This window comes from Lolium perenne, chromosome 7 (assembly GCF_019359855.2).
Source record: "Lolium perenne isolate Kyuss_39 chromosome 7, Kyuss_2.0, whole genome shotgun sequence".
Lineage (NCBI taxonomy): Eukaryota > Viridiplantae > Streptophyta > Magnoliopsida > Poales > Poaceae > Lolium > Lolium perenne.
This window is the reverse complement of record NC_067250.2, coordinates 325650693-325721995: the sequence shown is the minus strand read 5'-3', so window position 1 is coordinate 325721995 and position 71303 is coordinate 325650693. Positions and strand designations below refer to the sequence as shown.

At 45.6% G+C, this 71303-nt stretch overlaps 3 protein-coding genes, 1 long non-coding RNA gene and 1 other non-coding gene across 8 annotated transcripts; 1 reads left to right on the top strand and 4 right to left on the bottom strand.

Moving 5' to 3' along the window:
* Nucleotides 1-2574: 2574 nt before the first annotated feature.
* On the bottom strand, nt 2575-5492 carry LOC127319228 (cysteine-rich receptor-like protein kinase 10). 3 transcript variants are annotated; one of them, XM_051349461.2, is made up of 8 exons: nt 5285-5492; nt 5014-5186; nt 4671-4935; nt 4225-4480; nt 3999-4149; nt 3710-3901; nt 3571-3603; nt 2575-2791 (listed from the first exon to the last, which is right to left on the bottom strand). In XM_051349461.2, exons 2-8 carry the CDS (start codon nt 5158-5160, stop codon nt 2729-2731), a joined length of 1107 nt encoding a protein of 368 aa, XP_051205421.1. In that variant the 5' UTR covers nt 5161-5186; nt 5285-5492; the 3' UTR covers nt 2575-2728. The 3 variants fall into 3 exon arrangements, with proteins under 3 accessions (XP_051205421.1, XP_051205420.1, XP_051205423.1); XM_051349460.2 differs by having other exon boundaries at nt 5014-5162; nt 5285-5491; XM_051349463.2 differs by lacking the exon at nt 3571-3603 and having other exon boundaries at nt 5014-5162; nt 5285-5491.
* Nucleotides 5493-39071: 33579 nt separating this feature from the next.
* LOC127319170 (cysteine-rich receptor-like protein kinase 25) lies at nt 39072-42142 on the bottom strand. Of its 2 annotated transcripts, XR_007862439.2 has the most exons (8): nt 41882-42142; nt 41465-41613; nt 41091-41367; nt 40718-40964; nt 40456-40606; nt 40165-40348; nt 39377-39446; nt 39072-39273 (listed from the first exon to the last, which is right to left on the bottom strand). XR_007862439.2 is itself a non-coding variant. In XM_051349383.2 (7 exons), the coding sequence occupies exons 2-6, from the start codon at nt 41609-41611 to the stop codon at nt 40172-40174; spliced, it is 999 nt and encodes a 332-aa protein (XP_051205343.1). In that variant the 5' UTR covers nt 41612-41613; nt 41882-42141; the 3' UTR covers nt 39072-39446; nt 40165-40171. The 2 variants fall into 2 exon arrangements, 1 of the variants encoding a protein (XP_051205343.1); XM_051349383.2 differs by having other exon boundaries at nt 39072-39446; nt 41882-42141.
* Nucleotides 42143-55594: 13452 nt separating this feature from the next.
* On the top strand, nt 55595-62807 carry LOC127319168 (disease resistance protein Pik-2). The gene is made up of 3 exons (XM_051349382.2): nt 55595-56686; nt 59402-60022; nt 60845-62807. Exons 1-3 carry the CDS (start codon nt 55595-55597, stop codon nt 62699-62701), a joined length of 3570 nt encoding a protein of 1189 aa, XP_051205342.1. The 3' UTR covers nt 62702-62807.
* LOC127319169 (uncharacterized) lies at nt 59829-63715 on the bottom strand. Its single transcript, XR_007862438.1, has 2 exons — nt 63400-63715; nt 59829-59894 (listed from the first exon to the last, which is right to left on the bottom strand). It is a non-coding gene; the product is annotated as an uncharacterized lncRNA (long non-coding RNA).
* Nucleotides 63716-69588: 5873 nt separating this feature from the next.
* On the bottom strand, nt 69589-69663 carry TRNAA-AGC (transfer RNA alanine (anticodon AGC)). The gene has a single exon. It is a non-coding gene; the product is annotated as a tRNA-Ala (tRNA).
* Nucleotides 69664-71303: the final 1640 nt, after the last annotated feature.

Here is a 71303-nt window from a genome sequence, read left to right as displayed (position 1 = left end):
GTTTTGGGTCCTTTAGGAAATCATAAGGTAATATTACGTGACAGTATCCGGTTGAACTAATTCTGTGGAATATTGGCACCATTCCCATTTTTTGTGGTTCGAGGTCGAGAGGGCCAGGGAGGTCCCAAAACTGTAAGTTGTCGTATGCGGTCAAAAGATCCTACATAGCGCAAACCTTCAGCGTACGCCATTGTGGCCTGAACACTCGGGGCACCCTGCATGGTGAAAATCCGCAGATTATCCTTTGTGATCTGAACTCATGGAGGACTCCCCATCGCCCCAACCTGTCAAGGACCTACTTGGTTCGCAATAATAGAGCAGCATCTTTTCTGTGAATTTGCAAAGCACGTATGCCTAACTTTTCTTTTTTTTTCGCGAAAACGCAAAAGACTTGCGTTTCGATGCATTGATAGATAAAGAGAAAGGTCATATGTACATGTCCAAGAGAGGACAAACACCCCGCACTACAACTCAACCCAAGAAAGGAAACCTAGTCTAGGGGAGGAGCTGGCGGACACCCCGGGCTCCCGCGTTCGCCCACTGTTGCGCTTCGGTCCTGATGTCGCCGAGCAGGGAAGGCACTGAAGGTTGTGCGTTGTCGAAGATCGCAGCATTCCGGTGCTTCCATATCCACCACGCCGTGAGCATGATTATCGACGATGTACCTTTACGCAACTGGCGAGGGGCGGTACGCACTGCCTGCGACCACCACTCCACGAAGTCCCCCTCCAAAGAAGGAGGTCCGGAGGTGGATCGGATCCATGAAAGGACCTCGAACCAAACCGTCCTGGAGAATGGGCAACCAGTGAGAAGGTGTGTCATAGTCTCCTCGGATTGGTTGCACAGCGGAGGCGCATGTGGTAGACCACGACGTGCCAGCCTCTCACCCGTCCAACACCTGTCTAGACAGGCCAACCATATGAAGAATTTCACCCTTGGAGGCGCCCAGGATTTCCAGTTCAGCTCCCATGATGATGATATGATCCCTCCCTGATAGAGGGCCTCATAGCAAGAGTGGGATGTGTACTGTCCATCCGTCGTCCAGACCCAAACCATCGTGTCCTGCTCCACCGAAAGCTGGACGTCCCTCAGTCTGCCCCATAATTGCACATATTGCCATAGTGCAAGGGCACTAGGCGCTCCTGCCATGTCGGGGATCCAGGTGCGGTCAACCAGTGCCTGGCGCACCGTGCGCATCTTCCTGCGCCGTTTAGGGACCAGCGCGTACACCTCCGGCGCCATCTCCTTGATGGAACGGCCGCCCAGCCATCGGTCTTCCCAGAAGAGGGCTGACTCTCCATTGCCAACCCTCATCGAGGTGGAGGCGGCAAAGATGTCCAGCTCCATCTTCGAGAATTGCATGTCCAGCCCACGCCACGGACGCAGGGGGTCAGTGCGCATCCTCCACAGCCAGCGCACCCTTAGGCTTATGGCCATACGTGCCAGATCGGGAATCCCCAGTCCGCCTAGATGCAGCGGTCGACACACCCTTGCCCAGTTCACATGGCAGTGACCTCCATTGGCCTCTGCCCGGCCTACCCAGAGGAACCCTCGCAAAATCTTGTTGATCTGCTTGAGAGTCTTTTTGTTCAGTGCCAGGACCATTATTTGATGCAACGGGATTGCCGCCAGCACGGCCCGGATCAGCGCCAAACGTCCAGCTTGCGGCATCATAGACGCCCGCCACGTCGGCAGCTTGTCAGCTAGCCTATCTACAAGCGGCTGGAAAGTCTCGGCCGACAGACGCCTTGTAGATAGGGGAATACCCAAGTACTTCACCGGGAAAGGCGCTAGCTGGCACTCCATGTGCACCGCTGCCGCCCCAGCCTCCTCTTCCGAACACGCAATCGGGGATACCGAGCATTTGGCGAAGTTGGTGCGTAAGCCGGAGGCCTGTCCGAACAATTCCAGTATGCCACGGACCGCACTCAACTCTGACTCGTCAGGGTGGCAGAAGATCACCACGTCATCCGCATAGAGCGACACAGAGGTCGCCAGGTCCCGCCGCGCCAACCGTCGCAGCACACCCAGCTCATATGCCTTGGCAAGCACCTTGTTGAGCGAGTTCATCACTAGGACGAACAAAGATGGCGACAGGGGGTCCCCCTGTCTCAGTCCCCTCCGATGCCATATCGGGGGTCCTGGCTCGCCATTGAGCAGCACCCGGGTACTAGCCGTGGCCAGCAACAGAGAGACAAGCTCTCGGAACCTCGCCATTGACACGTATGCCTAACTTTTCTTAGAGATATACAAAAAAAATCTGCTAGTCTTCGAAGTTTTCAAACTTTTTAAGTTCTTAGAACACCATCTTCTGTATCTCTTACATGGTTGTGCTCCTGAATCCTGATTTTGGTTGAGGAAGGTACCTAGCCACGTGCTTTTACGTAGTAATTCGATTAATGAGACAAATAGACGGACATCCCTATTTTTGTTCTGCAGAGGGCGAGCGAGCGCTGTTCGCTGTCTTTACCATGTTCGGAAATGGTAGAGTTACTTTTCATACTAAAGTTAACAACATTATCTTATTGTACCAGGGAAACCGATTCTTATTTGAAAGGATATGAAACACAACAGTAACAAAAGATATAATTTCTGAAAAAATTACTCCCTCCAATCCATAATAAGTGTCATGATTTTAGTTCAAGGATTTGAGATGTTTCCACACTGACATGACATCTACGGGTCTTATTTCCAGCATACATAAGATCTTGTAGCAAATACTAGAGCACTATTTCTTCTTGTCACCAAAAATGGATCTAAGCTTCGCGCTAGTTGTAGACGTGCGGGTGACCTGAAATTTCATATAGCGTGTTGGAGCAATCAGAAATGTCTAGCAGAAACTGTATGATCATGCAGATAGGTGGTTCATTTTAGAAATCACATGTTTTACAATTACAGTAAGATATATATTAAAATATGAAAGCCAATGAAGTAGACAGTGCATTTAGTTGGCAACTGTAGTATACACATTACACAAAAAAACATTTGCCAAAAAAAAAACAGTATTGTAGACATGATTATGCAGTTGATGACCAGATTGCTTATATCTTAATGAAAACATTTTATGCTACACACGAGAAGAGGATTATTTCTTTTCTTGTTTGTTTATCATGGTCATCCAACCTAGTTAAGTATGGCCATATACTTTTGGCTTTTTATAGTTGCGAAATTTCTACAACATAGCTCTTCGAGTGTCCCATTCATATCGCTAGGTGACATCCTAAGATAGAATACACACTTCCTATTAGCTGGCAGGCAGAAATGAACAGCAGAGGGTATATATTTTTGTAGTACTCTTCAGTTCGCAGCAAAATCACGTGAAAGGATTCTTATGATGCGCAAAGAAATTCTACATTTGGGACATATCTAAAATATCCGACCAGATATCTGTGATGATTGAGACTCCCTTCCTTAATGAATGTGAAGGGCGTGTATGTGCTAGTTCGTATACAAAGTATGGCAACAACACAAAATAAACGCAATATATGCAGTGTCAGAAAATTTAAATATATCAATGTAAACATGAATATGCTTGTAATTTTAACGATTAAGACGTTTGTGCATACGCACCATCGTGAATATAGATGGACAGCAGTGACCCTCCTTTAGTTACCAAAAAATAAAGAACTGATCAGCTATTTCAGACGAAAATTAAAATGAAGTTATCTCAATTCACTATAAGAAATTACATAATCCTGTATTAGCATACCTTTTTTGCCGTTCGGCTTTCACGCAGTCCGTTGAGAGTGTCAACAATTTCATCTATGGGAGGTCTGCATTTCCGGTCAACCTCAACACATTTTAACCCAATTTCGATGCATGCTTTAACCTGTTTGTGGCCTTCTGAATCTAACAATGCATACTTCGATGCTATATGCTCTGGTGTCCACTCTTTACATACCTACAGAAACAATGCTTGGTGGTTATATGCAAACTAAATGTAGCATAAATCTCCAATTTCAATCTTCAAAACTCAAATAATTAGAGTCTCATCATACTTTATCAATAAATTTTCTTGCGGATGGTTGGTCTTTTTCGGGGCAGTTCTTCTCTCTTGTGGTGATCTCAATTATCATTAGGCCTAAACTATATATGTCTGACTGCGCTGAGATTTCACCTTTGTATAGATACTCTGGAGCCATGTATCCGCTGGATCGCATTAACATCTAAAGTTAAGTGGGAATTACATTATAATAAGGAACAGAGTAATGTTCTCAAGCTTACTAGGATCCCACAACTGTTTGTGTGCACAATCTGGTTTGTTCTTGGCCAAAGACTCTCGAAAATGCGAAATCCGCAATCTTTGGCACCATATTTGCATCCAACAGTATATTTTCAGGTTTCAGATCCATATGGATAATGGGAATGTCCAACTTGTGTAAATATTGCAAGCCCTTACAAATCCCCTTGATTATTTTGAAGCGTGTGCCCCAGTCAATGCTGGGTTCAGCCGAAGAGACATCCTCAGCTGCTTCGGCCTCTGCATAGTGCATATCAGCATAAGAGGGTTAGCAATTTGGAATATTAATAACTGTAAACATGCATTACAAGAAACTAGATGGGACGATGGAAAACCAAATAGTGTAGAAAAACGATGTCCTATCCCCAAACTTGAAAACTAACCGCTAAGAAATATGGTAAATGAGAATATGTGGGAAATAATATACTACCAAAAAGTTTCTCCTCGAGGCTTCCGTCAGGTAAATATTCGTAGCAGAGCAAACTTTCAGTTATGTCTGCCTGGATATACTTTCCGTCGAACTGCACCAGCTTCTTGGTTGTTTCACTGCAGAATGCAACCAGCTGCACTATGTTCTCATGCTTGAGCGCCATGACATTCTGAACCTCCTTTGAAAACGTTTTGTCGGCAGGCATCGGCGCGTTCTCCTGGAGTTTCCTCACGGCAATCACTCTGTCACCGTCCGGAACAAATCCCTGTTCAATCTCGCAGATATATTAGCATGTCTTCCTCAACCTCTGGAACACCAAAACACCAATGGAAAATTATCACACCTTATAGAGTGTTCCGAATGGACTTCCACTGATTTTCCGATCTTCGGCGAAGTCATTCGTGATTTGCTTCAGAAAGTCGTATGGCAGTTCCTCCGGGAGCTCGGGGCTCGTGTTGTTCTCTTGGGTTTTACTTCCAGAAGGGGCCATTTCTGAGGATCGACCGTGAGCAGCGACTGGTTGTGGGTTATTCTCAGTTTACAAAACAGCATAAATAAGAGTAAAAATGCAAAATTTAACAGCTAAAAAGAACATGCTGGGCACAGTCACTAACCTTCGACAGTGAATCTGGAAGCCTTGAGGGATCTATGGGCAGGTGGGATTGGATCTAGCTATGGGAATCGAGGAACGAGATAAATGGTCAGTCTTGTTGCTAGCTATGGCAGGTGGGATTGGATCTAGATAAAGGAGCAACACGAAGAGGAAGAAGTTGACCTGTTTGGGGTCAGTTCAGTCTTCCGATTGGTGTACATAATAACGTATGTATATGCCCATCGTGTCCACGTCATAAGATGTCCACCTGACAATGCGTGTCGCCTAGCTGCCTAGATCTCGTCGTCACCGCGTATTTTCCGCAGGCCGCGTAGAGCAAGAACTTTATACCTGCAGTTAGTGCGTCTCCAATACCGCGTGGCGTGATACCTGCTGTAGCGTGTGCAGCGGCGGTTGCAACTAGCAAAACATTTATACGCAAAAAAAAACTAGCAAAACATTTACTGTACGTCCAAACAGTGTAGGACAAGCAAGCCCAAACCCCTCGCGCGCTCCTCACGCCCCCCTCCCCCCAAGTCCGTCTCCATCCATCGCTGCAGCCGCCGTGGCGGGGCCCGCCGCTGAATGTGCTATCGGGTGAGGCGGCTGCATGCTGACCGACGTGAGGAGGCCAGGGCGACGGCCCTACGCGAGTCGACAACGCTTCGGTGGCGGAGGCTCAGGTGGTGGCCGCGGTGACGTGCTTCAGAGCGTTCCCGTGGATGGTGGCCGGCATCTTCGGTCACGGGGGTGGCATTGCTACCGGTTGGCCCAGGGAGCCTCCTTCGTGGCGGATCTGGAGCTCCAAGCTTCAATCCCTGCGTCCGGCCAGGCCGGCGGTGCGGCAGTGATGTCGTCGGTTGGAGAGGTGGTGGCATGGGTGGTTGTGCTGCTGGCCCGATCCATCTTGGATCCGTTGGGGCTTGCCAGCGGCAGGGAGGTGGTGCTGTGGCGGTCTTGGATGTGGAAGTTGGTTGTAGTTCGTTGCCTCACAGCTCGGGTGGTTCGAGGTGAAGGACCCTAGGAGAAATCCTTGTCCGGGCTTTGGTCCGGACTAGCGACGGCGACACATGTGGGTGCCGTTGATTTTCTTGGAAGCGTCGTTCAGGGCTCCTCTCATCACCTCGGAGTTTTGCCTTCACAGGGAAACCGTAGATCCTTGGGATCGGACAATGGAGACGCTTCTGGGTCTTTCTCCTTGCTGAGGGCATCGTTTCGGAGTTGGCTTCGTCTTGGCGACTAGAGGGTGGATGGTTGTTCAGGCGCCTCGTTTGGGGCGCTGCGGTCAGTTTGGCAACGATGATGCGTCAAGCAGAGCTTGGGTCGCGGTTTGGGCTTCGATAGTCGGTTACCGACATGTCCGATGGGTATTCTCGTCCTTCGTTGTGTCGCTGTGGAGTCGGAGCTACGGTGGGGTGTGCCTCTGCAGTAATGATGACCGGCAATCGGTCGTGTGGAGGACGATTTGGTCGATGCAAGCCCAGCATAGTTCTCTTGTGATGCTCGACGGCCAAGTTAGAGTTGTCTCTCGTTGGCGTGTGTGGCCGATTGTTGGTATTTTGCGAGGTCGGTCAGGGGTTGTGCCCAATATGGTTTTGTTCCATGACGATATTGGTGCATTTGTATCGGTTTTTGGTCAGTTTTCTCGCTAATAAATCGGCCGCCTTCTTCTTTATCAATGAAAATGACAAGTCTTGTCTTGTTTCAAAAAGAATAGTGTAAGACACTATTCAGGATGTCACTCCAACCCTAGCACGTTTAACTTCTTCATTCCTTCCAGTTGAGGTTTCAAGAAATAAATGACACCTTGTTGATAATACTACCATATCAATCTTATTAACCCTTACACCATGATATCACAACTCTCTATGTTTTTGAATTTTAAACAATTATTTAAATTAACATCAATGATTAAGTAATAATAATCTTTATGCAGAATTCAATTACTAATGTGTTTATTTTTAAATATATATAATCCTAAATTTCTAACGAAAAACTAAAATCTTCCTACTTTCGTATTTCCATTTGAAATTCGAATCTAACTGTTTCCCATGATCATTTTAGTATATTATACATTTTTTCTAACATCGTATGCAACCAAAAAACTGTTTTACCGATACTTGAAGCAATTTGCAACAAAGGCCGCAATTCATTTTTATTAAATTCTCTTGCAACTAGATGACATAACACATGTATATCTCTAAGGATTTTATTTTTGATTTCTTTTTTAATCATTTTATGTCATTCAGTTGAAACTTAAAAGGCGATCCAAGGGGGTGCGTGGAGGGAAAAAATCCAGGTTTGTGGTTACGGCCTGGCCATCGGCATAGAGCTAGAGGGCAAAAATATAACGACATCGCCTCGCCGTCACGGTGGAGACCCATGTACCGATGGCCACTGTCAGCACAAACTTTCCTATGCTGACGACTTTTTTGTGCCGACGGCTTTCTTCGCGGCCTACCTTGTTCGAGGCCTGCGCTGACGGCTCCGACAAAAAGCCATCGACATAGCATTTAGCCGTCGGCACCTTGACTTCCTCCCGTAGTGATATAGGTATCAGCGAACTTTTTTCTAAAAAATCATAATTTTAGCTTTTAAAAAATTATGAAAAAATCCGTATATAATCGATGTTTTATCCCACAAATGTGATTTGTTTTTTTCAAATACTTTATATTTTGAGATACACAAAAATAACAAAAGTGTAGATTTGAGTAGTCATTTTTAAATATCCAAAACATATCAGATTTTATCATTTTTATCTAGCACAAAATAAAAAGAATTTCGGGTTAAGATTTTGCATGATTGTGAGATGTATCACCGACTCTTTTCCAGAATTATTTTCATATTTTTGAATAACTTGTAAAAATATCTTTTATTTTTTTTAATGGCGAGATTACTGGAGCTCGAGAGCCAAAAACACTTTTCTTCTTTTGACACAAATTTTACAGGTGCAAACCATATAATATAACTAATGTGCATGATTTATTTCACATTTAAAAAAGTCAGAAATGTGACATCTAATAATAGAATGCCGATGCAACTTGTTGAAGAATATTCCCTCTCCAAATACAGGAGAACCAATGGTGAATGCCACCAATAATAAATCATAGCATCTCCAACGAAGCCTCAAATAGTTTGTCCTCAATGTGTTCGATGTGTCCAGGAGACATTAGGTGAGTGATGGAGGCGAGTGGGGATGAGTGGTGGGACGACAAGGTTCTTTTAATTGGACCCACGTGGTAGTTGGACGTCAGGGTGTGGCTGCCATGTGGGCTAGGGGGCTGAGACGCGAGCGGCCTACCCATGAATAAATTGTCCATTTGGACGGCATCTTTGGTTCATGTTTTGGGCCACTTATGCCCATACGGATCAAAAGGATAGGTTGAGAAGCTTTGCAGGTTTCCCTTGGAGATGCTCCAGACTTCTTTAGAAAAATGTAAAATAAAGTTTACTCATGTCAATTAATTTTCTTTGTTGATATTTCATTTATAGGGGTGAAAGAGGACACGGTAGCTTGCTGCTATGGTTGTATGTCTGGAAAATCACACTTGTAATGATTGAGATGAGGAACGCTAGATAATGAGTCACTAGTGGAAAACAGGGGAAAACAGCATATATTTATACGCTACTACAAGTTGTACACGTTGATTCATTATATATAAATCGAGCAAACAAATATTGGAAGCAAAAGTCGATCTATTCGTAGATTCCCCTTACACATATACATGTAGCTCACGACTACCGGGACTAAAGCCCGTCGTTTCAAGAGGGAGAGCGCCTATTTGGACTAAACAAGCCGTTGTTGTCTATTACTTCTCTAATCAAAAGTCCCGCCACTTCCTCCACAATTCCTAATAGGTGTTCCTTTGGTTGGAGCGTGTCCCGCATGAAGTTGACCTATATAGGAAAATGAGATGAATATGACTATATCAATCTTGATAATGAAATATTGACGATAATAAATTAAAGTTGTGAATGTTATTGCTTACGTTGAATTTATTATTGTTGTGCTTCTCAGTGGTTAACATGCGAATGGACTCGCAAACGTAGTATCCACATAGATTCGTCCCATGTGGCTGCTGGACGCACGGTACAGGAGTAAATGTTAGCCTCTCTGCCCACGTACCCTTAGTATGTTTCCTGAAAGCTCTCCAAGCCCTGCCAGGAAAAATAATGATTGAATGAGTGGATAATTAATTGAAATCTCACGAAAGATATAGCGCGTCAATGATTGAAATTACGTCTGGAGCAACTTCTGCAAGTCGCGGAACCCGTCTAGGCCTCTACTCATTGGGTCCCTTACTTCAACTATTCCGTTATCAACTTGAATGTCTAGTAGAATCCAGTGGAAGCTGCACATGTTTATGTATATATGTCAGGAATTACACTTAACATCGAGTAAGAAAAATTGAATGTGTATAACCGATCATTAAGACTCTCACTCGTAGTTGTAAGGAAACAGTATTGAATCACAGAAATGTTGTTCCCCCAAAAACCTTAGTAGGTTTACCCCCGTTTCTTCGCCTTTATGCTTTACCGTTGACATAGGCATCCCAAATGGGCCTGCCGAAGATAGTACCCAGGGTTTACTGAAGGCCCACTACCCGAAGAATAAGAAGATTCGGAAGCCCGAGATGTTATTAAGGAAAGCTAGAGTTGTAATAGGAAGTGTTATTTGTAATCTTGCGGGATGAGTTAGAAACCGTCCCGGACTCTGTAACTTGTACAGCACGAATCCCTCGGCTCCGCCTCCTATATAAAGGGGGTGGGGGGTCGAGGGACGAGGAGATCATCGAATCATTATTTACAAACCCTAGTTTTCATAATCGTCGAGTACTTTCCGGCTGAAACCTTCGAGATCTACTTACCCTCTACTTCTAACTAAACCCTAGCCTACAATCCATAGGCATTGACAAGTTGATACCTTGTCAATTGGCGCCGTCTGTGGGAACTAGAGGCGTAAGGATCTGATCTCGATGGCACGTTCAAGATCTTCGACATCATCAACCGCAAGCAACGCAATGGATCGAGGTAAACAGATCGCTGCTGGTCCTGTCGATTTTGTTCCTCACCCACCCTCCCGTTTGGATGCATATGCGTATCTGGCGGAGCCTATGGAGATGACGTTCGGAAGGTTTCGCTTTCGCGTCGAGAAGGAAGGATCGTATCGTGTCGAAATTCCGATTTCGTCGGGATCGTCGGCGGTCGATTCCGATTTTTCAAGCTATACATCGTCAACCGAATCAGGAGAAAAAGAAACTTCGTCGATACGCTACGTCAGCACCAGGGCAAGAGAGAAACTCGCCAAGATCTTCAGCGACATGTCGTTTGAGTCATCTGCGGACTCATATATAAGCGATGACTCAAGCAGTGTCGACAGTTACGACTTCATCGACAAATCTATTACAGTGGGCAAGGTCTTCATCAATCTCAATGATGGTGTCACCAAACCCAACATAGATCTGAATACAAAATATCATCAGATTTATGCCATTGAAGAGCCAAACAACGATCAAGAGGAAACATCTGAGGCTTTCGACGATCTGGGAAATCCATACGTCGATCCCTCCGATCTGCGACGAGGCCTGGGCAATAAATACGTTGGGCCACAGCCGCGAGACAGAGTTCAACTCTCGCAAGCAGCGTGGGATAGAGCCGCGAGAGCTATGAACGGTTCAGAACCAATGGCCACCACAGCCACACCAGAGGAATTGCAAGCATATCAATATAGGCTCGCACGAGCTGCAAGAGAATTGGAAAAACAGACAGCTGAGTTAAACAGAAGAAAGGAGGCAGCTTCTGCATCCAGCAGGAGAAGGGCAGATTTGAGTCGACAATCTAGAACTTCGGGTGATAGTCACAGGGAGGCTCGGAACAGAGGAAGATCAAGGTTACAATACATACCCGAAGCAGAAAGAGAGCACTTGATCCAAAACCTCGACATGTCCTTTATGTCGATAGATACAAGAGGGAACATCATCCCTAAGACACCAGAGGCTGGGTATATGGCGACACAAGCTTTTATCCTCGCATCTAAACCACCTCCAGGAGATCCAAGGGAAACACTATACAATATGGCGATAGCAGGAGTTGGAGCTATGGGGACAGTAAACCGTTTCATGATGTACTTTATCTGGGTCAATAAACCCAATATTGATAATATTATTACTTTTGCATTCACTGATCTTCAGTCTGCATAAGAGAACACATAAGATATAATGAGTATATGCAATGAAAACGAACATGAACTGAATGAACATGAACTTATATGTAGTTAACAACTTACAAGCAATAGCAACTCATGAGAGATTTGTCGAGGGCTTCTAAATTGAATAACTGCCAGAGTTCATTCATCTCAATATGGATCTCCTCCTTTCGGTAGTAATATTCAAATGGTATATTCGCCACGATGTAACGTATGTTCTCCTTGCATGCATCAAGGTACCACTGATGCAAATTCCGCATATGTGTTGGCAGTTTATGCAGCCGCTCTCTGCTGACCAAGTCAGCCCCGTAGACAAATTTAGGAGCTATATCAGCAGTGGCTAGTGCAGCATCTGCGGCACCCAGCAATTCCTCCACGGTACATCCACAGTCAGCCGCTAGCTTTGCAGCTTCTTCCATATTGATACCACCACCATGTTCCAGGTACACCTTTGGTACTGTTGGGAGTGGGGACAACTTGCGGACAGGACTCCTGAAACGCTTCCGGTTGGGTGCATTCCGAGTCTTAGTGGGCGCAGGCGGCGGCGCTGGAGATGGAGATGGACTACGGATGTCGTGGTCGATGTCGTACCCATGGGGTGATGGTGGCGACATGTGATCAGTCGGAGGAGGTGATGGTGGCCTTCGATCATTTGGAGGAGGTGATGGTGACCTGGTGGGACAACTAGTAGAGGTTACCATGCCTGGCAGCCTGATGTTCTTCTTTTCCCAGAGAATGATTTCTCCCAGCACCTCTCTGAGTGTAACCCCCCATCACCTCCAGGGATTTCGAGCTCCAATGTCTCCCACGACGGTACAACTGAATCCACCCCGACACGAGCATAGCCAGCTGGAATCTGATTGCCATGCCATGTTGCCGGCTCACCTTCAGGTCCAAATGCAGGTAAGACATAGCCGACCGCCACCTTAACAGACATGTTCCTGAACACCTCATGGAGATCACAAGGTGTTTGCTCCTTGATTCCATCCACGGGGTCGCTAGGACCGCCGTCTATCATCCGTGTAGGCGGGGCCTCCGAGTCGGCCACGTTGCTGTCTCATCGCTGAGATATGCTGGCGGTATTATCTGGCTGGCGCTGTCCTTTAAGTTCATTAATCTCCCGCTGCTGCTGCTGAATCTCCAGCTTCTGCTGGTCTAGTTGCCGTTGGAACTCAGCCATCCGGTCATTCTACACCTCCAGCTCGCGTTTTTTTGCTCTCGCTCGGCTTCTATAAGTCTCCGCGTCATTCGGAAACCCAAGCGCCCACAGAACACTAGGGCTGAAGCCTCTTGTTCGTCCTCCCTTTTCAGGATTACTGAGGACAAGCGTCAGCAAGTCTTTCTCTCTATCGGGAGCAAACTTCAGTTTTCCCGTTTTAATATTAGCCGTCACTTCAATCCATTTTTCCCTGGGTACCCTAACCTTGCTGTCACTTTCAACAAGGTTCCCTGTCTTCATGTCATACTCACAGCCATGCCCAAGGAACCAATTTCGAGCCCTAGTGTCTCATCCTTCTCGCTCTGGTTCTGGAGTGATCCCATTCAGCTTCATCTCAGCCTCTTGTGCATCCCACTTAGGCATGGCTACTTCGTAGCCCCCTCGCCCCCTATGATGGTGATATTTCTTTTCGCTTGCATTCTTCTTGTTTTTCTTTGACAGGTTAACAGCCTCCTCTGATTCTTTGTACTTCACAAATTCTTCCCAGTTATGCTCCTGCTTCGCTAGATAGTTCTCGAATAATGGAGGCTTCTTCTCGGCCTTATAAGCTACCCATAACCGGTTCTTATACGCCCGGAAAAGTTCCCCCATCTTCTTAAGAGCCTATTTCTTCACTAGCGCCCTCTGCTTGGCATTCTCAGACTCCGATCCCAAATCTGGCAAAGTGAAATGTGTCATCAGGTCGTAAAAAAGTGTGTCTTTGTACCCTATCGGCAACCTCACTTTCGGACACATTCTTGGTCTTGTTCCATTCTCTAATAGTGATCGGGAGACGATCTCTAACCAGAACTCCGCACTGATTTTTAAATGTCACTCTGACACTCGCGGGTGCCACCGGTTGGCCTTTCGCTGATATAGCTTCAATTGTGAAGTGGTCTTTTTTGGTCAACTTCTTTGCCGGGCCTCGTTTCTCCAACTTATCTTCGGAGGCCTAAGAGAATAAAAATTAATTAATTTATATACATATGTATATATAGAATTCCATTAATGCCTCAACTGATCGTATACCTCGTCATGACCGGAGCCGTCGGCTTCTCCATCACCGGAGCCGCGGGCTTCTCCATCACCGGAGCCGCGGGCTTATCCATCACCGGAGCCGCAGTCTTCTCCATCACCAGAGTCGCGCTCTTCTCGATCGGCTTCTGGACCATCGCGGATTATGTCCTCGAATAGGTGTTCCTGTTCCAAGTCTCGATGGATTTCGAATGGATCCATTGTTTCTGCAAAAAATTAAATCGATAAGTACATGTTCTAACCCTAAACAAACCCTAACCCTAATCAAACACTAACCCTAACCCTAATCCGGCGCGTGTCGGTGACGCGTGTTTGCGAGAGGGAGAGGGTGTCAGTGACGCGTGTTTGCGAGAGGGAGAGGGTGTCGGCGACGCGTGTTTGCGAGAGGGAGAGGGTGTCGGTGTCGGGTGTTTACGAGAGGGAGAGGGTGTCGGCGTCGGGTGTTTGCAAGAGGGAGAGGGTGTCGGTGTCGGGTGTTCGCGAGAGGGAGAGGGTTTCGGCGTCGGGTGTTCGCGAGAGGGAGAGGGTGTCGGCGTCGGGTATCTATCTTATCGGCGTCGGGTGTTTGCGAAACTAAATATCTTAAAACAAAATAACTTAATTAAACTAATTACTAAACTAAAAGTAAAACTAATTAACTTAACCAAACTAAAACCTAATTAACCTAAAAGTAAAACTAAACCTAAAACAAAAACTATACTAACTATACTAACCTAAAACTGTACTAACTAAACCTAAAACTATACTAACTAAACCTAAAACTAAAACTATACTAAACCTATACTAACTAAACCTAAAACTAAAACTATACTAACCTAAAACAATTTACAGAAACTATACTAACTATACTAAACTATACTAACCATACTAATTACTAAACTATACTAATTAACTATACAAAAAAACTAAAAAATAAAAAAAACGAGCTCGATCACGGCGCGGCAGAGAGGCAGTGGTGTCGGTGCGCGCTACCTTGCAGCGGCCGAGGTGGCGGCGGCGCCGGAGTCGAGGCAGAGGAGGCGGCGGCGAAGCCCGAGGCGCGGCAGCAGGAGGCGTCCCGAGGCGCGCAGAGGGCGTCGGCGACGATGGCCTGAGGCGGAGGAGCGCGCGCGTGGCTGAGGGCGTCGGCGGCGGCGGCGGAGGTGAAATCCGGCAGCCTGGCGGCACTATTTCTGTCTAGGGTTCGCCTCCAGTGTCGCGGGTGCTGGCTCCGCGCGCGATGCAGGGTTATATAGGAGACCCCCTTTTGTCGCAGGTCGTGCCACGGCCCGCGACAAAAGGCCCCTTTGTCGCGGGTGGTGGCACGACCCGCGACAAAAGGAGGGTTCTTTTGTCGCGGGTCGTGCCACCACCCGCGACAAAAGGGGGTAGGAGCTGATCCGTGGGAACTGCATCCAACGGCTCCGGCCGCTTGAATCCAACGGCCTAGAGCCGTTGGACGCGGATCAACCCTTTTCCTCTCAGACCCTTTTCTGTTTCTATTTTAAATTAATAAAACTATTATTTTAATAACTATTGAATGGTAACTCAAATACAAATGTTTTATATATGGAAATTGATCAGAAAAAGCTATTGAACATGAATATGACATCCATATACCTATTTGCATCTCGCATCATATCAAACGTTGATAGTCGTGTATGTTTCACCCCTGTGCACCGCTGCTGTGCCACACGTGTCGCTTCCCCGTGCCACGTGTCGCGCCCCGTCGACGCCGTCGTGCGACGTGTAGCCACCGCTTCCACGTGCCTCACCCCGCCGACGCCTTCGTGCGACGTGTGTAGCCGTGGCTTACACGTGCCATGCCCCGCGTGCGCTATATAGAGTGCCGCGTGCGCGCGCAGCCACACGTCGCCACCGCCTCCGCTCATTCATCTCCGGGATGCCGCCACGTCGTCGAGGGTCGTCCGGTTTCCGTGGCGTTCGAGTGCGTCCGAGCGGCCGAGATACGCGCCGGTGGCTTCCGCCTCACCCTCGGCACGTACAACACGCCGGAGCTGGCGGCGCGCGCTTACGACGCGGCGGCGTGGCGATTTCAGCGGCCACGACGCGACATGAACTTCCCGGATGTTGAATCGCTAGAGGAGGCGGAGTTCCTCGCGCCAGCGCCGTGCCTCGTTGACGACGAGGACCGTCGCCGGCACCGCCAGGTGCAGCGCAGGATCGCCATCGCCGAGCACGACGAGCAGTTGATGCGCCAGTTGAGGGCGCAGTTCCCCAACGACGTCGACAACACCGACGCGTTCTTCGCTGATCTCAGGGCACAACGCAGGTCTAACAGGCGCCACCGTCGGGCCGTCGCCGAGTTCGAGCTCGAGAACCCGAATACAACTTGGGCCGAAAACGACCCTCGGTGGGATGACATTTGGACGGAGACAACCTCCGACGACGAGTAGAGACTAGACTAGTCATTTATCTATTTTATTATAATTTCAATAAAGTCGTTGTCGGTTGTTTTAGTTTAAATTCAGTTTATAAAGTCGTTGTCGGTTGTTTTAGTTCAATAAAGTGGTTGTTACAAAATTTTATTACGATTGAACTGGAATTAAAGTACAGAGCTCAACTGAAAATTAAGATACATGGCCAGATTCGAATGTTGGAGCCATTCAGTCATAGTCGTGCCTAGCCCTATAAACGTCGCCACTCTAGTCATCATAGTCGCCGACGTCATCGTCGCTAGCATCGGGGTCGCGGTTGTCGAACCTCGGCGGGTGAGCACGCGTGGGCTGGGATTGAGGGTAGCGCAGGCGGGGGCCACGGTAGGCCATGATTCTTTGGACAGTCCGGCCGCGCCACCACAGCCGACGGCCGGCCTCGTTGAAGTTCGAAGGAGGCGGGCCGTCCTCCTCGTACCTGGCAACCGCCCTCTCACGCCGATTGATGAAGAAGCTGTCCCAAGTCGGGCTGTAGTCGGGATGCCACTGGGGATTCCTCCGCTGCTCTGGCGTGAGCTCGAAGTAGTAGTGGTTCGTGATGGCCATCTCGCGCGCCACACCTAGAGGGATAGGAGGGACTGGTACGCCTCCGGTGCTCAACAACCAGCCGGTCGGGACGCGGTAGCCTGGCGGGCAGGGGTAGTTCGAGGCGTAAAGCGCCTTCGCCTCCCGGGGTGTTAGACATAAGATGGAAGCCATGGGAGAGAGTGATGAGGTTTGCAGATATGAGTCTAGATGTGATATGTAAATGGAGGCCAAGCCAACATATATATAGTGGAAAAATGGCGGGAAGACGGAGGCGGGAACGCGGGAAGAAAATAGGCGGGAACGCAGTGGCGCGGGAAACTTTCATCCCGGGTGGAGGCTCAAACCGGGACAAAAGATAGGGGGCCTTAACTGGGGGAGGCTTATCTAGGAGGGCCTTATCTGGGGGGCTGACGTGCGGGTAACCTTTTGTCACGGCTGGTGGGTGCAACCGGGACTAAAGCTGTCGGCAGGATAAGGATGTGTCGGTAACCTTTAGTCACGGTTGGTGGGTGCAACCGGGACTAAAGCTGTCGGCAGGATAAGGACGCGTGGGTGGACGCACTGCTCGATGAGATAAAGCATGTAGCGCACGACGCCCTGTCGAAGGAACAAGACAAAGTAGAAGCGGTGCCGTGCCTATAAAAGGAGCATCGATACGCCTTGCCAAGCAGATCAACAAGCCAAGCACAGTTTCATTCCCATGGATGAAGGAAAGGGTTGGGAAATCTCCCGTGGCGCAGTTTCTCGAAGATGTCGTTGGTGCACACGCCCTACGGCATCTTCGGAAGCCGCGCCTCGGAATTTTTTCCCTGCAAGCCCGTGAACGACTACATCTCCTCTAACAGTGTTGGGGAAAGGGTTGGGAAATCTCCCGTGGCGCAGCTTCTCGAAGATGTCGTTGGTGCACACGCCCTACGACATCTTCGGAAGCTGCTCCTCGGAAAAATTTCCCTGCAAGCCCGTGACAGACTCTGTCTCCTCTATCAGTATTGGGGAAAGGGTTCTCATTATTACATGTAGAGATTGTCTTGGGAACTATATATGAAGAATACATTATTACATCGCCATCTACTGTTGTGATCTTCTACGCCGTAGCCATGGAGAATCTTCATCATTTAGCAAGATGCTTGGGTCAATTTTCACCGTGAAGGGCGGAATTTCTTTAAACTTATTATAATCTTGTGACATGTCTGTCTTGTCATCCACTCCCACAATGTTTCTTTTCCCCGAAAGAACTATGTGGCGCTTTGGCTCCTCAGTTGATGTATTCTTTTGTTGATTTCTTTTTCTCGATTTGCTAGACATGTCCTTCACGTAGAAAACTTGAGCCACCTCGTTGGCTAGGACAAATGGCTCTTCCATGTACGCAAGATTGTTGGGATCCACTGTTGTCATACCATACTTATCGTCTACCTGTACACCACTGAGCTTCACCCATTTGCACCGAAACAAAGAGACCTTAAAAGTGGGTCCATAGTCAAGTTCCCATATCTCCTCTATGTATCCATAATATGTGGTGGTCTGCCCATTCTCGTCTTTTGCATCGAAGCGGACACCACTCTTTTGGTTGGTGCTCTTTTTATCTTGGTCGATCGTGTAAAATGTATTCCCATTTATCTCATACCCTTGGAATGTACATATGTTTGAAGATGGTAACCTGGCCAACAAGTACAGCTGCTCTACAACAGTGGTGTCAATCATGAGATGTGTTTGCAACCAACTGCCGAAGGTATTCATGTGTTCACGTGTAATCAATGAATCGGGCTTGCCCGGGTTTATTTCTCGTAAAACATTCTTATGTTTCTCGATGTACGGAGCCACCAAGCTGGAATTGTATAGAACTGTGTAGTGTGCTTGATTGAAAGAAATCTTGTCCCTGCACACCGTTGCTTTCCTTCCTAGTGTGCCTTTTCCAGTCAGCCTCCCCTCATACCGAGATTCAGGAACACCAATCGGCTTAAGGTCAGGAAGAAAGTCAACACAAAACTCAATGACCTCCTCAGTTCCGTAGCCCTTTGAGATACTTCCTTCCGGCCTAGCTCGGTTATGAACATATTTCTTTAATACTCCCATGAACCTCTCGAAGGGGAACATATTGTGTAGAAATACATGACCGAGAATTCTAATCTCTTCAACTAGGTGAACGAGGAGGTGCGTCATAATATTGAAGAAGGATGGTGGGAACAACAACTCGAAGCTGACAAGACATTCGACCACATCTTCCTGTAATACTGACAAAGTTTCTGGATCCATTACCTTCTGAGAAATTGCGTTGAGGAATGCACATATCTTCACAATGGCTAGTCGAACATTTTCTGGTAGAAGTCCCCTCAATGCAACCGGAAGCAATTGTGTCATAAGCATGTGGCAGTCATGGGACTTTAGGTTCTGGAATTTTTTCTCCTTCATATTTACTATTCCCTTTATATTCGACGAGAAACCAGACGGAACCTTGATACTGAATAGGGCTTCAAAAAAGATCTCCTTCTCTTGTTTGGTAAGAGCGTAGCTAGCAGGCCCTTCAAACTGCCCTGGATGATTGCCGTTTCGTCCTTTATGACGTTCCTGGTCCTCCTGTGCTTCTGTTGTATCTTTTGTCTTCCCATACACGCCCAGAAAATCTAGAATATTCACACAAAGATTCTTGGTCAGGTGCATCACGTCGATTGCCGAGCGGACTTCCAAGACTTTCCAATATTCTAGCTCCCAAAAAATATATTTCTTCTTCCACATGGGCGCGTGTCCGTCAGCGTCTTTCGGAACAGGTCTACTGCCTGGACCCTTTCCAAAGATAACATTTAAATCCTTGACCATGTCAAATATATCAGCACCACTATGGGGGATAGGCTTCGGACGGTGGTCTGCCTCGCCATCGAAATGCTTGCCTTTTTTCCTTAAGAGATGCTTGCGCAGAAGGAAACGGCGATTGTACGGGTACACAACTTTTCTGCTTTTTCCCAAATATTTACTTTGAGTCTCATCTAAACAGTGTGTGCATGCATTGTATCCTTTGTTCGTCTGTCCTGAAATGTTACTAAGAGCAGGTCAATCATTGATGGTTACGAATAGCAACGCTCGTAGGTCAAATTCTTGCTCGGTGTGCTCATCCCACACACGTACACCTGGTTTGGCCCACAACTCCAAAAGTTCATCAACTAATGGCCTTAGGTACACATCAATGTCGTTGCCGGGTTGCTTTGGGCCTTGGATAAGCACTGGCATCATAATGAACTTCCGGTTCATGCACAACCAAGGAGGAAGGTTGTAGATACATAGAGTCACGGGCCAGGTGCTGTGACTACAACTCTGCTCCCCAAAAGGATTCATGCCATCTGTACTTAGACCAAACCATAAGTTCCTTGCCTCACCTGCAAAATCTGGGAACTCTCTCCCGATGTTTCTCCACTGCCGACCATCAGCGGGGTGCCTCAACATCGCGTCTTTCTTACGTTCTTCCATGTGCCATCGCAACAACTTGGCATGCTCTTTGTTTCTGAACAAACGTTTCAACCGTGGTATTATTGGAGCATACCACATCACCTTCGCAGGAACCCTCTTCCTTGGTGGCTCGCCCTCAACATCACTAGGGTCTTCTTTTCTGATCTTATACCGCAATGCACCACATATCGGGCATTTATTCAAATTCTCGTACTTCTTACCGTGGTAGAGGATACAATCATTAATGCATGCATCTATTTTCTGCACATCTAATCCTAGAGGGCAGACAAGCTTCTTTGCTTCATACGCACTGACGGGCAATTCGTTATTTCTTGGAAACAGCTTCTTTACTATTATCATCAATTTTTGAAATCTTGAGTGAGTCACACCGACCTCTGCCTTCCATTTCAGCAATTCCAATATGCTACTCAGCTTTCTCTGCCCATCTTCACAACCTGGGTACAACAATTTGTGGTGGTCCTCTAACATCTTGTCGAACTGCAACCTCTCCTTATCCGTGCCACAATCTCTTCTTGCATCAGAAATGGCCCGACGAAGATCATCATCAACAGGATCATCTGCTGCCTGTTCTTCACCTCCTTCTTCTTCATTGTCTTCCATTGCGGTATCATCGCATTCAGAGAACATAGATCGGTACTGGTCATCGTTATCTTCTTCTGCATCGTCGTCTTCCATCATAACCCCTTCTTCTCCGTGCTTGGTCCAAACATTATAGCTGGACATGAATCCAAACCGAAGCAGGTGGCTCTTAATGTCTCTTGAGCAAGAGTAATCCTTCTCGTTCTTACATTTCAGACATGGACATCACATAAAACCTTGCTTCGACTTGTTGGCCTCGGCCACAAGCAGGAAAGAATTCACGCCCTCTCTGAAAGCGGGAGCACATCGGTTACCATACATCCATGGATGACTCATCTGCATCATAAGTACAATTATGTATCAGATGCAATCACCTTGCTAAAATTAGTATTGTACGGACTATGTATATACGAGAAAATAGTTGCTAACCTTTTAGGATCAAAAAGAGGAAAAATCTTATCAAATAAAATCAAGTGGCATCCCTCATACACATTTCATCAAACACCTCTTGTGCACATGAAGAAAAAATGAGCTAGCATACACCTCCACCTTTCACCATCAAGGAAAAAAATGTAGGGAGGTGGGGGGCTGGCTGTGTGTATATATAGGCATGGCCCTTTTGTCGCGGGCCGTATTACGAACCGCGACAAAAGGGGTGCTGGCAGGCGGCGCCAAAGCTCAGACCCCTTTTGTCGCGGGTGGTGATACGGCCCGCGACAAAAGGCCCGGCTTTCTCGGAATGGTTCCGGGGCGACGTGGTGTGGTGACCCGGCATACCACTGCATGGTGTAGTATGCAAGTCTGATATAACACCAATGAAACACCGTTCCACTAGTATTATATCGCTCAGAGTGGTACAACAGAAACATATGCGGGTCCAAGGCATGTCTATAGAATTACAACACTGACTCTATTACATAAGATCATCATAGCCTCCTACTTTACAATGAGGTAAAACTGCAAATAAGCTCCAGAAGAACGACTCGTAGTCTAGTCTTATTACGAACTCTATTTGTAGAGTATTTAGCTAGCTATAGAGGCTATGAATAGATTCTAGCTAAATAGGAGCTATGTGTAGGAAGCTAGTTCCATTCTATGACTAAACTAGGTTTTCTCCTTGTTGGATGTGGTATCTGCCTCCTTTGACAGGGTCCTGTCTCGTGAAGTAGTTGTTGAATCCCCGGCCTTCGAGTTGTACTGTAGATCCTCCTTTGATGCCTCCATATCTAAGCAGGGGATTTAAGAGTGGAATGAGTACGAGCGTACTCAACAAGTTCATTATAGGAAAGAGGTGTTTAATGCACTAGCTACGGCATTAGACCAGAAAGTCTAATACCAATGCAGGTTTTCATAACCATTTCTTCAAAAGGTTGCTTTTATTCAGAAGAGCTATGTCCGTCAGCCTTCACCGGTTTACTAGAACTTCATGGAGCTCCTTTCCGGCAGCGTTCGCAGTTCCATATCCCGGAACAGGGAGTGACAGGTCACGGTTCTTTACACTCTGCAGAGGTGTGTTGCTTTACCCATAAGAGATCTTAACCTTGGTGCCAACCGGGCATATTCCCCGTCCACACTTCCTATGGTGTGAGGCCCGGTATAAGGTCTAGCCAATCATGTTCCTCCGCTACCTCGAACACCCACCCGTTGTTGCATGCGCCGACCCTGGGTCCACGTCGGTCCCATTATTCCTGTAGATTTCAAGGTGGACCCCGACCACGACAACGATCTTGGGCTCTACCATACACTCCTACGCCGGTGGCTGCAACCCATCCTAGACCGCAATACCGTGGGGACTTAGGACTCCCCAGCCTCACCATCTTGCTCCTTCGGGCGACAAGTGTACTACGGACTATGCCGTGGGGACTTAGGACTCCCCAGCCTCACCAGCTTGTCCCCTTGGATTACAAGTGTACTACGGTAAAGCGCATCCGTTGATGAACGAGAGGTGGAAACACTTTTGACTACTCCGTCCCACTCCGGATCTTATGGTTAACACGGATATTACGGCACAAGAATCACTGGCGACATTTGTTGTTTAATCCTAGATGGATATAAACCCGTGCAATGGAACCTCCACCATATCAACACAATCCATGGTTCCATTGCCCACCACATAGTCATATTCATAGTTATGAAAGTAGTGGTTTTGATTTTTGTGCAATAGTGATAACCATAATACTTTGCAAGTAATTTGATAAAAATACTCAATTGACATGAGCAAGTGATGAACTTGCCTTTCTTGACTGCAAGATTATGCAGGCAAGGTCTTCGATACGTAGTAACTCCAAATTCTGAAATAGCATCATCGTCCGGTAAGGACGATGTTTAAAAGATTGGCAAGGATGCAATAATGCATAAGTATGAGATGCAATCGTTCTAAGCGTGTCCTAACCCCGATGATCTAGGATCAGTGAGTTGTAATGATTAGTTCAGGGTGTGTTACACTTTTAGAGTGATTCACATTCAAGGTTATTATTCAGGTGTGATTACTTGGTATTATAAACAGGTAGATAATAAAGCATAATAATCAATTGGGCATACAAAGAATGATAAATGGCATAATGTTAACAAGTAAAGAATAGTGGTCAGTTTTAGTACTATATGGCATGGTTGGTGATTACTTATTATATAATTCAAAAGAATAGCTTTTGAAGAACATGTTCTTAAATGAAGAACAAGTATGATAATTAGGTTTGTGGGATTCTATGGTTTTCTATGATTCTAATTGGTTCTGGAGTAGATATTAGATGGATCCAAACAAGGTTGGATTCATCAATACTAGGTGGGGTTATGCCTAGGCATCCTAAGCAATTAATTACACAAGGGCGCTATCAAGATTGGTTTATCTTGCTCGTGATAGCTGGCTAGGGTTTATAGATCCTTATAAGCAGGGTTGGTGATGGTTCTCGGTTTACTTCAAAAGAATAACTTTTGAAGAACATACTTCTTAAATAATAAGAAGTATATCAATTAGGTTGAGATTGTTTAGGTTTGCTATTTAATTCCCTAAGTAAAGAATGGTTGGTTCTTAAATGGGATGGTTCCTAAGTATTTCATACTAGTAGGGTTTAATGGAGTATGGTTGGGTAATGCTCAGGGTTTGGCATAGTTGCACCTGAGGTTCATCACCTTGGTGTGATGCTAAGTAGGAATGAATATGGATGATGGATTTGATAATAGGATCTAGGGTTTACACTTGGTTGACTCTACTTGATTAGTTAGGTCTGATGAGGATGAACATATGGGATACCCATATATTGGTGATGGTCTCCTACATTTTATGAGACCAAGACTAGTGTTTAGTTGCTACTATGGTTCTATGATTTGAAAGAAGGAACCATGATCACATGTGCTAACCTAGGGTTTAGGTTAGAAGCAAACTAGGGTTTCCATGTAATAATGGAGCTAGGGTTCCTAATGATATTAGGGTTTTAGGAGTCACATGAAATGATGAGTTCCTGGTTCTATAACTTATGAAATTAGGGTTTTCTAAATACCCTAAAGTTCTTGAATTAATAACTTCACTTTAAGGTTGAAGTTATTAATAACTTTGAAATAAAAAAAATATTGGATTTGGCATTTTTCTATTTTTAAAGATTTTAATAATTAGGGTAATTATTAATCAGGGTTTAATTCCTATTAATATAGATTTAATAAGTTCCAAATAAAGAAAATTAGTTTTAATGTTTTCTTTATTTACTTTACTGGTTTTTATTTATTTTATGAAGTTTTCCTAATTATTGAATTTTAATCGAATTTAGAATTAAAATTAAAGGCTTTAAATAACAAGTATTAAACAATTAAATTTTTATTTAAAATAAAAATTTCATATTATATTTTTATTAAATAGAGTTTACTTTTATAAGAATTTTGATGTCTTATTTTTATTTTTTCTGAGTTAATATGATTTTTCTATAATTATTTGAAGTTGCAGAATTTGCTGGATTTAAATTAAAATAGAAAAGGCTAAGTGTACCGGTTGGGGTTCTACCCATGTCACTGACTGGTGGACCCTAGTCCACGCCAGCTGCCACGCGGACGAAGACTGGTCAAAATTTGACCAGCGTTTGACCTCGCCGACGTTTAGCCGCCGGCGGCCAACTGGAAACGGCGCCGTCGATTTAGGGCACCCCCGGAAGCGAAACTCGTACCTACGGACTCCCCTCGACACGCTGGACTACATAGTGGTGTTGGATTTTCGAATGGGTCACCGGAGCGTCGCCGGCAAACATGCCCGCGGCGGAGCAACTCCGGCGGGATCTCGAATCGTAGGCTACTGTTGATGAAATTGCACAAATAAGGGGTCTCTGGGAGCGCACACTCACCCTGAGCCTGATAGGCTGCTCGACGAAGGCAGGGGTAGTCGGGTTCGCCAGAATTCGTAGCTGCCGGTGTCGGAGAAGACGGTGGCGTCGGCGTCGATTTCGGGCACCTCAGCTGGATTCCTTCCGTGAGCTGAGCTTGTCGAGGGTGGCCGTCACGCTGGTGTGCTTAGATTGGCTCGTGGAGGCCTCGTTCGCCGGCGGTGAGTAAGACTGGCGGGGCCAGATTTCGGCATGGATGGAATTGGAGAGGAAAGAGGAAGAAACGGAGCAATTTCGTCGTCCAGGGTACTTATAGGGTTCGGGAATGCGCCTCGTCACGAATTCGGAGCAAGGAGAGGACGCCAGCGAGAGGAGAAGCTCCTCACGGTGTCGTGCTGTCGTCCATGCGCTCGGAGAGGATGAGGACGAGCTCCTCTCCGATATTTTGGACGAAGGGGTATCGGGCTGGCTTAGTGGGCTGCTCCTGGTTGGTGGACTGGGCTGTTCTGGTGGGCTCGTGCTGGGCTGCCATGGCCTGCCCAGGTAAGTATCCCCCTTTTCTTTTTTCTGTTTGATTTTCTGTTTTGTTTTGTTCTATTTGAATTCAGGTTTGAATTCATAGTTTAACTCTTTTCTATTTTGCAGGTATTTGATAATTGGAATTTCATGAGGACTAATATGGAATGCATTATATTATTGCATTCTTCTTGAATAAACATTAATATATATAAGTGGCCTTGCTACAATTTTTAATTAGGCAAGAATTTAGGTATTAGTTTTAATTTCCTTTCTCATTTCTGATATACTCCCTGTTGAATAATTAGAGTTAATACCTTGAACTCAAAGTACTACATAGCTTATTATTAGTGCTTGGTTTCTGTTTGAGGAATTTGTCACTTGCACATAATTTTATGGAAGCACTTACTTGTTAAGGTCTTGTAGGTTTTATTATAACCTTATTTCAAGGTTAGCATTCAAATTGTATTCTACTAGTACCTTGAAATACTTAGAGTAATTCTACTCTCATCATGGTTTGATCTTGGTTAATAGGTTAATTGGTTGATCACCATACATATGGTTTCAATTATAAAGTGTAGCACAAGATTTTGCTTATGTTCAAGAATTGAAGCATAAGGTTTATTTGATGTGCAAATATAGGGTTCAAATGTTATTTACCTAATGACACATGAGTTGAATCTTAATTGTGGTTTAGGTTTTATTTGTGATTATCCAAGTGATACACAAACTAGGGTTGAGATTTAATTCTGGGTTGTAGAGATGAGATGACACCATATTGCATGCTAGGGTTGAATCTCCCCTAACCATGATAAGGTTAGTTGTTTAATTGTTTCTGTTCTCCTTTAATTACTTAAGACTTGAGAATTGGTTTTATCTTATATCAATAGATTTCTATTATATCTTTAATCTATTGTTCAAGTAACTAAAGTAGTTATGTTTCTTTTTTATAGTTAACTTTGGTTATATAGATGATTGGTTTCTCACCATATAAAATATAGAGTTTAACTCTAAGGTTTTCTTAGATTCATTAATTTAGGAATTATAGATATGGTAGGATTCTAATTGTGATCACCTATTGGTTCACAAGTAAAGGTTGGGATATAAGTCAAGGGTTGCTTACTAATGATCTCCCCATAATTTTATGTGGTGAATGATATCTACTTTTCCTATTAGGGTTTATCTTATCCTCACATATCTCAAGTACATGATCACGGTTAGACATGATCAACTTGTTCTTGATATTAATTCCTCAAGTTCTTAGATTTTATGATCATTACTCAATTTATAATGATCAAGATTTGGCTTGCTGAGGTATCTCTGATGAATTTGGTTTCTCACTCCCAAGATCAAGTGTTGTCTTGATAAACTAAACATAGACTTTATTTTATAGTTTCTTGAATGGGACTATTATGGTTGCTTCAATAATTTATATCCCAGGAGAATACCTGAGATATTCTGTTAGGGTTCTTCTTAAACAATGATGATATGATCATCTGGTATAAGGATAGTTCTCTCCCTTAAATTTAAGTGTTGCCTCAACTATCTTGAGTATAACACTATAGCTTGAGCTCTCTCATATATGAATGGTTTATTCTAGGTTTTATGGTGTACTCCTAATATTTATTTAGGTTGCTGAGCTAAAGATTCAACTGTCTAACTTAGTTGGATTATTCCACTCCTTATTTCACTAATGCATGGATATAGTCTTATTCCACTTGGTATTTGGTTATCTCACCACTCCAAGATGAAATGGTTTACAACCCAATACTTTAGTTCCAAGATTGTCCTTTATTCATTAATAGGTAAATCTAGAATTGATATGAATGGGCTCTCTCACTTGGGAATGACTTCAATACTAACCTAAGGTTATTCTCCAAAGATAATTATGTGGTCACCAACATCTATGGTTGGAATAAATGGGTTCTCTCTCTAGGAAATGTCTTCAATAATATCCTAGGGTTCCTCTTGAAGATGATGTTTTGAATACTTGGATGCATATCCAAGGTTTAACTCAAGGTTTGTTAATGCATCTCTAATAATTGTAATAGAACTCTCACCTCTCTAGGTTTGATTCTTAACTATTTGGAATAGAGAAGAATATATACTTCTTGAGTTGATCTCCTTGTCTGGTTTCCAAGGATGAAGTAAAATGAATACCATAAGGTTCATGGTAGGATCATAGATTAGTTTTAAGACATGGGGAAGATAAGTGAAGAATGGTTTCTCCATTTATTGTTACTTGATTTCCAATTAAATGGATGTTCATATGTTATGGCAAGGATTACCATGTTGTAATCTTTTGTATGATCAAGCAATTGATCATTGAGTAAAGTATTGTTGTGTTGATTATGATTAATTCCATTTGATCAATCCCCTTATATCAAATCATCTCTACCCAAAACAAGATTTTAACAAAGTCACATTGAGGTTTATAGCACTTGACTTGATGAGCTACTTCAATTCCACCAAGGTCAAGTGAAACTTCAGTTACTGTGACTGTTTTACTTTAAAGCGCGAAAATTCCCCAGATTTTCTATGAATGAATGCAATGCACACAACTGTTTCCTCTATTTTTGTAACCCCATCTCCTGGGATATTACAGTCTCTACCCCTTAAACTAAACTTCGTCCTCGAAGTTTGAACTCTCTCACGTTTCGGAGTGTGGATCTGACTTGTGCAGACTACATCTTTTCTCAAACGCCTTGGTGATCTCACTAGATATAATTGAATATATCTCTTGTCCAGATTCTTCCTGGAATCCATTAGGTTTTGTCTCTGAACCATGGTTCTTACTTTGATTCATTGATTTCTTCCAATTTCTACAAGCTTGTTTCCTTTCTCATTGAAGATTCAATGGTTGAGACTTCTTCTTATACTGCTAGTCTTAACTGAAGACTAGTTTGATAACATACTCCTAATTGGTAAATAGGTGTTTGTTTTCCCTTACTACCAAAACTGCAATAATGGTACTTGGTAAGGTACTTACTATGTAATTGATCATGGTGGTTTATTCCTCTAAGAATGGATTAGACTCATTTAGTCCATCCAATCATGGTTTATAGCTGATACCTGTAACTATTTTGTGTTCTTTAGGTTCCATGAAAGGAATCATTCTATTAGTCTTTGATATTGGTATGTTCAATCTTCTTCGGTCTTTGGCTTTTTTGAACTGTATTTGGTCTATGGTATTTCCTTCATCCAACTTCATTATCCTTATTTTACTTGAGCTTCCATACTTCTGATTAAATATTACTCACTTTCTCAAGTTATTGTCCCCTTCTTACTTACTCGAGGTATAAACCTCGACTTCTGGTTTGACATCCTTCTGAAAGTAGTGTTCAACAATCTTATGAAAATAAGATCGAACTTCCTCTCAGTTCAGACCTTCTGCTTCTATCTAGCTTAGAGTATTGAGTTATTGTACATCAAACTCAATCTTTACTCTACCCCTTAGAGTTTTCTTATAGTCTTCAACTCCTTTTCTTCCAACTATTGGACTTATGGTTGGAATATTGGTCTAAGTATAGCTTTGGTTTGTACTTCTTCTAAGGTCTCATGAAGAATGTTCGTGGTATATCCACTCAGTTGTGGACATCCAATGTGAATCCTTCGACTTAATGATTATAGGTCATTGTTAATTGGTTAACAAAATTTTATTTGTTCACAACTTCTTGTTACAAATAATTAAATCGTGGACTATTTGTAATACCAACTGATACCAGCTGTGGTTATTATACCAACTGTGGCTATTTGATATCTAAAAATGGATTCTATTATAGGTTCTGATCAACTGGACGAGACATCTTCTGCTTTATCTCGCAACATTGATCCTATACCAATTGTGGTCTTCTGATATCAACTATGGTCTTCTTATATCTGCTATGGTTTCATAGGTCATCTTTCTTTATTCAGGGTTTATTTTGCAAAAGAACCACTAACTGACACTATGATTATAGCATCCTAAGTGATTTCCCATGCACTCCCTCTTCCATAAAGACTATGGTTCTACTTCTACTTCTCCATTATCATCATATTTCTCACCTTCATGCTTCTTATGTACTAAAGTACTCCTCTGTTGAGGAAAAACATGAGTTTTTGATTGTACTTCCTTCAGAGTATTGTGGTTACTTCCCACAACTTTACTTCCTTTCTCTGATAAACCTTCATCTTGTCTTCGGAATCTTCCAGAATTCGTCACTTCCTCACACGGATACCATTACCATCTAGATCTATAGCATCAAGTAATGGCTTGATATTGCAACATGCATTTGCATATCAAAGTCAAACTTCATGTATGGATCTAGTTAAACAAGGAAAATCCAATAAAATCCAAGAAGATTCAGCTTTGTGCTTATAATACACACCATCATAAGCCTGAATATGATAGTTGAGTAAGACATCTCTAAACATCAGGCTCTGATGTGTAGTATATAACACCACATAAGATAGGTTTATATCGTGATACTTAGCACAATTATCTGGATTTCTACTATTTGTCTCAACATTTATCTTAATTGCACATTGGCAATGTGATAAACTTGAAACAAAGTGGCTTGGGATGGTTAAGGTTAACCTAATTTTCTTTGGAAGTACTACTTAACTTTCATTTTATTGAGTACTATCTCACATGACATGTCTAGGTTCTAACATTGCTACTCTAAACACATAACTATGGAAATATAGCTCCTATACTTCCATATTTTTTTTCATAAGACTATGGTCATGATGTGCTTGGCACTCTTCCCATTGTTTTGGAACACAATTCTTGCACTATTGATTAGCACTTGGCTTCTTATTGTACTTCTCCTAAATACTTTAGATGTTCATCACATAATGATCCTCAGATGAATCATATATGATTACTACCTCTATCCTGTAAGTATGCATAAATTATTCCTATCACTCTTCCTTAACTCCCATGATTGACTCATCATGGTCTATACTACCTCATATCACTTGTTTTTATCACTAACTATTAGTTGTTTTACAAGTTTGGATATTTTACTTACTCATTACTTAACTTGTCTACATCTTCTATTAGGATATCTTAATTATCTTCATCACTTGATATTACTCCTATTACAGGTCTGGATAATTTTATTTAATCATAACATGTGTTGGTACACATCTTCCACTAGGATATCTGCCTTATGGTTGTATCCTCTCTTTGGACTACCATGTATTGTATACCAACTGTGATCTACTCATCTATTGTTTTAAGGACTTAAGGGTGTCCTACATGTTTGGGATTAGCTAACTATCTTTACTTAGGAAAGATAGGTAGGAAAGGTTGACTCAAGTGTGTCAGGATTATTCTCAAGTGAATATCCATCTCAAGTCATAAGAAGATTTGGTTTAACTAAGACAACTTCCTATAGACACTACCAATCCTATAGGTCTCATTTAAAGGGTTTTAATCCTAGGGTCAAAGCATTTGCTCTGATACCAACTGTGGTGACCCGGCATACCACTGCATGGTGTAGTATGCAAGTCTGATATAACACCAATGAAACACCGTTCCACTAGTATTATATCGCTCAGAGTGGTACACCAGAAACATATGTGGGTCCAAGGCATGTCTATAGAATTACAACACTGACTCTATTACATAAGATCATCATAGCCTCCTACTTTACAATGAGGTAAAACTGCAAATAAGCTCCAGAAGAACGACTCGTAGTCTAGTCTTATTACGAACTCTATTTGTAGAGTATTTAGCTAGCTATAGAGGCTATGAATAGATTCTAGCTAAATAGGAGCTATGTGTAGGAAGCTAGTTCCATTCTATGACTAAACTAGGTTTTCTCCTTGTTGGATGTGGTATCTGCCTCCTTTGACAGGGTCCTGTCTCGTGAAGTAGTTGTTGAATCCTCGGCCTTCGAGTTGTACTGTAGATCCTCCTTTGATGCCTCCATATCTAAGCAGGGGATTTAAGAGTGGAATGAGTACGAGCGTACTCAACAAGTTCATTATAGGAAAGAGGTGTTTAATGCACTAGCTACGGCATTAGACCAGAAAGTCTAATACCAATGCAGGTTTTCATAACCATTTCTTCAAAAGGTTGCTTTTATTCAGAAGAGCTATGTCCGTCAGCCTTCACCGGTTTACTAGAACTTCATGGAGCTCCTTTCCATAGCAGCGTTCGCGATTCCATATCCCGGAACAGGGAGTGACAGGTCACGGTTCTTTACACTCTGCAGAGGTGTGTTGCTTTACCCATAAGAGATCTTAACCTTGGTGCCAACCGGGCATATTCCCCGTCCACACTTCCTATGGTGTGAGGCCCGGTATAAGGTCTAGCCAATCATGTTCCTCCGCTACCTCGAACACCCACCCGTTGTTGCATGCGCCGACCCTGGGTCCACGTCGGTCCCATTATTCCTGTAGATTTCAAGGTGGACCCCGACCACGACAACAGTGCTGGGCTCTACCATACACTCCTACGCCGGTGGCTACAACCCATCCTAGACCGCAATACCGTGGGGACTTAGGACTCCCCAGCCTCACCATCTTGCTCCTTCGGGCGACAAGTGTACTACGGACTATGCCGTGGGGACTTAGGACTCCCCAGCCTCACCAGCTTGCCCCCTTGGATTACAAGTGTACTACGGTAAAGCGCATCCGTTGATGAACGAGAGGTGGAAACACTTTTGACTACTCCGTCCCACTCCGGATCTTATGGTTAACACGGATATTACGGCACAAGAATCACTGGCGACATTTGTTGTTTAATCCTAGATGGATATAAACCCGTGCAATGGAACCTCCACCATATCAACACAATCCATGGTTCCATTGCCCACCACATAGTCATATTCATAGTTATGAAAGTAGTGGTTTTGATTTTTGTGCAATAGTGATAACCATAATACTTTGCAAGTAATTTGATAAAAATACTCAATTGACATGAGCAAGTGATGAACTTGCCTTTCTTGACTGCAAGATTATGCAGGCAAGGTCTTCGATACGTAGTAACTCCAAATTCTGAAATAGCATCATCGTCCGGTAAGGACGATGTTTAAAAGATTGGCAAGGATGCAATAATGCATAAGTATGAGATGCAATCGTTCTAAGCGTGTCCTAACCCCGATGATCTAGGATCAGTGAGTTGTAATGATTAGTTCAGGGTGTGTTACACTTTTAGAGTGATTCACATTCAAGGTTATTATTCAGGTGTGATTACTTGGTATTATAAACAGGTAGATAATAAATCATAATAATCAATTGGGCATACAAAGAATGATAAATGGCATAATGTTAACAAGTAAAGAATAGTGGTCAGTTTTAGTACTATATGGCATGGTTGGTGATTACTTATTATATAATTCAAAAGAATAGCTTTTGAAGAACATGTTCTTAAATGAAGAACAAGTATGATAATTAGGTTTGTGGGATTCTATGGTTTTCTATGATTCTAATTGGTTCTGGAGTAGATATTAGATGGATCCAAACAAGGTTGGATTCATCAATACCAGGTGGGGTTATGCCTAGGCATCCTAAGCAATTAATTACACAAGGGCGCTATCAAGATTGGTTTATCTTGCTCGTGATAGCTGGCTAGGGTTTATAGATCCTTATAAGCAGGGTTGGTGATGGTTCTCGGTTTACTTCAAAAGAATAACTTTTGAAGAACATACTTCTTAAATAATAAGAAGTATATCAATTAGGTTGAGATTGTTTAGGTTTGCTATTTAATTCCCTAAGTAAAGAATGGTTGGTCCTTAAATGGGATGGTTCCTAAGTATTTCATACTAGTAGGGTTTAATGGAGTATGGTTGGGTAATGCTCAGGGTTTGGCATAGTTGCACCTGAGGTTCATCACCTTGGTGTGATGCTAAGTAGGAATGAATATGGATGATGGATTTGATAATAGGATCTAGGGTTTACACTTGGTTGACTCTACTTGATTAGTTAGGTCTGATGAGGATGAACATATGGGATACCCATATATTGGTGATGGTCTCCTACATTTTATGAGACCAAGACTAGTGTTTAGTTGCTACTATGGTTCTATGATTTGAAAGAAGGTACCATGATCACATGTGCTAACCTAGGGTTTAGGTTAGAAGCAAACTAGGGTTATCATGTAATAATGGAGCTAGGGTTCCTAATGATATTAGGGTTTTAGGAGTCACATGAAATGATGAGTTCCTGGTTCTATAACTTATGAAATTAGGGTTTTCTAAATACCCTAAAGTTCTTGAATTAATAACTTCACTTTAAGGTTGAAGTTATTAATAACTTTGAAATAAAAATTAATATTGGATTTGGCATTTTTCTATTTTTAAAGATTTTAATAATTAGGGTAATTATTAATCAGGGTTTAATTCCTATTAATATAGATTTAATAAGTTCCAAATAAAGAAAATTAGTTTTAATGTTTTCTTTATTTACTTTACTGGTTTTTATTTATTTTATGAAGTTTTCCTAATTATTGAATTTTAATCGAATTTAGAATTAAAATTAAAGGCTTTAAATAACAAGTATTAAACAATTAAATTTTTATTTAAAATAAAAATTTCATATTATATTTTTATTAAATAGATTTTACTTTTATAAGAATTTTGATGTCTTATTTTTATTTTTCTGAGTTAATATGATTTTTCTATAATTATTTGAAGTTGCAGAATTTGCTGGATTTAAATTAAAATAGAAAAGGCTAAGTGTACCGGTTGGGGTTCTACCCATGTCACTGACTGGTGGACCCTAGTCCACGCCAGCTGCCACGCGGACGAAGACTGGTCAAAATTTGACCAGCGTTTGACCTCGCCGACGTTTAGCCGCCGATGGCTGAAACGGCGCCGCCGATTTAGGAGCACCCCAGACGAAACTCGTACCTACGGACTCCCTCGACATTTGGACTACATAGTGGTGTTGGATTTTCGAATGGGTCAGGAGCATCGCCGGCAAACATGCCAGCGGCGGAGCAACTCCGGCGGGATCTCGAATCGTAGGCTCGTTGATGAAATTGCACAAATAAGGGGTCTCGGGAGCGCACACTCACCACAGGCCTGATAGGCCGCTCGACGAAGGCGGGGGTAGTCGGGTTCGCGAGTCGTAGCTGCCGGTGTCGGAGAAGACGGTGGCGTCGGCGTCGATCTCGGGCACCTCAGCTGGATTCCTTCCGTGAGCTGAGCTTGTCGAGGGTGGCCGTCACGCTGGTGTGCTTAGATTGGCTCGTGGAGGCCTCGTTCGCCGGCGGTGAGTAAGACTGGCGGGGCCAGATTTCGGCATGGATGGAATTGGAGAGGAAAGAGGAAGAAACGGAGCAATTTCGTCGTCCAGGGTACTTATAGGGTTCGGGAATGCGCCTCGTCACGAATTCGGAGCAAGGAGAGGACGCCAGCGAGAGGAGAAGCTCCTCACGGTGTCGTGCTGTCGTCCATGCGCTCGGAGAGGATGAGGACGAGCTCCTCTCCGATATTTTGGATGAAGGGGTATCGGGCTGGCTTAGTGGGCTGCTCCTGGTTGGTGGACTGGGCTGTTCTGGTGGGCTCGTGCTGGGCTGCCATGGCCTGCCCAGGTAAGTATCCCCCTTTTCTTTTTTCTGTTTGATTTTCTGTTTTGTTTTGTTCTATTTGAATTCAGGTTTGAATTCATAGTTTAACTCTTTTCTATTTTGCAGGTATTTGATAATTGGAATTTCATGAGGACTAATGTGGAATGCATTATATTATTGCATTCTTCTTGAATAAACATTAATATATATAAGTGGCCTTGCTACAATTTTTAATTAGGCAAAAATTTAGGTATTAGTTTTAATTTCCTTTCTCATTTCTGATATACTCCCTGTTGAATAATTAGAGTTAATACTTTGAACTCAAAGTACTACATAGCTTATTATTAGTGCTTGGTTTCTGTTTGAGGAATTTGTCACTTGCACATAATTTTATGGAAGCACTTACTTGTTAAGGTCTTGTAGGTTTTATTATAACCTTATTTCAAGGTTAGCATTCAAATTGTATTCTACTAGTACCTTGAAATACTTAGAGTAATTCTACTCTCATCATGGTTTGATCTTGGTTAATAGGTTAATTGGTTGATCACCATACATATGGTTTCAATTATAAAGTGTAGCACAAGATTTTGCTTATGTTCAAGAATTGAAGCATAAGGTTTATTTGATGTGCAAATATAGGGTTCCAATGTTATTTACCTAATGACACATGAGTTGAATCTTAATTGTGGTTTAGGTTTTATTTGTGATTATCCAAGTGATACACAAACTAGGGTTGAGATTTAATTCTGGGTTGTAGAGATGAGATGACACCATATTGCATGCTAGGGTTGAATCTCCCCTAACCATGATAAGGTTAGTTGTTTAATTGTTTCTGTTCTCCTTTAATTACTTAAGACTTGAGAATTGGTTTTATCTTATATCAATAGATTTCTATTATATCTTTAATCTATTGTTCAAGTAACTAAAGTAGTTATGTTTCTTTTTTATAGTTAACTTTGGTTATATAGATGATTGGTTTCTCACCATATAAAATATAGAGTTTAACTCTAAGGTTTTCTTATATTCATTAATTTAGGAATTATAGATATGGTAGGATTCTAATTGTGATCACCTATTGGTTCACAAGTAAAGGTTGGGATATAAGTCAAGGGTTGCTTACTAATGATCTCCCCATAATTTTATGTGGTGAATGATATCTACTTTTCCTATTAGGGTTTATCTTATCCTCACATATCTCAAGTACATGATCACGGTTAGACATGATCAACTTGTTCTTGATATTAATTCCTCAAGTTCTTAGATTTTATGATCATTACTCAATTTATAATGATCAAGATTTGGCTTGCTGAGGTATCTCTGATGAATTTGGTTTCTCACTCCCAAGATCAAGTTATGTCTTGATCAACTAAACATAGACTTTATTTTATAGTTTCTTGAATGGGACTATTATGGTTGCTTCAATAATTTATATCCCAGGAGAATACCTGAGATATTCTGTTAGGGTTCTTCTTAAACAATGATGATATGATCATCTGGTATAAGGATAGTTCTCTCCCTTAAATTTAAGTGTTGCCTCAACTATCTTGAGTATAACACTATAGCTTGAGCTCTCTCATATATGAATGGTTTATTCTAGGTTTTATGGTGTACTCCTAATATTTATTTAGGTTCTTTGAGCTAAAGATTCAACTGTCTAACTTAGTTGGATTATTCCACTCCTTATTTCACTAATGCATGGATATAGTCTTATTCCACTTGGTATTTGGTTATCTCACCACTCCAAGATGAAATGGTTTACAACCCAATACTTTAGTTCCAAGATTGTCCTTTATTCATTAATAGGTAAATCTAGAATTGATATGAATGGGCTCTCTCACTTGGGAATGACTTCAATACTAACCTAAGGTTATTCTCCAAAGATAATTATGTGGTCACCAACATCTATGGTTGGAATAAATGGGTTCTCTCTCTAGGAAATGTCTTCAATAATATCCTAGGGTTCCTCTTGAAGATGATGTTTTGAATACTTGGATGCATATCCAAGGTTTAACTCAAGGTTTGTTAATGCATCTCTAATAATTGTAATAGAACTCTCACCTCTCTAGGTTTGATTCTTAACTATTTGGAATAGAGAAGAATATATACTTCTTGAGTTGATCTCCTTGTCTGGTTTCCAAGGATGAAGTAAAATGAATACCATAAGGTTCATGGTAGGATCATAGATTAGTTTTAAGACATGGAGAAGATAAGTGAAGAATGGTTTCTCCATTTATTGTTACTTGATTTCCAATTAAATGGATGTTCATATGTTATGGCAAGGATTACCATGTTGTAATCTTTTGTATGATCAAGCAATTGATCATTGAGTAAAGTATTGTTGTGTTGATTATTAATTCCATTTGATCAATCCCCTTATATCAAATCATCTCTACCCAAAACAAGGTTTTAACAAAGTCACATTGAGGTTTATAGCACTTGACTTGATGAGCTACTTCAATTCCACCAAGGTCAAGTGAAACTTCAGTTACTGTGACTGTTTTACTTTAAAGCGCGAAAATTCCCCAGATTTTCTATGCATGAATGCAATGCACACAACTGTTTCCTCTATTTTTGTAACCCCATCTCCTGGGATATTACACGTGGCCACGCCATTTGTCGCGGGTGCAATCGCGCCCGCGACAAAAGGCTCCCACGGAAGCCCTGTTTCCTACTAGTGAGTGTAGGAGGATATCAAGAGAAGGGATTTCTATCTCCCAAGCTCCATTGCTGTCTCTAATATAAAAACAAATCCTATTTAAAAGTTCTTTAATTTTTTGGATGTATTCAATGAGCTAGAAACTCTGTATTTTGAGCTAGAAAAATAACAAAAGTGTGAATCTGAGTATGGTAAATAATGTATATTTTTAGAACCCTAATCGTTACCAGATTTTATCATTTTTGTGTTGCTTAAAGTACAAATATTTTTGCATTCTCATTTTCCACACACGTACTATACACTGTTCAATACATCCAAAAAAAATCAGAATGTTTTCAAACTTATTATTATGATTTTCGATTTTTTAATAGTGGGAGCATTGGAGCTCTGGAGCCAAAGACAGTTTACTGACCATCAATTGAAATCTTTACAATTTTGGGACCATCAATTCGAACCGTATTCCACGACGTATGTGTAAATTGCCGAGCATAAAGCATATACCCAGTGCAATTTATTGGGGCACTCGGCAAACAAACTCATATGCCGAGCATTGACAATAAATGTGCTCGGCATATTCACGGTTTGCATACTGTAAGCCTTGGCATATACACTGAACACATTTCTTTTAATGGTTACTCATCGTTGACCCACGGTAGGATCTTCTTTGCCGAGTGTTTTTTAAAAACACCAGAAATAACTATGACAAGTAATATTGTTAACGGGAGTTTCTGTTTTATTAGTTACACTATAAAATATCCAAGTGTGTAATATGGTTTTTTGTGAATCAAGTTTACGTAATGTGAATCAAGACATAGCTTTAGGGCCATCTCATGAGGCACTAGGTATTTTCATGGTGGCAAAGGGGTGAGGTAATCGACAAAGAGGCAAAGGGTGTAGCCCCCGGAGTTGCTGGCGTTGACGATGTTTTGGATCATCTATACCTCAGAGGCCATGATAACCCTTCTACTATATTTTGTTTGTTCAAGACTCTAAGAAGTTCCGTCGGAAAATCTGATCATCATGTTGTCACATGTATATTTGTTTGATATTATCCTATTCAGAAGGGTTATCATTGTTGTCCTAATAAAATATGACCTTTTGTAAGTATGGATGTCACGTGCTTCGGGACAAGGCCCATTTTATTTTCTAGGCCATCAAGCGAGGGGGCGGGGGGGGGGGATGCATTTCTCTCAGAACGTGTACAGGTGGACAATTATTGGACAAAGTACTCTTGATCCTCGATATCCTCCGGTACTTTATTAGAGAACAAGGAATCTATTGAACGAGTCTACTCATGACACACCAGAACAAGATATTGAAAGGCCAATTGCAGCCCCCTAAATCGCCAGTATTGTCCAATTACCTTACAGAAACATGGGACATCCACTAATATACAAACACATCTTAAGGATTGTGTGCGCTATAACATGATCTTTATTAAATATGTATTCTTTTAAATAGCATGGTCCCAAGTTGAGAACAATACATATCAATCAAAATAGCTAGGAAAAACAAACTACTTTTCAAATTGACATTAAGAGAACACACCATAACCTGTTGGATCCCACATGTTGATCAAAAAGGGGGAAAAAATCTGGACGAGCAGTTTCCAAAAATAAATTACATTTAGTGCTTCCACAATGGCATTATATTGAAGTGTAGTAGTTCAAAATAGAACAGAGGACTCGTATCAGTACCGCAATATGTTTTGTTCTCCGGACCTCTGGAGACCCAACTTGTAGGCTCACTCCATACCGCACGAGAGACCTGAAATGTCATAAAATTTGAACTATTTGAAATGTATAGCAAGATCTAAGTGATTATGCATATATTCTTGAAACTAAATATTCAGAAGTGGTAAATATTCAAAAAGAAGAAATGAAAATTAGAATTAAGTAAGCTGTGCATTCAATTGACAACAATTAGACAAAGCTTGCATGTATCTTCATCGGACATTTTATACTACAATTGAGAAGGAAATCACATCCCTTGTTTCCAGACATTAAGTTATGCTTAGTGTACACCTTTAATTCACCCGCAAAAAAAAAGTTCACAAACTTATAAGGCCATCCTGATTAATAGAATTAAATTACGCTAACCCACGATAGTAGGTGTAGCACTGGACTATGTTCCATAGTGAAAATCAGAGTGTATGTGTGCTCACTTTCTTAGTAAGTATCACCAAAACATAATAAATCAAAAAATGATGCCAGATAATTTGAAATATATCAATGCATCTTAGAAAATCAAAACATATGTGCATGAATGTGAGTTCAATTTTGGCGGTTAAAACATTTATTATTCATAGTCAGCATCATGAAACCGCAAGAACATATTTGTTAAAATTTATCACCTTTCAAAGGAAAAACAGAAGTAAGTTCCTTCTGAGTTGACATGAAAATAATTCAGCTAATTATAAACAAACTGAAGTGAAGAGAAGAAGACATACAAAATAGAAGAGGCCCATTCATTAATGTTTCCATACCTGCAGTTCATTTTATTCCGTTGAGCCTCTCAACAATTTCTACTATAGTGGGTCTCTGTTTCCGATCAATAGAAACACATTCCAGCGCAATTTTGATGCATAGTTTAACTTGCTGGAGGCCCTGTGGACCTAACGAATAGTACTTCGATGCTATGTGCTGCTCCTTATCCCAAGTGTTTTGTACCTACACGCACAATTGGAATCATGATGACTGGTGAAAATGTACAAACCAAAATGTAATATAATCTTAAATTTCAATTTTACAAATAGTTGTATAATATTCCTTCTTACTTTTTCAATAAATTTTCTCGCGGACGGTTGGTCATTTCCGGAACTGTTCTGCTCTCTTGTGGTGATCTCCATCATTATTACGCCTAAACTATAGATATCTGACTGGGCCGAAATTTCACCTCTATAAAGATATTCTGGAGCCATGTACCCACTAGATGGCATTAACATTGAAATTAAGTAGACAATACTAGAGTCAGGAAAATGCAATTTACATTATAATTAAGGAACAAACTAATGATAAGAAATTTGATAGTGAGCTTACTATGATCCCACAACTGTTTGTGTGCACAACCGGGTTTGTTCTTGCCCAAAGACTCTAGAGAGTGCGAAATCCGCAATCTTCGGAACCATATTTGCATCCAATAGTATGTTTTCGGGCTTTAGATCCATATGGATAATCGGGATATCCAACGTATGTAGAAAACGTAAACCCTGGCAGATCCCTTTTATTATCTTGAAGCGTGAGTCCCAATCTTTTCTTGAAGCCGCAACCTCGGCTGCTTTTGTCCCTGTACATTGGTGTAAAAGAATAAAGAACCCCCAAAGCTAAATACAAAATTGTTAACATAGAACTTTCCTTCGTTCTCCTTAGTTCGATATTTAGAATTAAGAGATACTAGAAGATCAACGCATACCAAAAAGATTAACTTTAACGCTCCCCATAGGTAAATGTTCGTAGCAGAGTAAACTTTCAGTGATGTCTGCCATTATATATCTTTTATCAAACTGCACCAATTTCTTCTGTGTTTCACAGCAGAATCCAACCAACTCTACTATGTTTACATGCTTCAGTGCCATTACATTCTGAACCTCGTTATTAAATGTCTTGTTAGGTGGCATCGGTGCGTTTTCCTGAAGTTTCTTCACAGAAATCACTTTGTCATCTTTAGGACCAATTCCAGGAACAATTCCCTGTTTAATCTCGCACACATAGTACTATATATTAGCAGCATGCTTGGTAATCAACCATAAATGAAAGCACCAAAAAAATATCAAGGGAAAGTCAAACCTTATAAAGTGTTCCAAATGGACCTCCACTAATTTTCCGATCTTCAGCAAAGTCATTTGTAATTTTCTTCAGAAAGTCATATGGTAGTTGCTTTGGTAGTTCGTCGGTACTTGTCTGTTTCTCGAGGGATCTACTTCCGGTGGCCATTTCTGATGATTTAGGAGGCGTAAGTGGCCAAATAATGTTGTGGATTTCTAAAATTTCTCATTTCACCAAAGCAAATAATAGAAGTACTCCCTCTGTCCTATCGAATTTGCCTGAAATTTGTTAAATTTAGATGTATCTACATGCTATTTAGTATCTAGATACATCCAAATTTAGACAAATCTAAGACAACTTTTGTGAAACGGAGGAAGTAATATTTAACATGATAGTTCTATGAACATCTGAAATAGCAAGCTGCACAAAATCACTAACCTTTGAGAGGAGCGCTTGAGGCCTTGAAGGATCCTTGCTGCTGGGAAGAGAGAAATCGTATGAATGGTCTCCTTGCTAGCTATGAGATGGTGGGGGTAGATATATAAAGGAGCAACCGAAGGAAGAAGAATGGTATACGTTGACTTCAGTGGAGCCTAAGTCGAGTCTTTCGATCGGCCGAGATAACAATATAGGGTCCATGTGATTAGATGCCCAGCTAACATGTATGCAGGGAACGCGCTCTGCCACCTATACGTCCCTTCATCACTGAGTAATCTATATATTTTCCTTGTGATGTATATAGACTGGGAAACCACAAAACTACAGTTAGCGAGTATCTATCGCATCGTGCAGTGGTGTGGTTGAAAACATTGACTATTGAAATGAATAATTACATGAGGAAGGAGGTGCACATGAAGTCTTCCTTATGAGTCAATATTATCTCATGGCCGGCTTTGATACCATCGACATGTTGGGTTACTAGAATATGGCATATTGATCGATTGCCTAGGGGACAGCTTTGCCGAGACGTGTATCGGGAGAGCAGCGGGGAGGTGCTGCCGAAATTCTGACTTGGACCGGGGTAGAGCATGGAGAACGTAGCCAACTACGGATCCGGCGGCTGCTAGGAGCCCACCTAGTAGAGATGTAGGTTGATGCATGCGTTTCGCCCGGTAAAATAAAAAAAAATATGATGCATTTAATTTCATGGTACTATTTGTTGTTTGTCTCCCAATCAAGCAGAGGATGGCTGATAATGGGTGGATGTACAGTGGCCGTGCTAGTTCGACTGAAATGACAGAAGAGTGGGTATGGAAGACCAATTTATTAGTGAAGGAGTTAGCGCGTGGTTCAAAGTCAGGCGTTCGTCCAAGTTGCCCTTGCGCTCGTTGCAAGAGGCGTCATCGTCACGGAAAGGATGATATGACTAAACATCTTTGGTTGAATGGGTATATGCCTGATTACGTCACGTGTGTCGACTTTGCTCAGTACGAACGTGACAGAGGTGAGGTGATGAGGCAGCGAATCGATGGCAATGAGGACGATGGGATTAGATACTTGCTAGATGATCTCCACGATGCCTACATGCCAGAATCGCCAGAACAGGAGGAACCGCCAGAACCTGAGGGACCGCCAGAACCGGAGGAACCGCCAGAACCGGAGGAACCCGAGCCTACCGCAAAGGCCTTCTATGATATGATGGCTGCGGCTAAGAGGCCTCTATACGAGGGTGCAAAAATTTCTCAGCTCGATGCCATCGCGCAAGTACTAGCCGACAAGGCCCGGTTAAACGACACCGTGCATGCTTTGAAAAAAATTTGGTAACTGTTGGTAACATGTTGCCCGAAGGCCATTGTCTGCCTAAAACCATGTATGCAGCAAAGAAAATGTTGAAAGCGCTCAGCATGGATTATGTGAAGTATGATTGTTGTCCCAAAAACTGTCTTTTGTTTTGGAAAGAGTTTGCGGATGACAAATATTGTAGCAAGTGTGGGTCCTCTAGGTATCATGAGATAACCAGAGCTAATGGTGAGAAGGTGCAGACAAAAGTCGCCGTGAAGATTCTTCGTTATCTCCCGTTCATAAAAAGAATCCAACGGCTTTACATGTCCGAGGAGTCAGCCAAACAGATGACGTGGCATAAGAACGGGTTGAGATTCAAGGACGCGGAGGGACGACTAAACATGGGGCACCCATCGATGGTAAAGCATGGCGAGAACTTCGATGCAAAACACCCGATAAGGCAAATGATGCTCGGAATGTCAGAATTGCGATAGCAACCGATGGATTCAATCCATATGGTATGTCAGCATCCGCGTACAGCTGTTGGCCCGTGTTTGTTATTCTGCTCAATCTCCCTCCCGGAGTCCTTATGCAAAGGAAGACCATATTCCTGTCGATGATCATTCCAGGGCATGATTACCCGGGTATGAATTTGATTGTATTCATGCAACCGCTTGGGGCTGATGTGCACCACTCTTGGCACCAACGGACCTTGACCTACGCCCGCGCCACGACGACAACCTGTGTCATGAAAGTATGGTTCCAATATTCCATGCACGACCTACAGGTACGCTCTATTTTGCGGGCATTGTACAGCTGGTAGGTTTCCATGCCCAGTGTGCAGGCACCGATTGGAGTTCATTTGGCTGAATGCGGGTCGCAAATATGTCGCATTTGACAAACATCGAAAGTACCTCAAAAGAGGGCATCGGTTCAGAGGAGACAAAAAGAACTTCACAAAGGGCAAAGTTGTGCGTGAAGAAGAAACGATACCAAAGTTCAATGGTGAAAGCTGTTGATGGTGAGCTACGTGCTCTCCGGCGTAGTAAAGAACCCGGCAAAACATTTGTGGGATATGGTGAGACACACAAGCGGACTCACGTGCCGGGCTTAACGCAGCTCGAGTATTACAAGGATCTCGAACTTCCCCATAACATCGATATGATGCACACCGAAAAGAATGTGGGGAGTCCGTTTTTAACACCGTCCTGAACATTCTGACAAGACAAAGGATAATGTCAAGGCTAGAGTCGATGTTGAGAATCTGTGTGACAGGCAAAGACTACACATGCATCCTCCTGAGGGCAATAGAAAAAATTGGGTCAAGCCGCATGCCAACTACGTGCTTGATAGTCTCCAGAAGAAGGAGGCAATGATGTGGCTGAAATACGCCGTTATGTTCCCAGATGGCTATTGTTCGAATATGAGTAAGGGAGTCAATCTTACAACGGGAAAAGTAAACGGGCTCAAGAGTCACGACTATCATATATGGATTGAGCGGCGATGCCGGTGATGGTTCGAGGGTATCTCCCCGAGCATGTCTGGCGAGTGCTTGCGGAGTTGAGCCATTTCTTCCGCACGGTCTGTGCTAAGCAGATATGTGAGTCGGTGATTGCGAAGTTGCATGATCAAGTGCCGGAGTTGTTATGCAAGTTAGAGATGATCTTTCCACCAGGTTTCTTTACTCCGATGTTACATCTCATTGTGCATCTTGCGAACGAGGCACTCTTGGGTGGACCGGTGCAGTATCGTTGGCGGTTTTGCATTGAGAGAGAGTTCAAGTATATTCGAAACAAATGTGGCAACAAAAATAAGATTGAAGCATGCATAGCTGAGGCAACTATCCTCGGGAGATGGCGACGCCACGACAACGTACTATGCGGATGATGTTCCCACTATGCATAACCCGATATCTCGGTACAATATCGACGAGCCCAAGCATGACCCCAAGCTCCTCCTCTTCAAATGTCACGGTGGCAAGGCTGGTGCCTCTAAAAAGGGCATCTTGACAAAGGAAGAGAAAGATTGCATAATGTTTTATGTGGTTACGAACATGCAAGAAGTGCTCAAATTCATAAGGTAAAATGGTGAACAAATTACTTTGCTATTAGTAACTCGATTTTGGTCTAATACGTTTTTCTTCCTTTTAGCCAATACAAGGATGAATATTGGACGAGATCGACGGATCCCTACGATGCGGAGATGGAGATTCTTTTGAAAGAGAGTCGTCCCGGAAAGAAAAAATTCTGGATTGGTTCTACGAAAAAGTAATTTCTAACAAGTCCCTTTTATCCAATACTTTTGCAATCCGTGACTTGTCCCTCTTATTACACGTAACTAATGCAAAGAAACAATTTGAACTGAATTTGTAGGGAGGTGATCCCAACGTTGAGATGACGGATGAGCTGAGATGTGTTTCCCGGGGTTGCAACCGTAGAATCTCAATGTATGAGAAGTACGATGTGAATGGGTATCGCTTCCATACAGAGTATCACCAGAAGAATCGGCCTAACCCAAAAACTATAAATACTGGGGTCTTCACCAAAGGATCCGATGACATAGAATACTACGGAAGGTTAGAGAATGTATACGAGCTGACATTCAATAGGACAAACATACAACTCAATCTCGTTGTGTTCAAATGCCAGTTCGACCCACAAGTTGGAATGAGAAGCACTCCTTCCATTGGGTTAGTGGAAGTTAGGCCTTCAACCTGCTATAGCGGAGCCGATGTCTTTGTTGTGGCTCACCAAGCCAAGCAAGTTTATTATTTGCCCTACCCATGTCAAAAGGAGTACCTCAAAGGCTGGGAAGTCGTGTTCAAGGTATCACCACATGGTAAGCTACCCATGCCCTCCGACGAGGATTACAACAACATTGACCCTGTAACATACGAGGGAATTTTTATCAAGAGCAAGAGAACTTTGGGGATTTCGAAATAGAAATTGGTCTTGAGGACCTCGAGAACGAGGCACATCTTCATGGTGAAACAGTGGTGGACCTAAAGGACATACAAATGCTCACCAAGTTACATGAGGGCAATGGGTTCAATGATGAGACTCCACCGGACATTCCCACCCAACCTCATTACTCACATGATACTTGATAGTGATAGTGAAAATGAGAACCCAATGCCTCGTTATGAGAACCCAATGCCTCATTATGATAGTGATGATTCGAGGTGAGGGTCCTTTATGCCTTTATGCTTAGTATCTATTTTTCCATATGCTTCTTATACTTAGTATTTATTTTTCAATATGCTTCTTATGCTTAGTATCTATTTTTCAATATGCTTCTTATGCTTAGTATCTATTTTTCAATATGCTTCTTATGCTTAGTATCTATTTTTCAATATGCTTCTTATGCTTAGTATCTATTTTTTGCTTAGTGTCTACATTTTACTAAGGCATGAATGCTTACTTGTTTACTCTTTGTCAATGCAGGTGATTGATCAATATGAGCGGAAGCAAGCAATCCATGAACTCCATTTTGAAGAGTATGAGCCAACGAAGTTCACCGGGACCACTAGAAGTGGAAGACCAACGCGTGCCGGCTCGCGTTACGCGGACGATGACACGGGTGGAGTTGGAGGTGGAGGTGTAGGTGGAGGTGGAGGGACGTGGTGGAGGTGGAGGACGAGGTGGAGGTGGAGGACGAGCTGGAGGACGAGGCGGAGGCGGAGGTGGAGGACGAGGACGAGGTGGAGGTGGAGGACGAGGACGAGGTGGAGGTGGACCTTTCCTTGGTGACATACCCTGCGCCACGGCGACGTGGCTTCCCAGTCCGCTCACACACGATCCAGCGAGGGGAGATGGAGGTGGAGATGGAGGTGGAGATGGAGGTGGAGGGGCGGGACGAGGAGGCGGAGAGGGAGATGGCGCCGAAGAAGTTGCGCATTCGTGGTGAAGCGCAAGTCCACGATGAGAGGAGGGAGCCTACTAGCCGGGATGCGAAAGCCCTCATCATCCCGAACGAAAAAGAGTAAGTTTAATTTTGAACATTTAGATTCATTTTGCTATGTACTAATGTTTTCATTATTGTGCATAACTGATTGGCATACTAATGTTTTGATTATTGTGCAGCAATTGGACATATGACAAGGGGGTTCGCCGGCCGTCGAGCATGATTGGAGCTCTTATTAGGCGATGCGGCCGGGCTTTTACACTCCGGTCCCCGGCGGCGAGAAGAAGCTAGCCGAGACTTGGGCGGACTATGAGGCAGCTCCTTGCCGGGCTTTGGGACAGCTTACGACGCCGTGTACACCAAGTTTTGGGTAAAGCATGCTTCTCGAGTTTACTTCATAGTTGATGACCACACTATGCTAACTCATGTCTCTCTCACAATTATTCTTATGCATGATTGCGAGACCCATTATAAGGTGCCTGATGATATGGTTGAGCTAGGGAAGGCGGTGCGACTAGGGCTTGTCGAGGAGGTTGACAAGGCAACGGTGGTACAATCAGAAGCATACCGCATCGGGCACTTCAAGGCTGAGCAGGGCACGAGGGTCAAGAAAGCTGACAATATCGGGGACGATCCTCGGATGACAAAGGAAGATTACTTCAAGGTAAGTAAATATTCAATGAGACTCTATGTTCTTTGCATAGTTGGGATTGCATTATGTGTTCTTCAAATGAGTTTTGGTTTTTCAGGTTATGCCCCTATGGTGCGAGAATAAGGAAGACGCATTTGAGGCCTTGGTAGCGAGGTGGGTTGGCGAAGACGCCGACTTCAACGCCAAGAGCGCGCGCAACAAGGCAAACCAGGGGCCTTGGAGGAACACACGGTGCGGGAAGCCGCAGCAAGACCGAGCGCTACGAGAAGCACAAGGTACATATATACATGGAACAACTTGCATTTATTTCCCCTCATATTACTACTTGATACACATAACATTTATCTTCTTGTGCGGGAGGCGGAACTCGGGGAGCCTCTCACCGAAGGTGGGAGGGTGGCGAAGATGAAGTCTGAAGCAGCCCGATACGAGCCAGCCTCGGCCCTCGCTGCCCGAGTACTACGGCTTTGCCGAAGAGGAGTTGGACAAGTACTGCTCGGTGTTCAAGGGTCTTCATCCGGAGGTGGATGATCCTATTGAAGCGGGAGACCGACTTGACGGCGATTATGGTGGCGGGGAGCGGCTCGGAGCATGGCCGCACGAAGCTTCTTAGTGGGGTGATCAAGCCGCGAGAGGACCCTCACGCGGATCAGGTCTACCCTCACCGCCGGCGACCCACCGGTCGCGCCTCCTCGACACCGTCGTACGGATGTAAGTTTTCTCATTTCCATCTTCTTTCCAACATTCATCCCTGAATGGCTAAAGTGACATGACTCCTTTTCTTGGAAATTGTAGGCTCACTTTGAGGCCGCCTACGCGGCCGCTTATGAGAACTATTTGACGGTTGTAGCGAGTGGGACCTCAAGAGAGCGGCTTGGGAAGAGTACCGAGGAGGCGGCGAGTCGTGTAAGTTCCAATCTTTTATGGTTCGAAGACATGACAAGTCCCACCTCCCTTTTTTTATATCTGCGGCGCTTGACATCTAAACTATCTTGCGGGCGGTCGGACGTTCTTCCGGGCCCGGAGAGAGGATCGCACTTAGGAAGAGGAGCCACCTAGGCGGGGCCGACTCCGGTGTGCCCATCGAGGGAAGCTTTCGCGGCCACATACTACGCACGGACTCCGGTAAGTCCTGTGCCTAACCGATTCTCACCGCTTTCCTTTCCCATGTGTAAGATGCTAACTCTTGTCAAACATGTAGGGCACGGGAAGTTCGCGGAACCGACCCTCTCTGGTTCGTCGCGCGAGGGCACACCGATGCACCCCGGCCGCCATTCTCCGGTGCTTCGGGGTTTTCACTGCTGGCGATGGTTCGGGCCATGGTTCTACTTCGGTCTACCTCGACAAAGGCCGGACGCCCTGAATTTACGAGTCGGACCCCCGATCTTAGTTTCCCTTAGCTAGGTGTCTAGCGGGTGTGCGTCGATCGTGTGTGCCATGTGTCGACGATGTATGATGATTATGTGTGCTACATGACACATATTTGTATCACGATGATGTTGTTGCTACATTTGATGATGATTATGTCTTTGTGCAACATTTGTGATGCATTTGAATGTATATTCTTGCTATATATGCTTTGTGCGTCTTTGTCTTTGGGCGAAATGCAGCGAAACCAAATGGTATGGCACTTTGTGCCGACGGCATAGCCGTCGCCCCCTGGACGTGCCAAATGGCGAGCTGTGACGGCTATGCCGTCGGCACAGAAGCGCGCCAATGGCCGGCGCGGAGCGAGCGGCGGCGTCTGGGCGAAGGACACTGGGCCGACGGCAGCCGTCGGCACGAGCAGAGGCGTGGACGCGTGGCGACATCTGGGCCTCCGATGGCGGCATACGGGCCGACGGCTTGGCCGTCGGCACGGCTGCGAGCGTGGACGCGTGGCAGGCTCACGGTCCTCCGATGGTCGTGTGTCTGGCCGACGGCAGCCGTCGGCACGGGCTACGAGGCGTGGACGCGTGGCGGGGCTCTGGTCCTCCGATGGCGTGTCTAGGCCGACGGCGGCCGTCGGCACGGTACCTCCCTTGACCTAACGGCCGTTAGACGCTCCGCGGGCCCCACGTTGAGCGTGCCGGCAGCTCTTTGTCTTGACGGCGTCGTTTGACCGTCGGGTGAGTCTGTGCCGACGGCAAAGGCTGGGCCGACGGCGAGCGATGTCTTGAAGCGATCTTGTGCCGACGGCGATGTGCCGACGGCGGCCGTCGGCACAGACGTAGGCCGACGGCAGGTGATGCTGTGCCGACGGCCGCCGGCCGTCGGCCCCTCCGCTGGTTCCCGTAGTGAGAGTAATACATTGGCAGCTGTCAGCTAGTCGCCCTCAACTGGCATATATCCATATTATAGATACATGAGGACGTAGAATCGTGTACATATATTCTAGATAAACAGATGGTACTGTGCAGCTTAGTCGTTGCACTCAATTGGATTTAAACAACGCGAAGAGATCAGGCCATTGGACTAAGAAAAGGTCAGTCTTGCAATTTTGTATCTTCCCAACAACTAAATTCTTCCTTCTTCATAGGCCAACATGTGACTTAGCGGTAGGTGTACAGATCTTGTCAGGTACAGTTAACAAGGCAATAAAGAAGGAAAGAAGAGGGACTTCAGAGGACAAATGATTTCTGAATCTCAAAGTTCCATTGAATAATTCATGTAACTTCCCTGAAAACTGCATTTCAAGCTTTTCTGGTTTAGAAAATACGTTGTGTGAATGTGAGATTAGAGAAGAAGCATGAATGAACCGAATCTAATGAAGATAACAAATAAGAAATATGCTTGGCCATCTGGAAGAAAACCGAAGGATGATTTGGATAGACCCAGATCTAGTTCTCACATCACCTCTGTGACTTACATATCAGGCAAATTTATTATTAAAGGGGCTGAAAAGGGCTAAAATTCTGAAACCGTTCACTTCTAAATCCTGGGCTAATTTGAAACCAGTTTTTGCTGATGTCACGTCAAATTTTTTTTTGCTGATGTGGCGTCAACTTGAAGTCATCTTAATGATGGTTTTTCACACAGACATAATTAAGGTGCACGTTCAGTCTCCCCATAGCCACTTTTACTGATTAGTATCACCCGTTAATACTCTCCGTCAGGTCTGGTCTGCTTGCAAAGGAAACAAAGGTGAATTTGAAAAAGAAACACGCAGAGCTGACTTAAGATGTTCATAAGATACCATCTTCAAATATGGTTACGAAATTTTAGGTCCAAATGTCGATTTGACTGAAAGTGCAGGGATAAATACTCTACTTGTTTCAAAGAAGCCCTGCTACTTCCTTGCTTCTGTGCCACGTTCTCCAATAATAAAGTCAACACAACACGAAATGGATCCGTTATGGAGGTACCGTAGATACGGTAGGCACACATTGGATTCCTCCAGTGGGTATGAAAAAAAAACACGGTGACTATTATAAGATCATAAATGAAAGCACTGCAAACACGGTATATGTGCATTCATCCCAAGCACCATACCTCATCATTGAGATATATAGCGAAGTAACTCAGTGAAAGTGGGTAACAAGTGATGCCTGAAAAATATGAATTGAACGTTAACTCAATCAGCTGTTGACAAGTTATCTAGACAGAGAATGTAAATGAAGTGGGCTGTCATCTAGAAGGGAATTAATGGAACTCGAAATATACAGAAAACGGATCCTAACAAATACAACTATAGATGAGAAGCGGAATTAGCACCGACAAACTACATTCTAGTATTTTCTTTAATTAGATAGATATTCCGCTATGGATTATTTTTTCGTATTATTCTTGTGAGCCAATCATGTGAACTACTTGGTCATAAGATGCTCTTCAAAGATTTTAATTCAAAACTGATACTAAGTTGTTCCAAACTCATTTGCCAGATCTTTTCAACATTTGCTCTCTCATCATCAAGCCTGAGGTCAATGCATAATTCTGAGCGCTAGCTAGCATCAACACATGTCATCTACTTTACACAACACCAAGTGGGTAAGTTACTACATCGAAGAACAACAAAAACAAATACTTGCCGTTAGTCATCGACATATTATTTCATTAGCATGACGAAGAGACTGCCTGATGTGAACTTTAAAGACCTGAGCTATGAGTCTTATTAGTTTTCTTTTAAGTGGTATAAGTGCTGACAATATTTCCCAGTTAGACTATGCTTCATATGCCTTTTTTGTTGTGGGTGCCAACTCTTGCTTTGTTCAAATTGGTAACATACATTTCCCTTGTTTTGTTCTTTCAAGCGTAATTGTAATATATTCTGGTTTGTTAATGAAAATTCTGGATTCTTTACTCTTTTACGAATATACTGCGACAAGTATGATAAAATCTGAGGTAGAGAGAGGAATTAAGAAAGGGAAATGTATCTCATATAAGTTTTAATGCAAGATACCACCAGAGAAAACCAATAGAGACTTGTTGTTGATGTGGACCTTCTAGCAACCACTCTGAACATTCCACAAGGAATAGTTAATTGTGCACATCCATCATATATGTCCTCTCACTTTCAGATACTACAAGTCATTACTAGTGCCTTCAGAAAAATATTACTCAGTAGGTTTTTAATAGCCTAGAATTAGCTAAATGATCACTTAGAGCAGACTACAGCTCTGATCTCAATAAAAGTCTTCTCGTCTCACAGATCTGGCCAACCTTGTTTAGAATATCCAGCTCATCTGACAGATCTGGTCAATCATGTTCAAAATATTCATAGTACCGCTTGGCAGATGCATTCATCCAAGCCATTACTTGTTTGTCTGTTCTGCGATCGGTTGCTTACATACTCTCTCAATAAGGTTCTCCCCATTGTCCATGTAAATGGTATGGCTATGATTACCAGGCTCTTTTACAGCAGAAAAAATATATATTGAAAAGTTACTAGGTCGGATTGAAGAAACTAAACCATTGTGCTACTAGATGCTAAGCAAGATTAGATACAGGATTTGTAAGGATACATAAAATATCTGTTGAAAAATAGAATACATTAAATTTAGTCCCAATCAAACCAATAGGTGTTACCAGTGCGGATGATCCATTAATTCAATTACAATGTCGATAGCCAAGACTTGCTCATATCCGTGTCACCCCTCAATATGTTCCAAAATCATCCCATTAATCTAGTAAGCATTTGCTCTCTGGCATCTTGATGCACAGATTCAACTAATGCATAACTGTACCTAGTTGCATCGCCACTTCCAAATAGTATACCAGACAATAGCAAGTGGGGGAACCATGTGGGCTTGCCCGAGAGCTATGACCAAGGTTAATTCGGCAATCGAGAAGGAGGCCAATGTGCATTAACTAATGGTGGTTAACGAGGCATTAGTATAATTCTTCAAATTATAACAGGGCAAATCCATTGATCTAAGCCATTAGTTGTTCTGTCTGTTCGATGATTATTTAGTTAAATACTCTCTCAGTAAGGATGGTCCCAATGCCCAATTTTACAGAAAAAGTGAGAAAAAAATCACTGCATCGAACAAAGCACAAGACAAAAGCTAGTGATGGACAAAATGTTTAGCACGACACAAATGCGAACTTCTAGAACTTGAGCTACGAGTCCTTTTACTTTTCTTTTTCATGTTATCATGTAACTTATGATCCTGAATACTGTCATGCTAGACTTTTCATCCTGTAGTATCTTTGCTTTGTTCAAATAGCTAGAAGCCAATTCATCTTGTCGGGTACAGTTGTACTTCTTTGATTCTGTTAATAAAATCATCAGACTTTTCTGTTTTATATGGCCAATACCGTCTGAAATATCCAGCTCATTTCACATAGCCATCTGTGTGATAGGGAGTCTGTGATGGCTGGATGATTAATTTAATTTAATTTTCCTTGTCATCTCTGTTGCAGTGAGTCTGTGATTTTTTTCGATAAAGGGAATATATTAATATCGATAGACACCAATTACACCCAGCCTCTGCAACAACGCACCACCCTAATGGTACTACGGATGCACACAGCCAAAAAAAGGAAAAAAGAAAACTAAGAAACAAAAGTCCCGCTACAGTATCACAGACCTAACAACAGCAATACATCCACCACCATGACAACACCTGAATTGCAGACTCTCCAAAAAACGACGTCTCCAAGAAGGAAACAGTGCTCCAACACCGTCGTCGCCCGATCAAAGATCTTAGGTTTTCACCCTGAAGATAGTCCCCACTCTCAAAACAATGCCTCCACCAAGGTCACTGCCAGGCACAACCAGTTAAGGCCAGACCTTGGATTTTCAACCTGAAAGGTAGGACTCTGCGCTTCACATATGTTGTCGCCCCCACTTTCATACCGCTGCTGTGAAGCCCGGACACCAAGCAAGCCCCTCAACAGCGCAGAGACTTGAACCTCCCTTAGCTAGTCCTCCCCTCCGGCCTTCATGAAATTCTCTTCTTCCGACTTTCATCATGGATCCATAGTCACTTGATGTCAACACAGAAAAAGAGCTTCGCGCCGCTCCCTCCAGAACCAAACGGTCGGAATAAACGCATGGGTGCGCACGACCGAATACCTCTGATCCAGCAAACTCCAGACAAAGCACTGTTACATTCGCCGGCGGAGCCTTCCGGAACTCAACCCTCCGGCCAGATCACGAGTCCAGGCCTCCGGTAGGTCCTCCTCTTCACGCAAGAGAGGCCCTAGGACCGCCGCCTTTATTCAGGCCGGACCCCCACGCCAGCGACCATCCCGGGCTGGCCAACCCAACCCTCCACCGGCGACACCATCGCCGGCTTCCATGCACCTCCATCTCACCGCCGGATGGCGATGATAGATCAAAAATCCACCACCACCAACCGCAGGCCGACCCTCTCCGGCAAAGAAGAGGCCACCTCCTCCGTCAAACCCAAGGCTGCTGCCCCGGACGCCCTCGTGTCGCGGAAGATGCCCGAGATCGCCTCCACGCACCAACGAGAGGCGGGGGCGGATGGCATGGCGCAGACCGAGGGTCTGGCCGCCGCCCACCACCAACCCCTGCCGGAGTGCTGTGGGAAGCCGACGAGAAAAGGGAGACCGCAGCGCCGCCCATCCCACCCGCGCCGATCGGTCCGCCAGGGACAACCGACGGGAGGAGGGCCGCCGCCTCCGTCGCCCATCCCACGCGCGTCCTCCGCCAAGCATCGAGGAGGTGGGGATCCGGCCGCCGAACTCCACGCGGCGACGAGGAAGGGCCCCCGCCGCCGCCACGCCCCGAGGGACTTTGCCCCGGCGGCGCTACCGGCGGCGGCGGCGGCGGAGGGTGGGGTGCGGTAGGGTTAGGGTTGGGGCGGAGGGTTGGGGGCGGAGAGACTGGCGAGCTTTCTGAATCAGTCCTCTTTAAATGGGGAGAATTTCACTTCCCGGCCTCTGCACCAACCAGGGATGCACACAACCATTTGGCATGAGTACTAAGATTTTTAATCTTTGTTAAGATTAAAGCATAGTCCTCAAGATAAATTGCATGAGTACCAGAACTAGTCTGGGCCTCAAGTATAAATAGGAACCTAAATTCATCTCCGTGAGGATTTGAACTCAGGTGTTGGATTTGTACATCCACTCCCCCAACCAGTTGAGCTAGGCTCACTTCCTAGTGAGTCTGTGATGGCCCTCTGTCTTCGTTGACGGCTCCAAAACCAGTTGTGATAAATCTAATAGCGTACCACCACTTGTACGAAGATGTTAAGAAAGATAAGAAACAAAGATTTGGATGGATAGACATTGAAAAATAGTAGCTCCAGAGCCAATTAGCTGTTAAGTCGCTGGATGATTAATTTATTTCAAAATGTCGATGGGCCGAAACTTGCACATCTGTTTCACATTTAAGAAGGCCATCTCTTCTCAGTAGAAGCACAACTCATTCCAGTACTCGCAAGAATAAAACACCAGATCGAGAAAGCTAGCAGCTGCCAGCCATGGCGGACCTGGTAGTTGGGTTGGCCAAGACGGTGGTGGAGGGTGCGCTAACCAAGGCCCAGTCGGCGATTGAGGAGGAGTCCCAGCTGCGGGAGAGCGCGCAGCGAGACCTCGTGTTCATCACCGGCGAATTCGAGATGATGCACTCCTTCCTGAACGTCGCCACCAAGGAGCGCGTGGAGAACAAGGTGGTGATGACCTGGGTGCGGCAGGTCCGTGAGCTGGCCTACGATGTGGAGGACTGCATCGAGTTCGTCATCCACCTCGACAACAAGACCAGCTGCAGCTGGTGGTGGCGCAAGATGCCATCATGCATTGGGACGCCGCCCTCGGTGCTGGCGCTGGACGAGGCCGTCAATGATATTGAGCAGCTCAAGGCCAGGGTGGCGGACGTGAGCACCAGGAACGCGCGCTACAGCCTCATCAGCGACTCTGGCTCCAAGCCCGTCACGCAGCATCAGGCAGCCACGACCGGTGCCAGTGCCCTCAGCTCGACGGCATTCAACATGCTCGCCGAGGCGAGGGATGCCGCGAGGAGATGGCAAGGCCTAGGAGATCTCACCCAGTTGATCACCAACAAAGACAACACCAACGAACCTCTTCAGGTGATCTCTATTTGGGGAACAGGCAGTGATCTTGGGATAACCTCAATCATGAGGAAGGCATACAATGATCCAGAAATTAGTAAGAATTTTGCCTGTCGCTCATGGGTCCAGCTCATGCATCCTTTCGATCCCCGAGAGTTTGTCCGTCGCTTTATGACACAGGTATACACAAACGGTTGCAAAGAACAAAGCGCTGGCGTTGGTGCACATGTCCTCGCAAAGATGGAGGCCAGCCAAGAAGATCTCCTCAAAGAATTTGTGCAATTAGTCAACAACAAGACTTACATCGTTGTCTTGGAGAACCTGACAGACATGGTGGTTTGGGATGCCGTGAGGACGTTCCTTCCTGACATGAAGAATGGCAGCTGGATCATCGTGTCCACGCAGCAATTAGAGATTGCAAGCTTGTGCATCGGACACTCTTACCAGCCATTGGAGCTCAAGCAGTTCTCGCCTGACCACTCAGTTTGTGCATTATTCAAAGAGGTAATTAAGCACCAAATATCACCGACTACATTCAGCAGATATTTTAAAACTTTAAATTGTTATATTACTTTATATTTTAGTTTGAACATGAATAAAAATCTCAGCGCATACCTTTGAGCACTGCTAAACATGTCTTCATTGAATATGGAAGAAAATTTGAAGACATTTTTAACAACAGTTTTATAAGTAGTATAACAATTAAATACAACTTTAGAACCTCCAATGCCCTTAATTAATTAGGCCAGGTCTTAGTGAATCGATGAACACCGTGTGTGGCTTAATCGCTTATACCTGAAGCATATAAAGTTAATCGCGTCAACAATGATTGTTTTCAGATGATGGTTAGAGTTGATTATTTACCATAATTAACCAATACATTTCTCCAACACTGAATTTAACACCTACAGACCTCTAGCTCATCCGTGATTGCAGATACATCACCCTAGCAAGGAAAAAATTATAGGTTTTTTCTTCATAGTACATGCATAAACAGTCACTGAATAATCCATAATGTGGTCAATAACACATGATTGGTTTAGTTTGAGAGTTAGCTTCTTCACATTGGGTGTGTTCCGAAGAAAGACACATGAGAAATTAAGAGTCAAAGGATTAGGATACAACATCAACCCCATGCTAATTTCTACAAAAAAAAAAACTGATCCAGCCAAATTTGCCAAGAATATCAGAAAGGAGCTAACAATACTTGTACTGTGTCTGATTTACTGCCACTAAAAAGGTTACGGATAAAAGTACTACTGAAATCACAAAGGGAACAAGCTTTAAATTGAAAAAGACCAGAGTTGGAACCCGTTTCGTCCTGCCGCTCCCGCGAGCGCAGGGCGAAACCCTAGCCCTCCCCAACTCCAGCCCCTCCTCCCCCCGTCCCTCCCTCGCCGCCGCCAGAGGGCGTTGCCGGGCAAAGCCCCGGGGCGCCGGCGCCGGCGGGGCTTCTCTCTCCCCCGCGTGGCTGTGGTGGCGCGGGCTGGCGCGGTCGGTGGGGGCGCCGTGCTTGGCGTCTGGCGCGGCGGCGCGGTGGCTTGACCACGGCGTGGTGAAGGCGCTTCTCCGGCGGGGTGGCGGCGCGGCTCTGGCTTCGGGCCGGCTGGCGCGGCCCTGCGACGGCGCGCCGTGACCATGGGTGGCGGCGGCGGGCCCAAATCTAGGCCAGCGGGCCTAGGTCTGGGCCTCATCAGGGCTGCCTCGGGTGGGCGGCCTCGATGCGTCTGGTCGGCGAGCAGCGAGGGCGCTGGTTCGTCTCCCCCGATGTCCTGCGGCGGGCATCGTGGTGGGTGCCTCGGTCCGGCGTCCTCGACTCCTCGGGTTGTGAGGCGGCGACGGGCAGCGTCTGCGGCGTGGAGCTACGGTTCACGTCGGTTCTGAGGTTGTAGCTGCTGTCCTGGGCTCCTGCTCACCTTCCCCCCACCTCCCGGACGAAAGTCCAAATCTTGTTGATTGGGCGGCGGCGACGCGCTGTTGCGCCGTGACCTTCTTGGAGGCGCCGCCTGGGGAGGTTTCGGTACGTTGGCAGAGCTGAAGGTTGCAGCTTTGGGCAATGTCGGTCCTGTGCAGCTGCGGTGATCTCTAGCCCGTATGTGTGCGTCGACGACAGTCTGCCCCGTCCTCTGCAGGTGCTCCTGGCGGATTTCTCGTCGTTGGTGGATGTCCAAGTGCTCGGCAGTGCGGCCGGTATGGTGTGATCCTTGTCAAGGTAGTCTTCTCCAGGGTGGCGTCGGGTCCGGAGCCCAACACCTCTGCGGCTCTAGGGTGAGCCTCTCTCATGTCCGATGGTACGACGCCTTCGAACCAGGCGAGTGGGCAGGGGCCCTCTTCGGCATGAGAACAGGTTGGTGCTTCTGGTGCTCGGAGTCCTGGCTGTTCTCCTCAGAATAGAGACTACAATTCTGCTCCGGGCAGTGCCTCGCCGTGCTTCCGGTCGGTGTCCTTGGTGTCGAACAGCGGCGGTCTGCACTCCTGCAAGCTTGTCCTCGCTCGTAGTGCAGTGTTGTAATTCGTTCTATATGTACCCGTGTATCTTTCCTGCCGTGGTGTTTGTGTGTGGTGTGGTGTCCTGTTGTAACTCCTGGCCGGTTGATGGCTTTGTTAATTCAAAGCCGGTCTTTCGAGCCTTCTGTTTAAAAAATAAAAGTACTACTCCCTCCGTTCGGTTTAAATCGACGCGAGTTGTGTACAGAAAATAGCTTATGCATACATGGACAGAGGTAGTATATGTTTAGAGAACATTGGATATGGAAATATATACACCACACCACACAGAAGCAAAAGAGATCTATCCTCAGATCTCAACTCTATTAGTGCTAACTATAATTTGAACAAACAATTGTTTTATTAGTTGTGGAGGTGTCCCAATATCGAGCCAGACAGAAACTGTCCGACAGATTTCCACAAAGTTTCCGGATTTCACAGGCAGAGAATAACTCTTAAATGTTAAAATTTGAAAGAGAGATATCTCCAATTTTACTAGAAATCCTGTTCAAATGCACAAGTTAACATGTGACAGTTAACCGGTTTAACCGTGATATACACCCATTTAATTCTACCAAGACTCGTTTTCTACCTCCTGGATCCTATAGTTTTTTTGCAAGGACAAGCAAATTAGTACTTGAAGTTTATTATGCACCTTAAAAAAAACAAAAAATGTTCTTTATGTACCTTGCGTCTTTCATTCCATGGTAACACCTCTCACCCCACCTGCAGGGTTCTCAAGACTACGGAAACGAAGAAGCGAAACGAATGGCATGCGAAGTGAGCCCACATTTGTCCTTGGAAGATATTCACTCCAACAATAAGCAAGAGATTCTTGAATGGATGACCAATTATCCCCTTGTTGGACGAGAGCCACAAATGAATGAACTTGGCAGGTATACAGCAAGGGCACGTATGAACGATTCCCCAGTTATATCCGTTTGGGGGATAGCTGGCGTTGGGAAATCTTCTGTTGTTAGAAGCCTGTACTATGATAGAATGCTTAAGAGCGAACAGTTTAACAAGTACAGTTGGGTGGACGTATCACATCCATTCAATTTAAGGGATTTTTCAAGGAGCTTGATTTCAGATCATCACTCAGAAAAAGACCCAATTAAAGAGTGCCGTGAGCTTCTGAGCCAACATCAGTGTCTCGTGGTTATTGATGACCTCCAGTCCAAAGAAGAATGGGACTTAATACAGGCTGCATTGGTATCAAGACCTTCTGCAAGTATTATCATTGTCATTACAACTGAAGCCAGCATCGCTACATATTGCACAAATAATGATGATCAAGTCTTTAATGTCAAAGGTCTAGAAGCTGATGCAGCCAAGGAGCTCTTCATGAAAGAGGTGAGTTTTCTTACAAACTATATCATCTAGCATATTTTATTTTGGAGCTATAGTATTGAGCGTTTCTTGCATGAACGTCCGTACAAACTTCACATTTCAGGCATGAGTTCCTGCTCGGTCCTCAGAAGCTGTACTATATAGTGTTTCTTTGATGAACATGTTATCATGTCCACTTGGAAAGAACAGAAAAGGGACACGACCATGTGTGAAGTACAAAATTTAATGCACTGACGCGAATTTTATGTACAAATTTATTTTTCAAGTGCAAATGTTAACTACGTTGTGTAACTATGACATATCATATGTACATATTTAGGAAATGTACCAGAAATATTTTTATGAAGCTTCGAAAAATATTGAAGTAATTAAGCAAGTAAACAACTAGCTATAAAATCACTGGGTAGAGACATAGTCTCTAACAAGCAATTTCGAAATTATTTTGTAAGCTTGTTAAATACAAATATCAAATAGTACATATATTGTGACTACACTTTTCCTGATTATTGGTGTCATTTTCACCTCATAAAACTCAAAATAGCTTTCATGTAGTAGTTGTGAAATATATAAAGTACATCTGGTGGCATTTATTTCATATGTAATCATTGTCTTCCTATCCAGAAACAGAAAGCAACACGGTTATAGGATAACTTCAAAACATGTGGATAACTAATTTCCTTATTGAACAAATTTATTGAACCGATCCATGCATTTACTGTACTATAATTATTCCTGGATTGCTCACTCTATCTGGGGCAGAACCATGAGAATGCAATTAACGCTTACCATGATTAATTAATCTTAATTAAAGTGTTTGAACAATAGGTACAGAGGAAGAATTCAACATCAGCTTTAATTGGCCACGATGCTACAGAGCTAGTTCAACATCAGCTAGAAGAACTTATTTTCAAGTGTGGAGGTCTTCCCAAAGTAATTGTTTCTATAGCTTCCTTATTGGCCACACAGACAGTAACATTGATGGAGACAGTACGTTCACTGAATGACAAATTTATGCACCATCTAGAGACTAATCCAGAGTATGATAGTCTGCGGGGCCTATTTGACTGGATGTATAACTACTTCCGTACTTGCCCAGATTCCCTCAAGCCATGTATTTTCTACCTATCAATTTTTCCTCGACGTCACAACATTCGGCGAAGGAGACTAGAGAGGAGGTGGATTGCAGAAGGTTACTCAAGAGACAGTAAAGAAGAATCGGCAGTGGATAAAGCGGAGAATTTCTTCTCCAGGCTGCTTGATCTGAGCATAATCCAGCAGAATCCAAAGTTTGTCACCACTGCATTCAGTGACACAAGGATGGTCGCATGCCAGGTCAATGGCTTTATCCGCGAGTACATTGTGTCACAAGGAACGGAGGAGAACCTTGTTTTTGAACTTGGGCCCAAATGTGTTCTATCCACCCAACGAACCGGGCGCCACCTTATCATATTGAAAGACTGGGATAGAGACATAATTGTGTTCGAGAGCATTGACTTTTCCCGGCTACGGTCACTGACAGTGCTTGGGAATTGGGAATCATTCTTCATCTCAAAAAGCATGAGGCTACTTCGGGTGCTTGATCTGGAGGACGCATTGGGTGTGAAGGATGAAGATCTCAAGACCATGGTCAAGCGGGTGCTTCGCCTGAAGTTTCTCTCCTTACGGGGATGCAGTGAGATCTCCCGTCTGCCAAATTCACTAGGTGATCTCAGGCAGCTGCAGACTCTAGATGTGAGGCATACCTCCATAGTTGCATTGCCAAAGAGCATCGGCAAGTTACAAAAGCTGCAGTATGTCCGTGCCGGCACCAAAGTCTCAGCTTCAACGCCACCGGCCTTATATAGAAGGTTGCTAGAGTTCTGCACAGGTCGTGGCCTAGTTGGTGTTAAGGTGCCAAGAGGGATTGGTAAACTGACGGCGCTGCACACGCTTGGTGTTGTTAATGTTCGTGCTTCAGGAGGGAGGGCCATTGTGGAAGAGCTCAAGAAGCTGACCCAATTGCGCAAGCTCGGAGTATCTGGCATCAACAAGCGTAACAGCAAGAATTTCTTCTCTGCAATCTCATGTCTTCTGCATTTGGAATCCTTGTTAGTGCAGCTCGACGAGGGCAGTCAAAGTTGCTTGGATGACATCACCCTGCCTTGGGAGAACCTACAGAGTCTTACACTATATGGGCTCAAAGATAAGTTGCCACTAAGAAACCCTCCACTAGGAAACCCTCTTAGAAAGCTGAATAAGTTGGATCTGGAGATAGACACTCTACAGAAAGATGCCATGGATTTTCTAGGCAAGCTACAAGAGCTATGTATTCTACACCTTCGAGTCAAACAGCTTCAGCCTGAGAATGGTAAGCTCCATTTTCATTCCCAGATGAGTGGTTTGGAGTTGGATACCTTCAAGAAGGTGAAGATCCTAGAGGTCACTTGCAGGTCCAGTTTAAAGGTAATCTTTGGGTCAAAATCGATGAAGAATCTTGAGCTTCTAAAGATTGACTGCTCCATTGCATCATATACCATGGAGTTGGACACTCGGCTTACTAACCTGGATCATCTTTCTGAGCTGAAGGAAGTATTGATCAAGGGTACCAATGATGAAGCGATCAAGAAAGACCTTGAGGAACTGGTTGCCAACCATCCAAAGAACCCTGTGGTGAAGCTCGAAGGAGTGCCACGATTGTCCTGAACCTGAAGTGTCGGCATTTTTACTATTTATATCCTTTTTGTTTCAGTCATCACTAGCTGGCCTGGATTCAGCCTTTGCAACCTCGTTTGTGTGTATACTTTTATTTGGATGGCTTGTGTGCTTATTTGTTATAAACATATATTTGGTATAAATATACTACCAGCAGTCATCTACGGGTGGTTGGATTTATGCTTACCTTCACCGGGTGCTGTGGTTGATCCAGTTATATAGTGTACTAGCATACAAGTGTTCGTTGGAGTTGCAACTTTAGTACTTAAAACTGATACTCCTTCTCTAAGTATGTTATGATTTGTTTTTGTGCTTAAAATTGCTTTTACCATTTGGTATATAAATCAAATAGGGAAATCTCATGGCAGTTTGTCAGAAAATTAAGGGGCGGATTAGTTGATGAGAACAGTTCAGTAATTTTTGGTGACATGCTGCAGCAAATGTTTCGCTGTAATTAAGTTGAAGCAATATGGAAATTGTTTTTTTTTATCATTGGTACGAATAAAAAGGGAAATTTCATGGCAATATGTACCCATAGTTAAATCTGTCAGAAAGTTGAGGGAACCAGTGATGTAATTGTTGGTGACACTTTACTGTACATCAAATGTTTCCATTGTTTAGTCTCGCAAATAAAAAAAAAAAGTACAGTAAACTATCAGCCACTAAGAGGGGAAAAAAAGAACATGCACCTGTCAAATGTTGAGTTGATTACCATGTCTTGCTGCCCTCTCATTAGTCACCTCCGTCGTCGCCGGTCGATGTGCCACCCGCATCGCATTCCAGCGTCCTCGCAGCGTGCGCACCACGGTCCCGATCGCCGCCGTCGCCGGAGGGCCATAAGTAGGTTGTCCGCCGTGATTCCTCGAACGCGCAACGACCGTCGACGAAGAACCGCGGTCCTGACCACCCGCCGTCGCCGGAGGGCCATCAGTCAGTCCTCCCGCCGTGATTCCCCGAATCCAGAGTAGGATTTCGGTTTCTTCAGATGTCATCGCTGGACGAAGACGCATGGCAGGCAGGTATTGCGGCGTTACGGGCCGCACTGCAATGATGGGCTGATGGGCTGAGCTGGCCCAGCATAACCGAAAACTTGCACGATCTCCAGGAGTATGTGTGCGGATTTGGAAATTCTCAGAACAAATAATAAAAAAGAAGGAAAGTAAACAAAGCTTCTTCTTTGGAGCAAGCAGATCTCGAAACTTGAACGCCAAAAAACCTCGGTTTAAAGAGTCTAGACAAAGTTGGAAGAAAAAATACATCTCAACCGTCCACAAGCGCTCATCAACCCCCCCCAAAATTGCCCTCTCATCACGCCTGCCATATATACAAATATCTTCACTAAGTCAATCTGCCACACGCGTGATTGACGACACCAAAAATGTCAAATACATACAACACACTCTGAAATCACATTAGAAATCAATCGCACTTGCTGTCCGAAAACCACCAATCTAATGTCCATCCTCGAAATAGGCTTTCGCCCCGCTATATTAATATAGCAACGAACTGATACAAGATAGAGACCACCGACAAAGCCCAAAAGAAAACACAAGAAGAAGAAAAAAGAAAGAAAGGATGACAAAGTCGGATCGACGAAAACGCTGATGATCCGCAACCGCTGCGCCCTCCGAAAGATTCCCACCACGAGCTTAGCCCTCCGTAGCGCCGCATACCAAGGCAGCACCTTCAAGAAGGGATGCGACGATGACGACGCTGCTGCCCGGACAAGCCTAGGGTTTCCCCCGGTATGCGGAAGGGAAGTGGGAAGGGGAAACCCCGACGCCCCTCAAGAAGGAATGGTGGCGCCCGCGAGCGTCACCGCGTCGGTGTCGGCCGTCGACAGGGAATTCTCCCATCCCCCAAAGTCCCACGGTCCCGGACACTCCGTCAAGCTCCGCCAACCTTGCCGCCCACGAACTCGCGCCACCACGGTCACGCAACAACCACCGCCGTCTCACCGTGACCCACTGACGAGGACCGATGAAACCGATCGGAAACACCCCGAGCCGAGGAGAGCCTGGGCAGCAGCCACGCGGGAGGGCGCAACCTCCACCGCCCGGCGCGGTGACGGGCCGGAGCAACGGCTACGGGGAGCAAACCAGGCCCCTCTGGCCCGGCCGAGCCCACCGGGCTCGTGAAGCTCCCGTGGCCGCGCTGCAGTCCACGCGCCGCCGTCCAAGCCACCCTCAGCAAGAAACGCCCCACCAGCCGCCGGGAGCAGGCCTCGGGAAGCCAGACCTGGCCCGCCCAAGCCCAGATGGGGCCCAGACAGGCCCAGATCTGGGCCAGGGCTGCGCCGCCCGCGCCGCCGCTGAGCACCCTGCCGCCCCGCCGCCAAGGGGCCGCGCCGTCGCCACCAGGTCACCCAACGCCGCCGCCGCCGCCGGGAACTACGCCCACCGGAGCGCACCGCCGCCCGCACCGGGCGACCCCGCGTCGCCCGCCTCGCGCGCGGGTAGGAGCATGTCCGCCGCCGCCGGCACCGCACGGGACTTTGCCCGGCGGCCTGCGCCGACGGCGGCGAAGGGGAGGAGAGGGAGGAGCGGAACCTGGCGGCGCGGGGGTTAGGTTGTTCGCCCGACTCCGCCCGCGGGGGACGGAGCGGAGCTAAGCGTTTTTTCTGTAGGATGCTACTTCATCTAATTTCCATCTGGCCCACGACCCCTCTCCTTTGGATCCTTCTGCTAGGTCATCTGCCCGTCATCGAGTTGCCTTTGGGCTGCAGTTTTGGTGCGGTGGAGGTTTGACGGTGTGGACTTGGTCTTTGGTCTCTGGTTCAACCGAAGACAAGGCTCCCTTATCTTGGATAAGCTGGCGCTTCGACTTGACTTTTTTTGCGTGTGTTGTCTTCTATTGTGGGTTTTAGTATGCTCTTTTGCATGTGCGTGTTGTAACTCATGTTGTAACTCCTGGCCAGTTGCTGGTTTCGTTAATTTAAAGCCGGGCTGATTTTAAGCCTTCTGTCTTAGACGTAAGAGCATCTTCAGTCGTCTCCCCAACGAGGCCCCCAAACGCCTTTTTTCATCCGGATGGATGAAGACGGCCCAGTCGCGCCCCCGGATCCTCTTTTTCGTCCGGATTTCGGCTTTCATCCATCCGGGGGAGCCCAGGCCATCCCTGGCCCTCCGGGGAGCGCTCGGAGACTCCGGACGAAACGAAAGCATGAGAAACACCGAGATAACTTCCCGCGCGCCTGGTGGCCCCAACTTATCGACGAGAGAGACCGATCGTCGTCCTCATCGCATCGTCTTCCGTGCGCTGTAAAAGCCTGTCGCCGGTCAGTCTTCGCCGGACGCGTAGCTTCCACATGGCGACTTAATGCCGTCGCCTCCGTTTCACGCGCGTCGACCTCTATTTATCGCCGAACATTCACCATGCCGCCGTCTCCCTGTTCTCAATCTTCCCCAATCTCGAGCGAGAGCTAGCGGCGATCACAATGGCGAACGACGGCGCTTCCAACAATGGCTTCGGCCGCTGCACTCTCCACCAATGGAAGGGGCGGCTCCTCCACATGGCGGGCTACCCGGCGTCACCGAACTTTCGCGCGCCGGGAGGATGGTGACTCAGCGCGGGCGGCGTCCCGATCCCGCCGCCGCCAATGGGTCGCGCCGCCCTGGAGGGGGAGATCGACGCGGTGCTCATCACTCTGAGTGATGAGCAGCACGCAGAGGAGCGCTTCTGGCCGGACAACTACGAAGCGTGGACGTAGTTCTTCCGGCCCATGTACGAGAGTGAACTCGCCGCGTATGACGGCCCTCCTCCTCCTCCCGCTAGGAACAACGCCGCCGGCCACCGTCCATGGTGGAGCGCGCCTGGCCGCACCCTCGCGAATGTAGTCGCGCACATCGAGGGTGGGAACTCCCCCGTTCTGGGGATGTCACCGCCGGAGGTGGCTACCGTGTCACGCCGACACGGTAGTTCCTGGATCCCGAGGAGGATGGCACTGTCCTCCTCCTCGTCCAGGTCCGACGAATCGGCACCTAAGCCGGCGACACCGTGCTACGTCAAGAAGGAGCCGGCGTCTCCACCGTCGACCAGAGGGCGCAGCAGCGGCACCCTCATCATCCGCGACCAACCCTCCTCTCCATCGCGCAGGCAGAAGAGGAAGTCATCGAAGAAGGAGGCCGCCGCCATCGCCGCCGCCAACCAGCTCACCGAGGAGGAGGCCAAGCGCGCTGAGGACACCGCGGTGGCGGAGGTGATCCCAGGTCGCTCAACGACTTGGTCCCCGCCGACAACACGCTCTCCATCGACGCCGCGCTCGACTGGTCCAGGCGGGACTGGGAGCGGCAGGAGGCGGAGCAGCAGCGTCGGCTGCTGGACATGGCTGCCGCGCGGCAACGCGCCGTCCAAGCCGCCGCACCGGCCGTGGCAACGAACACCGCGCCCAGGGCCGCACCGCTGATCAAACTTGAGGAGAGCAGCGACGACGACCTCTACCGGCCGACGCCGCCACGCGCCGACGACCCTGGCCAGGGTTCTAGCCGCTGGTACGAGGCGCCGCCACTCGAGGACGCCGGCAACTCGAGCGACGACGACCGCGGCGGCGACCACACGGCCTTCTACCGCCATTTTGGCATGTAGAAGACCGTTATTAGTTTAAGTTTATGTTTCAATTTTTTCAAATTCAAATATATGTACGAATTCGGCCTATATATGTACGAACTCGCCTATATATGTTAAATATCTTTAAATTTCTCTTATGTTCGAACGAGTTTCGCCTAGTTTTGTCTAAATTTCCAATATTTTATCAAAAGTTTTCATCCCTTTTAGGCTCGTCGCTGGAAAAATAGGTCTCTCCAGGCTAAAAAATAAATCCATCCGGCGCTAAATAGCGCCGGCTGGAGATGCTCTAATATATCGGCAATAACATTGTCCACGATTCAGTTTCGGCAAGCGTACAGTACATATTGTGTTTGCAAAAGCAAAGATCATAAAGAGAAGTTGGTAGTATCATAGCCGACAATTTCGTAATCTTTTTTCTGCAATTCAGCACTCTGTCAAAAAAATGCAGCAAATTTCAGTTGCTCCGTCAAAAGCAGCTGCAATAGCCGTCTCCCAGACGAGCCTGCAGGACGCTTTTTTTTATCCAGATGGATGAAAACGGTACAGTTGCGCCCTCGGTTTCTCGTTTTCATCTGGATTAGGCTTTCATCCGTCCGGGGAGCTCAGGCCATCTCGGCCCCTCGGGGAGCGCTCGGGGATTCCGGACGAAACGAAAGCACGGAAACGCTGAGGAAACTTCCCATGCGGCTGGTGGCCCCAGCTTATCGGCGAGAGAGATCGATCGTCGTCCTCATCGCATCGTCTTCCGAGCGCTGTAAAAGCCTGCCGCCGGTCAGTCTTCGCCGGACGCGTGGCTTCCACGCGGCGAGTTAATGTCGTCGCCTCGGTTTTACACGCGCCTACCTCTATTTATCGCCGAACTACCGCGTTTGCCCCGCATTCACCACGCCGTCTCCGTGTTCTCATCTTCCCCAATCTTCCCCAATCTCGCCGCATCGAGCAAGAACTAGCGGAGAATGGCGAATGATGGCGCTGCCAACAATGGCTTCGGCCGCCGCTCTCTCCACCAATGGGAGGGCCGGCTCCTCCACATGGCGGGCTACCCGGCGCCGCCAGACTTCCGCGCGCCGGGTGGATGGCGACTCAGCGCTGACGGCGTCCCGATCCCGCCGCCGCCGATTGGTCGCGCCGCCCTGGAGGCGGAGCCGCGATTCTAGCCGGACAACTACGAGGCGTGGACGGACTTCTTCCGGCGCAGGTACAAGCGGGAACTCGCCGCGTATGATGGCCCTCCTCCTCCTCCCGCTAGGAACAATGTCGATGGCCGCCACCGATGGAAAAGCGCCCCTGGCCGCACCCTCGCCAATGTGCTCGCGCACATCGAGGCTGGGAACTCCCCAGTTCTGGGGATGCCGCCGCCGGAAGCGGCTACTGTGTCACGCCGACACGGTAGTTCCTGGACACCGAGGAGGATGGGGCCATCCTCCTCCTCGTTAGGATCCAGGTCCGCCTCTAGGTCCGGAGGATCGGTGACCCCGCGCTGCTACCCCGTGAAGCAGGAGGCGGCGTCTCCAATGCCGACACGAGGGCGCAGCAGCAGCGCCCTCGTCATCCGCGACCAGCCGGCTTCTCCAACGCGCGAGCGGAAGCGGAAGACCGCGAAGAAGGAGGCCGCCGCCACCGCCGCCGCCAACCAGCTCGCCGAGGAGGAGGCAAAGCGTGCGGAGGACGCCGCGGTGGAGGAGGCGATCGCCAGGTTGCTGCAAGACCTGGTGCCCGCCGACAACACCCTCCCGATCGACGCCGCGCTGGAGTGGTCCAGGCGGGACTGGGAGCGCCAGGAGGCCGGCAACTCGACGTCCGTGCCGCCGCACCAGCCGCGCGAAGGAACGCCGCGCCCAGGGAGCTGATCAAGCTCGAGGAGAGCAGCGACGACGACCTCTACCGGCCGACGCTGCCATGCGCCGGCGACCCTGGCCAGGGTTCTAGCCGCTGACACGAGGCGCCGCCGCCCGAGGACGCCGACAACTCGAGCGACGACGACGGCGGTGGCGACCACGGCCTTCTACCGCCATTTCGGCTTGTAAAAGACCAGTTTTAGTTTAAGTTAGCCTGTCGCCGAATTCAAATATATATATGAATTCGGCCTATTTATGTACGAACTCGCCTATATATGTTAAATATCATTATCGTTTATGTTTGAATGAGTTTCGCTCAATTTTGTCTGAACAAACCGTATTTCATCAAAAAAATTCATCCATCCTGGACTCGTCGCTAGAAACCAAAAATTACACCCAACCTCGGGGGAGATGCTCTAAAGGAATACAAGATCAAGATAGGATGTCAGAAGCGCAGCTAAAAGGATAACGGAATGGAGATGCGGGGTATCGATCCCCCCGTGCCTCTCGCATGCTAAGCGAGCGCTCTACCATCTGAGCTACATCCCCTTGCTTGATGATGACATTGTGTCAGACTAATTTGATCAGAAATAACCATGCTGCCGCTTCCATGTCCGGGTCCGGCGGCGACGACCGATGGCACATGGCTGCATAGCCTTGGAGATGAGGTTGATGCGCGTCGCTAGAATATGCAGTATTTGAGGCCGCTGAAACGCACGCCTTGGTCCCAGTTCGATGGGGCGTCGCCTGACCCCAGATCAGCGTCGAAACCGGAATACGGCCGAGATTATCTTCACAAGTACATAAATCTCTTTAAATCGAGCGCCAAGGATGATGTGTAAACAGGTGTGGTGTGGGTCGTACGTATCGATTCAAGTAAGCTCCTAGTCTCTCTCTCTTTTTTTTTACCTCAACGACAGTCTTGCGCCACCCTCAACGATTATATTGAGCCTCTCCACGAGAAAAAAAAACTGGGGGCATTACAAGCGATAAATTCAAAGCCTGGTATACTCAATGCAGCGGCAGGAGACAAAGGGGAGGTCTTCCGCAATTCCATTAAAGGCGAGAGCATTCTCCCTTTTCCAGATGGTCCAAACCGATGGCAGTGTTGATCTTAGCTTCCTCATAGGTGTTGTCGTAGACAAGCTATATAGACACCGCAAAGATGACGATCCCATGACCAAACATCCTTGGCTCAAGGGCATAAGAGCAGTAGGTCATCGATGTTTTCGTCTTCAGGGCATGAGAGGCAGTGGCAGAGGGGGCTAGGTGGTGTCGGAATCGTCGCTCAATGGTTGGGAGACGACAGCGCCTAGCAAGCAGAAAACCTTGCACTTCAGAGTGCGTCCTACCCCTGTACCGCGATCCCCAAAAGGCTTCCATCCTCCAGGAGCTTCCTGAGTTCGATGGCAAGGGGTTGCTCAATTCCGCGCCCTTGGACGAGGACCTTGATTCTGAGCTTCTGGACGCCTTGGCTCCGTCGGCGACAGTCGCCCCCGTCAGGGCGCTGAAGTTGAGGGCGACGGCAAGAGCAGCCGCACCACAGAGAAAGAGGAGGAACTGAAAAACCCTCCCGCCAGAGCTGGCCCATCCTCCGCCATCATGGCCGCGGTCGGCCCCCGACCGACGTCCGGAGAGCGTACGCCCCTATCCACGGGGTGGCTCTCTGAGGCCTCCGACAAGGACGGGTAAGTCCTCCCTTTCTTTCATATGCCTTGGATGTAAGTTTCCCTTTCTCCTCTCCTATCATACCGCTGATTTTTCTTTCAGGGCTGCCAAGCGTCCCAGGAAGAGGAAACCAAAAACGGTCGAGAGGAAGGAGGGGAAGTCGCGGAGGAGGACGGAGTCTTCCTCGCACAAGGAGCTGCAACAGCTCGCCTGCTCCGAGCCCATCGCTCCTGACGGGGAACATGGCACCAAGGGCGCGGCTCGCTGGTGGCCAGGCAGGGCGAGTTCGGGAAGAAGACCTCACGGGGAAGAAAATGGCCGAGAAAAAAAATAAAAAAATGGGGAAAAAAGGAAAAAATGCTGACAGGTGGCCTTTAATGGCATATTTAGGAAATATGTTGTTTTACAGTTTTCGTTTACGGGGTCTGCGCCAGCAATTGTTTTATCCGTAAACACGAGTTCGGTAGTTTGGTAAACTGAACTCGGTGTTTTCAGTTCGCGTGATTACGGAGTCTGTTAGA

Coding starts and splice junctions, on each gene's coding strand:
- LOC127319228 (XM_051349461.2), bottom strand. CDS start 5,160: ATGGCCCCTTCTGGAAGTAAAACCCAAGAGAACAACACGAGCCCCGAG. Junction 4,936..5,013: donor CATTCGGAACACTCTATAAG/GTGTGATAATTT, acceptor GAGATTGAACAG/GGATTTGTTCCGGACGGTGA. Junction 2,792..3,570: donor GTCCATCTATATTCACGATG/GTGCGTATGCAC, acceptor ATGAAATTTCAG/GTCACCCGCACGTCTACAAC.
- LOC127319170 (XM_051349383.2), bottom strand. CDS start 41,611: ATGGCCACCGGAAGTAGATCCCTCGAGAAACAGACAAGTACCGACGAA. Junction 41,368..41,464: donor CATTTGGAACACTTTATAAG/GTTTGACTTTCC, acceptor GAGATTAAACAG/GGAATTGTTCCTGGAATTGG. Junction 40,607..40,717: donor CAAACAGTTGTGGGATCATA/GTAAGCTCACTA, acceptor AATGCCATCTAG/TGGGTACATGGCTCCAGAAT.
- LOC127319168 (XM_051349382.2), top strand. CDS start 55,595: ATGGCGGACCTGGTAGTTGGGTTGGCCAAGACGGTGGTGGAGGGTGCG. Junction 56,687..59,401: donor TTTGTGCATTATTCAAAGAG/GTAATTAAGCAC, acceptor CCCCACCTGCAG/GGTTCTCAAGACTACGGAAA. Junction 60,023..60,844: donor AGGAGCTCTTCATGAAAGAG/GTGAGTTTTCTT, acceptor TTTGAACAATAG/GTACAGAGGAAGAATTCAAC.